This window comes from Triturus cristatus, chromosome 4_2 (genome assembly GCF_964204655.1).
Source record: "Triturus cristatus chromosome 4_2, aTriCri1.1, whole genome shotgun sequence".
NCBI lineage: Eukaryota > Metazoa > Chordata > Amphibia > Caudata > Salamandridae > Triturus > Triturus cristatus.
In genome coordinates, this window is record NC_140586.1 from 596,616,628 (window position 1) to 596,688,716 (window position 72,089).

The 72,089-nt window shown below is 41.0% G+C and overlaps 1 long non-coding RNA gene across 1 annotated transcript; it reads right to left on the reverse strand.

The window, feature by feature from the left end:
• Positions 1-3,959: 3,959 nt before the first annotated feature.
• On the reverse strand, positions 3,960-43,626 carry LOC146834731 (uncharacterized). The gene is made up of 4 exons (XR_014960327.1): positions 43,500-43,626; positions 43,301-43,409; positions 5,483-5,576; positions 3,960-5,005 (listed from the first exon to the last, which is right to left on the reverse strand). It is a non-coding gene; the product is annotated as an uncharacterized LOC146834731 (long non-coding RNA).
• Positions 43,627-72,089: the final 28,463 nt, after the last annotated feature.

A 72,089-nucleotide genomic window follows, 5' to 3' on the forward strand; every position in this document is an offset into this window, starting at 1 on the left:
AAAAAACAACATGGAATGTTCGCGCACAATGATGCTAATCATCATAAAGTATGTCAAGAAGAACGTGGATGAACTGCATACTAAAATAGATGAGATAAAACAACAAATCAAAGCATTAGGGCAAGATGAAGAAAGCATTAATAAATTACGGATGCAAATGGATAAAAATCTGGATAAACATGAGAGTGAAATCCAAGAAAGAAAACAACGGAGATTTAGAAGAGATGAATCCGACTATGAAAATGGAACAATCTTTACCTTCGCTAAGAGATTTGTAATTCTAAAACAACAAGCAGAGAGCAAAAAAACGAATGTGCAAGAATCTCTGTATACCACGCCAAGTGAAACAGAATCAGATCTAAGCGAAGGGGAAGGTCAATCAGTACATATAAGAAAGATTTCTTTTTTAGAAGAAATGAAATTATTATACCAGGATCAACAAAATCCAAAAATGATAGGAAGGGGACAAGGCAGAAGACGTACAAGGGGACGAGGAAGGGGCCAATTTGGAAACCAAGCCCACGGCGAAAAACAAGAAGAAGCAGAAAAACAAAGATATCACTTACGAAATCGAACAGTGATAGAAAAATAAAAAGCGCAATGCATATGGAAATCGACCCCAATCTGATAATCAACTTATCTCATTACAACTTGACTCAAGCAGAGCGAACTCTACTTAATAAAGGCTTAACATTCTGCCCTGAAAGACATCAAGATGCAGTTGAAACTCGAATTGATATGTATAAGTATATTCGCAAACTAAAACTAAAAAAGTTATTTGCCAAATTACCTCCAAAACAAAAGGAAGGTGCAATAGAAACAGATTCTGACTTATCTGTATTACAAGGTGGATATGCTATTGCTGAATCAATTGCTTTAAGAACTGCGTACGAACTTGCTCATGAAATCACTGAGTCAGAAACAACAGATATACAAGTATTAGAAGAGATGGGCATTAATACAGACAATCATCCAAGGACTAACTTTAAGAATAAATCAAAATTCTGTCCATCATTACATCCCGGAAATCGAATTGACACATTCCAAGACTTAGTTGTGGCAGAACTAGAAGTCTTGGAAAATACAATAAACTCCATAAAGGAGAATTTGTCTCTACAGGAGTGTCAAGCACTGCCAGCATTAAGAACCAACAATGCGATATAAATAAAACCCGCAGATAAGGGTGGGAATATTGTCATCCTTGATAAACAAGCGTACATTGAGGAAGCAAATCGTCAACTAGGAGATGAAAACAACTATAAACGATTAAACTCCAATCCCATTCCAACAATGACTAGAGACATACATAATCGAATAAACAGTTGGTATGAAAATGGCCTATTGAGCTCAGATGAAAAAAAAATTCTAACAGTGACAAATCCAGTAACACCAACAATTTACTTCTTACCTAAAGTTCATAAAACTCTACACAAACCCCCCGGTCGCCCTATAATTTCTAGCTGTGGATCCCTTTATGAGAACATAGCGGACTATGTTGACTATTTTTTAGCACCAATTGTTCCAACTTTAAACTCGTACATCAGAGACACTGGCGACTTTTTAAGAATCCTGATGGAAACAGAATGGCAATCTGACTACTTACTAGCAACAATTGATGTTATTTCATTATATACATCAATCAATCACGATGTAGGTTTGACAGCCATAGCATACTTCCTCAAACAAAGACCAATTGGAGAACTACAACACACCAACATGTTGATGGAAATGATCCAACTCTGTCTAACTAACAATGTATTCTTATTTGACAAACAAATGTACTCTCAAAAGTGCGGTACTGCTATGGGAGTTTCCTTTTCTCCAAGCTATGCCAATCTCACCATGGGTTGGTGGGAGAAACACATAGCTTGGAGGGAGGAAAACAACCCATACACCACAGACGTAGTTTTGTGGTTACGCTTTATTGATGACCTCTTCCTTTTATGGAGGGGGACTAAAGAAAAACTGGCGGAGTATATTACAATACTGAATCAAAATGATGTAGACTTAAAATTCACCTCTAATATACAATCTAGAGAGATCGAATTTTTAGACACCAAAATATACATCAAATCCAACAAGATTCATTCAACAGTCTTTCGTAAAAAAACATCCACAAATAGCGTCCTGCATGGAACCAGCTTTCATCCACAATCTTTGAAACAAAGCATTCCGTATGGAGAATTCCTACGGATGAAAAGGAATTGCTCTGAGCCGGAATAAATGGAGAAAAAATATCTCGACACAAAGAAAAGATTTACATCACAAGGATATAAACATAGTGACATCGTGCGTGGAGAGAACAAAGCCAGACAAAAAACGAGAGCTCAAACCCTGACTGTAAAAAAGAAAGACACAACAATCACAGATGAGACACCACGTCTAATTCTGACATATTCAAAAGAAAGCTTCAAAATTCAAAAAATTCTACTAACGTACTGGAATGTCATCAAAAATGATCCGGATATTGGACCCACAATAGGGAATCAACCACTAATTATATACAGAAAGGCACCATCACTTTGTGATACATTGGTGAACAGCCATTTTGAAAACAAGAAAACCAAAACATGGCTTGAAAAAAACAGCAAGGATTTACCAAATGTATGACATGCAAAGCATGCAAAATAGGCAAAAATCTTAAAACCATCAAAGATTCACAAGGCCGTATATTTGAAATTCAAAACACAATCACTTGTGAAACGCAATTTGTAGTCTACATGATTGAATGTCTCTGTGGCAAACGATACATAGGTTCAACCATCTGCCCATTGAAAAAGCGCATTTTAGAACATATACGCGCAATTCAAAATGAAGACACAACATATGCAATAACAAAACATCTACAAACCCATGTTGGAAAAACTTGGAAAGACATCAAATATTCAGGCATTGCATGCATTATGGAACATGAAAGAGGTGGAAACAGGATTCAAAAACTCAGGCGGCTGGAGTCCAAATTAATAATCCGCTTTAAAACCCGAATCCCTGGAGGGTTAAATGGAGATGAAGAACTTTATTTACACCTGTAAGAACTTTAAGTGCAACTGTAAGCACATGCTAGACTTTAACATTCACTAAACATGGCCTCACTGTCACATATTAGAATAAATTTAGTAAACATGAATGTATGATTTGATCACTCAGATTGAAAATATTGAGAAAAGAAAAACAAGTTGTTTCGTTTTTGGTGTCTGAGCCACTGTTTGTCACTGCGCCACAATCTGGCATATCATGGCATGTATGGCACTCAGCCGAGAATACCTGACACAAAGTATTGTACTGTTGATCACACATGTTTGTCACTACGCCACAATCTGGCATATCAAGGCATGTATGGCACTCAGCCGAGAATACCTGACACAAAGTATTGTACTGCTGATTACACATGCAAACCTTTTGCATGTGTTTAATTGCGACTAAACGCAGTGCTTATGAATCCGTATATTGACAGTAAGCAATTATCATAAGTACAAAACTCATCCATCTCTGTAACAATAACTTGAGAATTATGCCGATATCATGGTAAAAATGTTCATTCAGTGGTTTAGACTCGATTTGAATCTCATGTGATTTTGCATGTTTTATATAAACTACCATACCCACAATGCCTCATTGTCGGCTATGCGGAGATTTGGTATAAATAATGGAAAGTAAAAAGGGACTTATGTATACTACCGTGAACAAGAACTGTTGAAGTTCGAAACGCGTAGGTGAAGAGCGAAAAATAAATCTCATCTTCAAATATCCAGGAAGAGTGCGGCGTCTTGTTTTCTCAAATTTGGTTTTGATACAATTGCGAGGTTTGTCCTTACCCCGCTGCCGGCACCAGCTAACGAGTGCTCCTCCCGCAAGGACAGCTTGCTTGATTCATATATATATATATATATTCCACCAGAAAACACGTACTATTTGGTAACGTGATGCAGGCCACACCAACAGTGCTTCGTAAAGTAATTTATTTCCAGGCAAACAGAGGGCATAACGCGTTTCAACTCATGCGAGTCTTTGTCAAATGCACGTAAACATTGGGTCAGTTCATTGGTTCTTTTTAAATATTCAAAAGCTATAAACATTGAGAACGGACTAATAGCCCACATACAATTTAAAGCAGCAGTGAATTAATTTTTAAGTTTTAACTCAGGCTTAGGTGGAAAGTATTCTTTGATTTGTAAGTTCATCCTTTGTAAATATAGTATTATCAATTTACCATCCTTTCATGCCTCAAGTTTAATAATTTTGCAGTCACCTTGACCACAAATCCCATAATGCTCCATTTCTGCTGCTCGTGTACAATCATTAATTGTTCTCAATTTGAAAATAAGCTTGTTTCCACATCGTGCCTTGCAATTTCATCACATATTCATTGAATAGTTCCAAATGAAGACTGAACCGCTCCAACTCAGCTCTTAACATATTCATACTCGCCTTGAAAATAATATTCCTGGAAGCACTGCGTGCAAATGGATTTCCCAATACTGGCCGACAAATTGTCCACTTTCCAAAATAGAAGCGGGCCTCTTCTCAGTGGCCCTGCCATCGATATCTTGTTACTGTTCAAATTTCCAGCCAGCACATAGGAATCCAACCGCAAACCCTGGCTGATTCAAAGTCCATTATCCAGAATATAAGCGGGCCTCTCACAAGCGACCCTGCCGTCAATACTCCGTTCATGTTCATTTGTGCAGCTGGCGGGCGCTCCTTTACCATAAACTCCAAACGAACTCCTGACGAAAAAAGCGCCACAGCCTCCCGGGTCGGGCCTGCCATGGTGCGCCAGACACCTTCAATATTCCACCAGAAAACACGTACTATTATATATATATATCCAACACAAACAAATCTGAGAACTGTATATATTTACAATCTCAATAATACAAGGAGATTCATCTTCCTATTCATTCATCTTTTGATGTTTTATTCTTGTTTCTTTTGAGGTCAAGTTTACAAAGAAATATCACACTAATGCCAACACGTGTTTCGCGCCCACTGCGCTTCTTCAGGGCTGTCATATGAACAAAAAGTGATATACTTAAAATCATACAAAAGGTTCAAACAATTCTTGTAATTTAACATATACATGTTACTATTATGTTCTTGTAGTTTTAAACAAATTATTCCAAAACAAATAATTTTTTATACATGAAGATAAATGGGGTTGCATATTTGTGATACATATGGTCTTTGGTTAGACTAACCATTACATAATTATACTTCAGTTGTTACATAATTCGAATATAAATTTACAATTTTTTTTACAATTTTTACTTAGGACTGGAGCATAGTTTACCTCAAGATCACTTCTCAGTCCTATTTCTAGATATATTTCTCGGAGAAAATCCTCCGTAAAGATGTTGGTTCCCCTTGTTTGAAAAAAGTTCCTATAATAACATATACTTATTTTAAGTTTGTTTGACTATATATTTATCCAAAGTTCTTCTCTAATAATATTTTCACCATTAGAATTTTATTGTAGTCTCACCTTAGTATTTATGTATATTCCAAAGATTAGGCTTGTCATCAAAGTAATAATTCATTTTTGATTTTGTATTTCGGCTAGCGTTCCTTGATAAGATCTGAAAATAATTCAAGATCCAATATTTACACAGTATTCACGGATCAAGTGAGAACATTATTGTGATTAGATTATAAATATTTAAATTTTTAAGTTTGTGATTATCATAAGCATACTACTGCTAGATACTGCCTTCAAGTTAAATTGATGTTGGTCATAAGGATCCGATTAAGGATCATTTCTCCGAGCTAGATATTAAGACCACATCTACTATACTTCCCTGTTTTCGTAGTGAAGATAACCTATGAGTATGAATTCTAAAATACGACTAATATTCTCAGAACTATTAAGTTATTCAACAAAGATTCTAACAGAACCAAAATCTAAGTATTGCGGCCTACTTCTTACCGCTAGGCTGTCAGCGTCCTGCAATCGTTATCTCCGTCAAATTTCGCGGGTAACCCAATGTTGTTTATTTCCGCTTTATATACTCCTCCCGTAATTGACGTATTCAAATTAAAGGCGGGAAAACGGGAGCATTATCTAAAATCTATGTAGTTTATCGTAAATTGAAAAGTCTACTTCTAAATTTATGTGATAAATCTCTTACATAAAAAAACAAATATAAGATTCAAGTTGTTCTAAATTATCCTTAGTGAAGATTGAACGGTTACAAAGAAAAAAATATAAAGAATATTTTGGTATTTAATTTTTTGTCTCCATACTAAAACCTAACCCCTAACCAACTCCTTGGTAATACTCAGTTTTAGTGCGGTGAGCTATCTCATTTAACAGGCAAGACTGTTTCATCAACATATTTCTAATCCAATAAAATACTAATTGGTCGACTACCAGCAGGCTTTTCGACTTCAAACACAACAATTAAAATTATTGTCAAAATTACGTCATTCACAGAAATAGACAATAAAGAAAATACTATACAAATGATTACAAAATATATTTAAGTATTTAGTTTTGGTTTTCGCTTCTTGATCTCCATGATCGAAACCGAACCCCCAACAATAACTCCTCCGTATGTGTCCGTTTAAACGTGGTGAGCTATCTAGTTTGACAAGTGAAACACATTCTCCTTAGTAGTAAACTACAAAGCGCTGCCCCTATTGACAAGTAAGTCTATTACATCAACACATTTTTCTATTACAATAAATTACACATTGCACATTACTCATTTGTTAGCTTGATAGCAGCTGTTCTTATACTAAAGAATAATCTCCAAATTATCACTCAGTCAGGGAAATGTACCTTCAAAGTTATCATTATGTTATGATTGTTTCTTTAATACAGAGATTTATTAGACTTTCATATTATATTAGAGCTTCAGTTGTAAGAAGAACGCTGTGCCTACTTGTATTCATCACTGTTCTAATTATACAGGAGGTCGTGATCTATACAGGGTTTTGGATATTCCATAACAAAAATATATAGTAAAAAAGGATGAAATTTGTTGCATATTCAATCTATCTAGAGATACCTAAAGTCATACTTAACCCAACAGTGTATATATTTCACGATCCACATTTAACCCAAATTGTACAGCCTGTAGTTTATTGATCCAATAGGTTTCCCTAGATCTTAGTTTTGCTTCTAGGTCTCCACCTCTTCTATCTGTGGTAACTTGTTCTATGCCCATAAATTGAATATCTCCTACTTCATTCCGTTTATGTTTTTCTTTGAAATGAACAGCCATTGGATATTTCGGATCACTGTTTTTAATTGCTCTAAGATGTTCCATCCACCTAGTTTTTAACTTTCTCATAGATGAGCCCACATGTATCTTACTACATATACATGTCATTAAGTACATACAGTGACTTGTGTTACAATTAATGAAGGCCTTAATTTTATATGTATTCCTGTAGGTATGGTCATTAAATATTTTAGTTTTATCAATGACGTATTTACAACAGATACATTGGTTGCATCTATATGATCCTGTTGTTAATATATTTCTGACCCTTATCTGTTGTTCATTACCTTTTTTTCTGTACAATGAATGTACGAGTATCACTAGGACTTAAAATATTCCTAAGTGTTGGTGCTTTTTTGTAAACCATTTTAGGTTTATTGCCTAAAAGTTCTGAAATTTCTTTATCTAACGTTAGTATGTCCAAATGTTTACAAAGAGAACTGAACACCCTGTTGTTTCCTTCACTGTATGTGGTGATGTATCTAATCACTTCTTTTTTGTCCTCTTTAGGTCTAGGTCTGTCATTCAGTAATACTTCTCTTGTCACTTTCTGCGCTCTAATTCTGGCTTTATCTACAATTCTTTTTTCATATTCTCTCTTTAGGAATCTTTCTGTTATGTCTTGACTTATGCTTTGGTACTCTTTGTCTTCACTACAGTTTCTTTTGGCTCTTAAAAATTCCCCATATGGAATGTTATCAATCTGCCTTTTTAGATGCCCAGATCTGGCATGTAATATCGAATTCGTCGATGTAGGTTTCCGAAAAAGCCTTGACTCTAAGTGTCCATAAGCCACATACATTTCCACATCTAAAAAAACAATTTTCTCTTTATTATATTCAAGAGTGACAGTTATGTTGTAGTTGTTGTTATTTAAATGATTATGAAAAAGTTTCAGTTTATCTTCACTCCCTTTCCAAATAATAAATATATCGTCTATATATCTACCCCAGTAGATAATATTGTCATCATAGATTTCTCCAAGCTTCCATGCATGTTCTCTTTCGTAATGTCACATAAATAAATTAGCATATGATGGTGCGAATTTCACCCCCATAGGTGTTCCAGTTTTCTGATGATACAAATCATCTCTATAATAAAAAAAGTTGTTAGAGAGGACTAGATTAAAAAAATCTAGTATCATGTTTGAGTGTTGTAAATACCTGGCAGACTTAGTATATAAAAAATATTTAACGGCTTCAATTACTTTATCATGCTTGATACTAGTATAAAGGCTATTGACATCCATAGTCACAAGAATCATTCCTTTCTCCCAATTGATATTTCCCATTTGTCGCAAAAAATCTTATGTGTCTTTGATATATGAAGCAAGTGTTTTAACAAACGGCGTCAGAAACATATCGATATATTCTGATATATGTTCTGTCATACTACCTATACCTGATGTTATTGGCTGTCCCGGTGGTGTTTTCCCCCCTTTGTGTATTTTTGGGAGAAAATAGATAATGAGAGTCTTTGCTTTATCTACCCCTAGATAGTTATATTCATCCATATCTATCAGTTTTTTGTCTAGATAAATTTTGAGTGTATTTTTGATGGTCTCTTTTGAGTTTGTTATCTGGGATAAGTTAGCTTTACCATAGCTCGCACAATCTCTAAGTTGTTTCAATGCTTCATTATGATAATCACTGTGGTTTAAAACCACTACATTGCCCCCTTTGTCTGCTTGTCTGATAATAACACTTGTGTCATTACGCAAGTTTCGTAATGCTTGAAATTCATCTTTATTAACGTTATGCTTACACTTACTTGATATGTCTTTATCAAAATCTTTCATGAGAAGGTTGGTAAATACATCAATCACATTCTCTCCTTTCATGGGAGGTACAAACTTTGATTTAGGTTTTAATTTGCTTGGTATGCTGTAATCAGTTACAATTTTTAAATCTAAGGCAATGTCTTTTATGTCACAATTAGTTTCTTCATCCAAATTAACAAGACATCCGATATCATTGAGTTCTGTTATAGACATTTCGCTAATATCTTTTTCTATACACACAGTTTGTTTCAAATCTGGTTTGTTCAGAAAGTATTTCTTCAGTTTCAAAGTTCGTGCAAATCTATTTACATCCACTTTAGCTTGCAAGTCATCCCATTTGTGCGAAGGTGCAAACCTTAAACCCATTTTAAGACCACTTATTTCTTCTTCAGTCAAGGTTTTGTTCGATAGGTTGACTATCAAATTTTCTACTTCCTCATTACAGTCTCTCTCTGTAGTTAAGACCTGGTTCTTACTCCGTCTCTGTTTCTGTCTTCTACGGTAGGCCCTAGTCCCCCCTCCTTTGCTCCCTCTCCTTCTCTCATATCCTGTTCTCGATCCTTCCCTCCTGTTTGAAATTGTACTCTCCGCATTCTTTTGAGTTCCTTTCAAAAAGAAGAAGTTCTAGCTCCAGGTCCTAATTTCTCTCTATTAGATCTCTCCAAGTCTGATTCACTGCTACTTAAGCCAGTGCTTGAAGTATCACTAGAAATTATATTCCTCACTGTTCCTTTTGTAAAATTTCTATTGCTTCTCTCATCGCTACGTATAGACCCATCAAATTTTCTGCCATAAGTATATACTCTGCCATATTTGTAGTCTCTTTCATCTCTAGCAAATTTCACCCTCTTTTTTTCTTTTAGTTCCACTTGATAAGAGTCCATTATTTTATCTAAAATCTCATAATTTTTCACCGTATTGTCTGGACAGTTGAGATTATCTATCTCTTTCTTAGTATTTTCTATTTCAGCTAATACCATCTTTCTCTCATCTTCTGCAAATTCAATAAGCATTATCATGAGATCTTTAGATGTTGTTTTAAGTCTTTCTTCCCATTTTTCTGCCTTTTGCTCATCAAGATCTTCTACAGCTGGAAAGATATTAATCATAAGGCCTCTAGGCGTCCTATCTGCATCTAAATATTTTCTAAGAGTCATAGCGTCTCACCATTTAGCAGATTCTTTTTTCTGTAGTCTTTCTAATTTATTAAACAGATCTTTAGGACTTTTTTGTTTTCTTTAGCAGCCCCATTTCCTGTCCCTAATGCTCCTGATAATAGATCTTTCACGTTTATCAAAGTGTTTTGCCACTGTAAGAACAGAGTCTTATATAAACACTTACACGTAATGGCACCTTGCACCTGTTATAAATATTATTATAATACAAAATTTGAGTTACAGGTAAATTGCCCGGTGCCCCACTGTCTCAGACACTGGTCCCCACCAGTGTTATTCAAATATATCCAACACAAACAAATCTGAGAACTGTATATATTCACAATCTCAATAATACAAGGAGATTCATCTTCTTATTCATTCATCTTTTAAAGTGTTATTCTTGTTTCTTTTGAGGTCAAGTTTACAAAGAAATATCACAGTAATGCCAACACCTGTTTCGCGCCCACTGCGCTTCTTCAGGGCTGTCATATAAACAAACGATGATAGACTTAAAATCATACAAAAGGTTCAAACAATTCTTGTAATTTAACATATACATGTTACTATTATGTTCTTGTAGTTTTAAACGCGCCGTGAAAAAGTTTTGTTTAAAAAAATATATTAATAAATACATAACTTAGCATTTAAAAAAACGTACAAATTCACTGAAAAAACCATAGGTTTCACACACGTTATAGTTAGGAATTAGCATTTAAAAAACCTTGCAAATTCACTTAAAAAACCATAGGTTTCACACATGTTATAGTTAGCTGGGCATTTCCTTCGAAAAAAAACCAATGAAATTCCCCCGTTCTAGTTAGTGCAGGCAACTATAACTCACGCGACCGCAATCCGCTGCTGATGACGTCAGATATTACATCACTGATGACATATGTGTCTTTCTGAAAAAAAAAATTGTAATATATGTATATCTAAAGATGAATGGAAGAAGACATGGGTAAGTAAGTGTCTAAATACAGTGATGTAATATCTGACGTCATCAGCAGCGGATTGCGGTCGCGTGAGTTATAGTTGCCTGCACTAACTAGAACGGGGGAATTTCATTGGTTTTTTTCGAAGGAAATGCCCAGCTAACTATAACATGTGTGAGACCTATGGTTTTTTAAGTGAATATATATATATATATATATAGGGCTCAATTATGTTTCAAAGGTCTGAAATGAATTGCATATATTTATTTATTTTTGTTGTATTCAGAATTATGACTTGTTAATCATTGTGGGTTGATTTGACTCATCTAGGGTAACAATTCACCCAAAATTGACCGCCTATTGATGTATTTACATCGTTTGTTCCTAAGTGCTTTTTTCACTTGCATTAATGAACTTTAGGACTGTATTTAATTTATGATGCAATATATATATTATTTTCTTTAAGTGAACAAAAGTCCGATATTTAACTGTATTTGCAGTCTTTTCACTATGTTTTTGATCTAGTGAACCGGAACTAGATTGTGTGAACCGGATATAATACTGCTCACGTAAACTGCACAGTGTAACTTCAGTCGAAAAAGGCGCGAACGCCGAAACGCGTCCTGCTGTTACTGCTGCTATCTCGAGAAATAATGCAATAAATTAATCGCATCGAGAAATCTTGCTGAGTGCGGTCTCCTTCATTCTTCGAGTGGAGTTCTTGGAGCCTAATATATATATATATATGAAAAGAACCCATCCGTGCCGGTAGCATACACTTGAGTCTAATTCAAATTGCTTTATTTGATCACCCTTGCTGACCAAGGCGTTACGCAATGACGGCCTTTGTCAATGACAAGGGTTTTTTCATTTTTTGAACACGGCTACAGCCTGATCTGCTGAACAGAATTACCACAAATTTACAGAAATATAGATGTTGGTCCAGAAAGTGTGCTTTTCTGATTTGGTGTAAATCCATTCAGTAGTTTCAGAGATATTAAAGTTTTAAAAATATAGATATCTGGGGACGTGAGTCCTTGCAGTGGACTCGCAGATCCTTCTAAAATTTGATTTGATTTGAGTTCAACAAAATAAAGCAAAGAATTATGAAAAGGAGGTAGGGTAGGAATACCCTGACCCACCAGATATGGTGGAGGGACTCACAGGGACCCCGCCAGAGGTAAAAAGTATTGTTTAATTAGATTTTGTGGGGTCCCTGCTTGTCCTTATTTTAAAGCCCAAGGGTGGGCCAAATCCCAGGGGTGTGAAGGAAATGAAGAAGGGGGCCACATGGGTCCCCCTCCTAGGCTTATACAAAGCCCCAGGGACTCCCACCCCTCTGGGGCACTTATATTTAATTGTGCTGGGGTGCCTGCGCAGCACCCCATGCCCTGCAGACCACAACCTCCCCAGGGCAAACGTTTTTAAATAAATGCGGGGGTACTGACACCTCCCCAGGGTGAAACAGCAAATTAATGCAGGGGTCCAGCATGGCCCCCTGGACCACCACATTCCCAGAGCTTTTTTTTAATTTTGAGGCAGGGGCCGTGTGGACCCCCTCAAGCCTCAGAGACCACCTCCTCCTTTTGCTTTTACAAATTATGATGCAGAGACCTGCGCGGACACCCCTGAGCCCCATGGACCACCACTTCCCTGGGTCTTTTTTATAATTATGATGTGGGGGATGCACAGAACCCCTTTGAGTCCAGAGGACCATCACATCCCCAGGGCAAATAGAAGAAAGGAGGGGACCGTGCAGGTCCCCCTTATGGAGCCAATAATGTCCCTGGGAGGCGCCACCCCCAGGGCAGGCTCCTGCTATGTCCCAGATGCCCACCCCAGGACATAGAAGTTTGCTCTGACTTAACAGGAGCTTTGACAGCTCCCGCCACATGCTCTGACTTGACGGTAGCTTTGACAGCTCCCACCAAGTCAGAGCAAACATTCTGCTGTCAGCAAGTGGGACCTGGCCCTCTTGCTGAGAGCTGAGGTTTTGTCTGTTTCTCAGCCAGCAGAGATGCAAGCGGGGAAACAGAAGACAATTGCTTTCATGCACAAGGAGCTGCATGTTTAGCTGCTCCCTTTGTGTCAAAGCAATGTCAGCTCCTGCAGGAGGTGCGGGCCGAACCGGACCACAGGGGCCTTGAGGCTTCCCCAGCAGTCCTCAACTGAGGTAACTTGGTGCCCTGGATGGCCTGGGGGTGGGCCATGTGCCTCCTTCCCCCATTTGCATATGACTAGGTCTCAGGGATTGGGTCCCCGGGGCCAAAATCGGCACAAAGATAGAGGCCAAGTGCCTCCTCCCACATTTGCATATGGTGGGTACCAGGGATGGGGTCCCTGGGGGCCGAAATCGGCCCCTTGGATGGGGGTACTGAGGCAGCCCGTCTCCATTGTAAAATGGGGATGGGGTTCCAGGGGCCAAAATCAGCCAGGGGAAGGAGGGCCACCCTCACCTAATACAAATGAAAAAAATTAAAAGTTTGCCGCCCAGGAGAAGTCACCGGAGGTCCCACCCCCTTTATCAACCCCTTTGAAATGGGGCCTCATGGTACACAGCTGGTTGGGGGCTGAAGTCCCCTTGGCTCCTGAGGGTCCTTGGGGGTTAACAACTCCTCCTGTTACCTCCAGTAGGTCCCACACAGTGTGATTGCTGAGAGGTGTTCAGAGGCCCTCCCCCTTTCTCCAACACTCTGCTAACACACCTCCTGGTACACAACTGCTTGAGGGATGAAGTCCCCTTGGCTATTGAATGTTCTTGGGGGCCAACAACCCCTCCTATTACCTCCAGTAATCCCCACCTAGCAGGATTGCTGAGAGGTCATAGGAGGCCCACCCCCTTTCTCCACCACTCTGCAAATGCGCCTCCTGGCACACTGCTAGTTGGGGGGTGAAGTCCCCTTGGATGCTAAGGGTCCTTGGGGGCTAGGGACCCCTCCTGTTACTTCCAGTAAGTCCCACACAGCGGGATTGCTGAGAAGTCTTCGGAGACCACACTTCCTTTCTCCACCACTCTGCAAATGCACCTCATGACACACTACTGATTTGGGGATAAAGTCCCCTTGGATGCTGAGGGTCCTTGGGGGCTAAGAACTCCTCCTGTTACCTCCAGTAAGTGCTACACAGTGGGATTGCTGAGAGCTTGTCACAGGCCCTGCCACCTTTCTCCACCACTCTGCAAATGCAAGTATTAGTCAAAAAACCATCGAAATTCATTTAAAAAAAACAAAGGTTACGGGGAATTTATAGTTAGGAAATAGAATTTAAGAAAACTTAGAAATTGACTTAAAAAACAAAGGCTATAGGGATGTTGTAGTTAGGAAATAGAATTTTTTTTAAACATAGATATTCACTTAAAAAATCAAAGGTTACAGGGACGTTATAGTTAGGTTCAGATTTCTCTCGTACGGAACCAGTAAAATTCAACAGTTATAGTTACCTAAGCTAACTATTACTTACACCCCTGTAATGCACTGCTTATGACCTCACAAATTACATCACTCATTACATGGTCAGTGAAATCACTGATGACATCTCAAATGACATCACTCATGATATCACTGATGACATCATCCAGTGAGTGTAAGTGTTTTAAAGAGTTTATGTGTGTTAAACATATATACTAATCTACTACAAAAGTTAGATTAGTATCATAGTTGCACTACTAATGGGGAATACTATCTGTGTGATCTGAGTGGGTGTGTGACTGTCTGTATCAGTGTGTGAGTGGGTGTGTGAGCAGCTGTATTTATTGTGTGGCTATGTGGCTATTTTTTGTTTGTGTTATTGGAATATATCAACTATAAAAAATACTGTGGCAGAAAAATATCCTATAAAAATATAGATATAAAAAATATTGATAATATAATGTAAATAACACAAATATGGATTACAAAGATGCCAACAGTAAAAATATGGTATGGTCAAAAAAGGGATTAACGAAATATAGAAAACAAATGTTTAGTACTTTTAGAAAAACAACAGATTTGACTGTACTATTGAAATAAAAAATATAGTTTACAAAATACTGTTTTTTAATTTTAAAAAAATCGTTTGAAAAATATGAATTTAAGTTTATATTTTATTTTTTAATTAAAGTATGTAATACTTTCTAATGTATTTCCATGCAAACCAAAAACATAATTATTTTATAAAGATTCAATCTGTAAATAATTCATATTTATGCATTTTAAAATATTTGTTAAATAATGTGTTAAATTATTTCTGAATATTTTGAAAGAGGAATTTGATTGTGATTATAATATAGTTTATTTTAGTTTTCAAAAATTACATACTTTTTCAAAAACCTATAACACTTTTTATTATTAAAGTACAAATATATTGTTATAAAAAACTAACAATTTGAGATAAATATGTATTAATCCAACCATATATAGATTATCAATTAAAAATGTACAAAAATCATAATTATTATTTTTCCAACACACTAATTTACTAACTGTTTAGAAATAATGAATGAAAAATGTATAAGATAGTTCAAATCATACAAAAACATAGAATAAGAAATAAATACGTATTTTACTATATTAAAATTGTACAAACATTCAAGAAAAAAAACAATTTGTGAATATTCAAATTTCTATTCAAATTCTCAGTCCCACACACATTGCAGAAAATGCTTAAATGAAGAGGTGTTGTTTACTAATGTTCCCCAGTCCCAGAAACATTGTAGAAAGTGCATATGCTTGTAAGACGTCACATATACTCTTCAAGTTCAATCCAAGAACACTGGTGAAAGTGCAAATATTGGGGTGGTTAGGTATACAATTTTAACTATAATTTATCCAACTTTGGGGCAAGTGCAAATATTTAAGGGGGTCAAATGTGCTAGTCTAAATCAAATCTCACAAACATTGATGAAAGTGGGTGGCCGTTGAATTTACCGTTATAACATAAATCCCATTTACTTTGTGGAAAATACATATATTGTAATAGTTTGAATTACTATTCCAATCCCAATGCCACTAACATTGGCTAGAAAACGAGAAGTAAAGAGTAATTTTTTTTTAATGCATTTTGCATTCATTGCTACCTATTGTTTTTTTCTTTTTAACTATACTGCACAAATCTGGTAGAATGAACATGCAAGCATTATATACATTTTAATGGTGCAAATCCCGTTCACATCTGTTTATCCACCACTGCTCAGGCTCTGAAAGATCACATAAGTGTTTATACGAGAACAAAAAAAGAAAAGAAAAAACTGGGACCATGTCTCAAAAATGTATGGTTTTGTACAAATTCACTGGGTGGTTTACCTCCAAGTGCCTAAATGATGCTTACTACTGGTGAACTGATGCCCTAAATCCACTCAGCAATGATGCAGTTTTGACCTTTTTCTGTCCTGTGAGGTATGATATCCCGACACGTCCAGGTTACTGTTTGTTTCTGAAAGATGGTAGAAATAAAGTATGAGTTGGCAGGTCACTGGAGATAGGATTCAGAGGGTTATGGAAGTAAATTTGGGAAAATAGTATGTTTCAGAAATATTTTTCCGCTCAGGTCCTTATGGTTAAGCACATGTTTGGGGATTTTCGCAAGTCACAGCTTGTTGGTCTCCTCAAGATTTCGACATTTTGAATAATTTATGTTATTGCTAGATTTCCATTGCTACTGGCCTGTCCTGAACCACAAACCCCAAATATGGTACTGATTAATTCAGCGGGAGTAAGGCAAAAGGGTTGGCCAATGCACTCGAGTTGACAACAGTCTGCCCGTAGTGTTCCACAACCTCCATTTGTCACATAGGTTACCACACACTTTTTTCAGGATTGTTGCAAGATGGTATGAAATGTATTGTTTGCAATGGAATTTATATGGGTTTGCAGAAGTAACATGATCAAAGAAATATTTAGTAGTTTAATTTCATTATGATACAGATACCTGTATGAATCAATAAAATCACACCTTTCTGGATTTTCCAATATACTTCCTGTCCAAATCATTTATAATGCTGCAAGGAGTCCTTAAATGCTTGGCTGACACAAGCCAAAAACTGAGAACATATCATTATACAAATCAGAACTAGCATATGTGGCATAAATGTATTTAATTTGGCTACTGTTCTCAAAAATTCTGTTGTCTAGGTAAACCAACAAACCTCAGGTGCTAGTTTTGATGTTAGGGCTGTGGAAATGCAGAATGATTTGATATTTATTGCTAACAGTTGAATTTACCAAGTTTCTAAAGGTAGTGTTACAAGTGGATGTTGCAATTTATTTCTCAATACTGCTCCAGTGTTGTGAAGTTCTCTAGATACTTACAGCCTTTAAATATGATTTAGGTTACCATTTTCAGTATATCTGATTCACGGAAGGGAGTCAGTTCCTCTGTTGTGGCAGAAGTACTAAAGGTCACTGGCTGCATACTGTTTGTAGTCGCAGGGGAGTCTATTTTTCAGATCGTAATGCCCTCACAAACCTGTTGGGGTGTCATGCTTCATCATAGGGCGCTCCTCGTCAGACCGGCGCTGCAATGTCCAACGGACCTGGTGGCATCTTTAGCGGAGTTCTTTTGATCTGAGATCGCCGTATGTGAAGTGTGTGTGTGAGTAAAGAGTGAGTGAATTATAGTGTGTGTTCTATGTGACAAGGTGATTTAAAATAGGCTCCAGCCCTATGAATATTTTAATTCGGGGATTAGAACTGGGACTAAGTAAAAACAGTGGGGCTATCACAAGGACTCAAGGTACCTAGGTAGCTATCAGGTGTATGTGGTCAACATGTTTCGTGTCATTTAAGGCTCCAAAATCGAGCAACACTTCTTCAGGACCAAAAATGGATGTGAGGGGTCCCCAATGATGGAGGACCAATTACCGACTCCCCTAAATAAGGGGATGTTCAATAAGTGCAAGCAAGTTCCTTACTCAGGAAACCGCAATGTATCTCCACCTGTGTAGAGGGAGACAGAAACGGGGAGGACAAAAAGGAGAGCGACGTCAACAGTTAAAATAAAGCAGATTATTATCAATAAACTGTACTAGGTAAGGAAAGTTAACCATTCCTAGGTGCGGTATATAGTTAGATCGAGACAATATTCAATAGTGAATTAAAAACAAGCAAACGCAGGGGGTGAATTCTAAAGACCAATGGTATCATCCGTATCCCACCACAAAGGTGCGGCGAAAAGAGGACGACAACAAAGCTAAGCCTTACCTCATCTAGGTTGAGAGTGAAACTTCATAGAAGAGGGGGAGGCGGCCCGACCACTGGAGCGGACCCACTAAATGTAAAGATATTAAAGAAAAAAGTACAAACATAACATAATGATTCTGCTGGAAGAAACGAGGTCAGACCATAAACACTGTTTTAACCAGGGAGAGGTACCATGTCTATTAGGCAAATAACTGCTAGTGGAGTGTCGCACAGTCTGCGCATATGCGAGCATAAAGTGACACCAATGCACATGCAGCGATGGAGTCCAGGGGGGTGAGGGATTCTCCACGTTATGCCAGATTAGGAATAGACGAGAAGGGCGCGCCGGGGAAGTCCGAGTGCCCTAGATCCAAATGAAGATCGTGTTTGCATAAAGAGTAGGGGGGAAGAGGGCGCATGGTAGTTGCGAAAAATGAACGTGCGTTAGCGGGGTCTATTTACAACACTTACTAAACAATCAAGGTGTAGTGCTCGTAGACAAAAGAGGTGTAGCGCTTATGACCGCGATGGACCCATGTGCACGGGAGACTACGGTCTATGCTTAAATGATGTGTGGCGATAGTGGAGTATATTAACAACAGTTACTAGACAGACAAGGTGTAGCGCTCGGAGACAACTAAGGTGTAGCGCTAGTGACCACGATGGTCCCATGTGTACGGGAGACTACAGTCTGTTTAAATAATGTGAGAGGACTCAGATGTGAACTACACGCTGTCAGTGTAAGTAGTGCAGGAGACCCAAGAACGCCAAAAAACACTAATTAGGTGGCGCTCGTAGAGCAGATAAGAGGTCCTGAAAGGTATACAAACCTGCGTATTAATACGAGGTGACCAAAATTATTGAGCAGGCATTACCGATACTCCAACGCATCTGGCTGACGTCTGGATATTACTGGTATGACAGAAACGCCGAAGTTAAGGAAAAATCTCATGACGCTTGACTCGCAAATATCGCGATGTCTTGGTAATGGGGAGTGACGCCATCTTGTCTCCACCTGACGTGCCTGACTATATGAAGACAGACTGTGTCTCAGAGTATCAATCAACACACTGGATACCAGAATACCTGGTGTAATATTATCAAAATGTATTTCTTGGAAATGGAGATGCAAGGCAAACCGGGTTGACATAGATCAAATAGGAGTATCTATGATGTGCAAGGGACTATCGTATAGAGGCTACTAAATAAAATAAAAGGCTATCAGGTAAAACAGGCAGATAGCCAGCTGGTGGATGTATCGGTCTACTATCCAAACAAGATATAAAAGGACATAGGGGCCCAGAGTTAGGGTGTATGGTGGATGCAGATATTAGTGTGGTCCAGTAGAAGGAACCAGTTATGATAGTTCAGTCCACGGGATATCGTCGTGGAGACCCCTGTGTTGTGTGAACAAACGAAATATCCATCTTTGCTCTGTTTCAAATAGTTTTTGTGTGGTCCACATGACATTGCTTTTGATCACGGTGCAGCTCATTTCATCTGCCCCATGTAGATGCGAAAAATAGTGTGTACTCATTTTTGTTGTAGATGTGCCACATCGTATGTTGCTGCGGTGCTCCATAATCCTGGTTTAAACTGGGCGCGTAGTCATGCCGATATACCTTAAGTGGTATGGACATTCAATTAGATATACGCAATTCCTAGAATTGCACTTGGTATAATTTCTCTGAGTCCAGACCTTGCCTACTTCCAGGATAAGAACAAAATACAAGTGTGCCTTGAGGAATCATTCATCTATAACTTGTTATTAAGGATAGTCACGTATGTGAACAAACTATTCACCAGTCAGGGAATTTATCAAAAAATTATATTTAGTTCAACCAGATTTTTAGAAAATACGGAGAATAAATACATTTGTTTTATCTTATACGGCAACAATTATACTACTAACTCAGTATCAAACATACATAGTAGTAGCAAACACCTTTTGTTTAAGAACTGTAGTATGGACAGTGCATCAAATAAACCATACATTGAAATGAATTGGTTATTCATAATAATTTCATTGTGCATCAACAGACATACATGAGAAACAAAAAGGTGTAATTGCGTTGATGTTTCGGTCTCTTTTACGGTCTACAAGATCCACGAGACCATCTTCAGGACGGTAACGTTGCACCATGAATCTAATGTAATAAAAACAATCAATCACCATAAATAATTGGAAAATCCCTGAGTTCAAGAGTATCGTCTGCTCATAACCCAATTTAATAGTGGAGTTAAAATCACCCTATGTGCACAACATATGCAAAGAATGTGCCTAACTAAAAACCACACCAAACCATATATATTAGTGTGCGTGGAAATCCAAAACTATGTCACTAATCATAACATAACAGACAATAACTAATAGTGACCAAAACAATATGCTAGGAAATCTTACTTGATGGAAAAAATCAGATATCTCCTGCTAGTCTGGAACCTTTTTAGCAAATCTACAATGAACAACAAACTCGTAAAAATACCGAACTAATCATCTGGATACATGCACAAGCTGTACCCTGTACGGGGACCTTCTCTTACCTTTTATGTAAAAAATATATCTCTAAATCTAGAAACCAAAGACAAGCAATTATGCAATATGGCCCACAAATTAAATCACATGATTCAGCAACATTAAGCCTGAAAGACGCGGTACTTACTGATAAACCGTACAAGCAATTCAGAAGTTTTGGCCTAAAAATAAAATATCAGAAATATCGTTTTACACAATCCTGCAACCATTAAAGAATAAACTATGAGGATATCGAAATCCTTAAATACAGAATTATGCTAACGCCAACTTACTTGTAAAAGAACCGGAATCAAACCGTTCTCCACTCGACTCAAAGACAGAGTGCGGGCGTTGCGTCCAAAGTGACCTATAACCTCCACAACGTATTACATCAAATGTCGTGTCGGCCATCTTAGAGGTGTACTAAGTTCATTATCATCAAATCATCTTTATTTCGACTACAGAGTCATTAAAGAGCACAAAGAAAAAAAACCATACAATTAAAGTTTAACAAAATATGTAAAAAGTACATCGTGGTAAGACAATTGCACTGGAATAAGTAGTAATTAATTGTAACAGATCACAAGTATAGTACCTTGGAAATAATTTCCACCATTCAGAAGAAAAGAAGACATATTTAGCATAATAGACTCATTGTTCCAAGAATCTTCTTCTAATTTTCCATAGTGCATCTAGGTATTTGCTAACAGCAAAAACGGTCATAAATGACAGATCTGTTTTTAGTAATCGATACGCCTCCAAATGTTTCCTGAAGCCCCATTTTTTACATAGTGGAACAATCCACTTTTTCCTAGAAGCTTTATACAAAGGACAGAAAAACATTATATGGAGGTCATTTTCTGGGTATTCAGTGCACAGAGGACAATTTTCAATGGATAGAGGGTGCCATCTGCTCGTAAGAGCTCGTATAGGAAGCGAGTTATATCTCCATTGAAAGAATAATTTGCGGAGACTAGCGGGGAAGATGTCATTCATCACAGTCTCAAACTTGTAATAATCTTTATTTAAAAGAAATGAGCAGGTCAAAGAACCCAGTTTATCAGAGGCTAACCAAACCGACTGGTTACTTTCATAATACAATCCCACCAGATCTTTACGTGATATCATTTTTGAGGCGTCCAGAGGGCTAGACCACAACAAAGGGCAACCCAACCTATGGAATTATTCCTTTATATATTTTAACCACGGAAGTTTTTGTATGGAATGGTATTTTAGTAAATCCAACAATTCAAGTCTATAGGTATTCAATTCAGGGGTTGCACAGAGGCGCCTCCAAAAAGTTAAGGGCTTGAGGCCTAATTCCTCCTTGATTGATCTTATACCTAAATCTAACCTGAGGGGGAGAAGAGGAGTACCACTAGGAAGGGATAAGAGTTGCCGGAGAAATTTATTTTCGGTGACCACAATTTCGTGTGGACAATCGTGGCCCCATAACTCAGCTCCGTAAATTATTGCTCCTCTTGCCTGCATTTTATATATCTCAAGTGGCGGGGCAATAGGTTTTACGTGGCATTTGTTCCATAGTTTAATGATCCCCCCTGTTTTATGTATTAATTTTAGTTGGGATTTGATCTGATGTTCGGTCCAAAGAAAGTTCTCATTTACGGTCACTCCCAGGTACTCAAACATTTTGACTCTTTCCAAGGTAACTCCACCATTGGTAGGATTATGACGGGATTTTTTGGGAGGATTCAGTATCATGTACTTTGTTTTAGTGGTGTTAATTTCCAGTCCTCTCTCACAGCAAAAAGAGACGAAACCATCCAGCACTCGCTGGATGCCCATCGGGGACTTAGCGAGTAACAGGGTATCGTCGGCGAATATAATCGCCGAAATCCCCATTCCAGCTAGCTTTGCCGCGTCTCTATTTGGGACCGCATTTAAGTAGGAGATAACTCCATTTACATATAAACAAAAGAGGGTAGGTGCCAGGACACATCCCTGGCGAACCCCCCTGTTAACAGGGAAGCTAGGTGTTAAATTACCCTCTCTCCCACATCTTACCTTAGCAAAATTATCAGTATGTAGTCGTATTATTATGTCCAGTAAGGGGGGTGGAATTCCCAGATCACGCAGTACGGCCCATAGCTTGATGCGTGGGACTAAGTCAAAAGCTGAACGCAGATCTACAAAGACAGTATAAAGAGATCCGCCCTCAACCACGGCCGTCTTCCAATACAACATGTTCAGTCTAAAAATCTGGTCAATGGTGGAAACGCTTTTCCTAAAACCAGCCTGGTAGTCACTCAAGATCTCGGACTCTTCAATCCAGTCCAACAATCGATGTAAAATCAGCCTAGCAAAAGGTTTTTGAGCTACGTCAATGAGGCTGATAGGGCGATAATTGGCTGGGAGGAGAGGCGACCCCATTTTATAAATGGGAACCACCTCCGCGCCCAGCCAAGTGTGAGGAATCTTCATACCCGTAGCAATTCCATTAAAAACAGTTAAAAGATAGGGAGCCCAGACTCTGGGTTCATATTTGTATAGGTCACCGGGGACCTTATCAAGACCAGGTGCTTTGCCGACAGAAAGTGCCGAAATGGCAGCCTGCACCTCCACTAGAGTGAAGATGATCTGATGGAACTCAGAAGTCTCAGTTACGATCAAATCTTCAAAGGGGGGGACGATGCTGGGAGAATCGCCCATATATAAAAGACTAAAATGTGCCTCCCAAACTTCTGGAGCAATGTTCGGAGTGATTGCCGAGTCAGGTGTTACCGTACCAGTAGTCACTATCTGCCAGAATCTACATGAGGCCCGGTCCGCCAGAGCAGTTGTTAGGGAAGCCCAATTCTCATTGGCCCACTCGAGCTTGGCGTGGTGAATAAGATAACGGTAGGCCTGTCGTCTCTGATTAATAAGCTCTCTGCTGGCTTTTGCCTTTAGTGCAGTCATGAGTTCTTTCTTTGCCAATCTACAGGCACTATTATACCAAGGATGGTTTCTGGGTTGCCATTTTTTCGTAGGACCTAAGGGGTTCAAAATATTTGATAAACTAATAAAAAGTGCATCATTGAGTGCAGCAATTTTTATATTAGTGTCAGGAATAGATGGATAATCAGTGAGGTCAGCCATTTCTTCCAGAGTTTGGCTAATACTCGCATAGACTTTAGATAATTCTTTCGAATTACTAGCCAGTTTTACCCATTTGACCCTACGCCGATTGGTAGAGAGGACAGGAGTATTAATTTTGTCCAGTTTTAACAAGGGTTCAACCGCACCCATGCCTGGTAGCGCAAAATCCAGGATTAAAGGGTTATGGTCGCTTTCATGCCTGGAAAGCACCACAAAATCCTGAACTCGCTTCCAATCCTTGCATTGGACAAAGATGTAGTCAAGTCGAGCCTCTCTACCATGTGTATTAAAGGTAGGTTTTGGCGGGTTATCAGATCTTGTTCGCCCGTTACATGCTCGAATAGAGTGAAGTAGGGCCAAAGAGGTAATTTGTACGGCCAATGGGGTCCAGGATCTTACAGTGGGACCAGCCACACGTGGGATTTCCCAAAGGTCGTCCTCCTCCTGATTAATAGGATCCAATAGACCCTCGAGGGGTTCAAAATGTGAGTTAAAGTCACCAGCTACCACTACTACAGTACCCTCAGGAATTTTCGACAACACAATAGAAAGCACTTCAACAGCCCTTGATTCTGCTGATAAACTAACCGGTCTAGAATAGATGTTGATCAGGGCCAGTTGTGTCATAGAGCGCCATTTCAATATTATGCACTGCACATCATCAGACCCTGTGTCCAAAACAGTAGCAGTGCACCCCAGATGATTTGCAACCCAGATTGACAGGCCACCGGAAGGTCGGCCCCTACCTCCCCATGTAGCGGGAAGAAAAAAGGAAGAGAAACCCACTCGATGATACTCGACCCTAGCCCATGTCTCCTGTAGATAGCATATATCATGAAGATCTATAAAGGAGCCCCAAACTGGACAGTCGAGCTTATTAGAAAGGCCCGCAATATTCCAAGATAAAAATTTTAATGAATTGCGGACACAGGAGGAGTCATGAGGGTCACCAAATGTAGCATCAGAATCTGAAATCACGGTTGGACCAGAATGACTTGATATATGAGTCAGAGTTATCGGGCTCTGAGCTTGACAAGATGACTCACACATATGAGTATTTGGAGAGATTCCATAAGTTCATTAAGCATCTCAATCATAAGCGACAGGCACCGCAACTAAATCACCATACCAAAAAGACCACACTAATTTGCATTTGCCACAAAAGTAAAATACGAATATAGAACCCAACAGTTGTTAAATATAAGGACTAATATTAATCATAGCACATGTCACTGACTGTGTAGTACTCTACAGAAAGCATACTAATCGTATCCTTACAACCAGTGTGCAAGTTCAGAGGAAACTAACCACAACATGTATAAACAAATAGCACACTATATAAAAAAACAAATAGCACACTATATGAAAAAATTTAATTCAAATGATAACAGAGGTTTATATTACCAAATACTTGTCCTCTGATTCATTTTTACAAAGTTGCTAGTGTGTGCCACTCAACAAACGCGTTTAATCAATTTTCCACAGTTTTGGCTGACCAAATCCATCTATTCTCCTTGAGTGTGAGCAGACGATCAACATTCTGCCGTCTCTTTGAACTCTTAACAATCTCCAGAACAAACCATTTTATATCACAAGGAGTATGTGAGTTCTTTAAATAATGCTCAACCAGTGGTGCAGTTGTAATCTTACATCGAATACGTGATTGGTGTTGCATAATACATTTATTCACCTCTTGTTTTGTTTTCCCAATATAGAATAAGGATCTAGGGCACTCGGGCTTCCCCGGCGCGCCCTTCTCATCTATTCCTAATCTGGCATAATGTGGACAATCCCTCATCCCCCTGGACTCCATCGCTGCATGTGCATTGGTGTCACTTTATGCTCGCATATGCGCAGACTGTGCGACACTCTAGCAGTTATTTGCCTAATAGACATGGTCTCTCTCCCTGGTTGAAACAGTGTTTATGGTCTGACCTCGTTTCTTCCAGCAGAATCATTACGTTATGTTTGTACTTTTTTCTTTAATAGCTTTACATTTAGTGGGTCCGCTCCAGTGGTCGGGCCGCCTCCCCCTCTTCTATGAAGTTTCACTCTACACCTAATTGAGGTAAGGCTTAGCTTTGTTGTCGTCCTCTTTTCGCCACACCTTTGTGGTGGGATACGGATGATACCATTGGTCTCTAGAAGACCACCTGTTCACCCCCTGCGTTTGCTTGTTTTTACTTTACTATTGAATATTGTCTCAATCTAACCATATACCGCACCTAGGAATGGATAACTTTCCTTACCTAGTACAGTAGCTTGATAATAATCTGCTTTATATTAACTGTTGACGTCGCTCTCCTTTTGTCCTCCCCGTTTTTGTCTCCCTCTACACAGGTGGAGATACATTGCGGGTTCCTGAGTAAGGATCTTGCTTGTACTTATTGAACATCTCCTTATTTAGGGGAGTCGGTAATTGGTTCTCCATGATTGGGGACCCCTCACATCTATTTTTGGTCCTGAAGAAGTGTCGCTCGATTTTGGAGCCTTAAACGACACAAAACATGTTGACCACATACACCCAATAGCTACCTAGGTACCTTGAGTCCTTGTGGTAGCCCCACTGTTTTTACTTAGTCCCAGTTCTAATCCCCGAATTAAAATATTCACAGGGCTGGAGCCTATTTTAAATCACCTTGTCACCTAGAACACACACTATGATTCACTCACTCTTTACTCACACACACCCTTCACATACGGCGATTTCAGATCAAAAGAACTCCGCTAAAGATGCCACCAGGCGCGTTGGACATTGCAGCGCCGGTCTGACGAGGAGCGCCCTATGATGAAGCATGACACCCCAACAGGTGTGTGAGGGCATTACGATCTGAAAAAAAGATGTCCCTGCGACTTCAAACAGTAGGCAGACAGTGACCTTTAGTACTTCTGCCACAACAGAGGAACTGACTCCCTTCCGTGAATCAGATGTACACATATGCGAGCATAGGAACAGGACCTCTTTAAATAATTTGCTCTTATGTCCCCCTGTTGATTATACTACCATTTTCAGTACTCACAGTCTTCCTTTCTAAAATGTACAGCTTACCTTGGTAAGAAATACCATGTTTTATTTATTAGATAGCAGCACCAAAGCATGGCGATATGCAAAGTACTCTTACAAGAGTCGTGGATCAGGTGTTTGCAGTAACTAAAGCGTGTTCACAGACGTACCTTACGTGCAGCTTGTACAACGCACACACCTTGCCTCAGTAGCAAATATTATGTTTTATTTATTAGAGAGCCAGAGAAGGCATTGTAATATGCAAAGAACACATAGTAAGAGTCATGAATTAGGTGTTGTCAGTGACTGATGTGTGCTCTCAGATATGCCATAATAATGAAAGTCCCTAAAATAATGTTAGCTGTACATCCTTGCAATTTTCTCCTTTTTTTTTTTTAGAAGTTTTATATAGTGCGAATTAGAACCGAGACATCGGGTATCAGAGCGCTTTACACGAGCACCAGTTTCATTAAATGAGACACATTCATTTTTTTTTAGGCACGGGGAGATTAAGTGATTTGCCCAGAATCACCGGATGTTGAGCTTCGTTGCCAAGACTCGAACCTGGTTCCCCAGCTTCGAGGATGACCACTCTAGTCATAAGGCTACATCCTTTGTCCCCAACATTCCCTGTCCTTTTGTTTTTGGGGATTTTTTTGGCCTCCCTATTTCCTATGGAGTATTTGAACGACAGATTTGTCACCCTTTTGTTGACCTCTAAAAATAGTGACCCAAATATTGTCTCCCCACCTTGTAATCTCAAAGGGGTCGTCCATTTGGTCCCCACTTCGCAAGCCCTGGCTGATGGTAGTTTATCATTGGTTTGGGGGTGCACTAGGTCGAGTCAATTTCAAGATTCGTGGAGTAACGGTAATGGGGATGGTGTCATTTTCCTGGCAAACATCCCCACTCAGCAGTAAAGAGACATGTAAGTAAGGCTCATATGTCTAGTTTGGAGGAGCAGCGGGGAACCATTCAGTGAGTCAATTTCACAGTTAACTTGAAAACGTCATATCTCATCAAAGCCACGCCTACTGCTATGGCCCTTCCTCTCATAATCATTAACCTAAACTTGAAATTCAAATGTATCATTGAATATGTATCTGTAACCTGGTGCCTAAACGTGGCAGCTCCAGACTCCGCCTGTTTTTCATTTGCTATAATTTTAAGGGGGCTTTATTTAAAGGCTCTTTGGACTAATTCCTTTCTGCTTGTTTAATGGAAAATAATTCAGATTAAATACTTCTTAGCGCCCTGAATATTTTCCCCTGGAATTAATTTCTCTAAAAGTGCCCCTTTGCTGCTTGATGGTATGAGATCTGTTGCACAACACACTCCTCATTCCAAATCGAAGAGGGCCCTTTCATCATCTTTGGAACTGGCTTTAAGCATGGAGTGTCTCTGGGACAATAAAGCAGCTCTTCGCCGACAAACTTTGGAAGTTGATTCTGAAGCAGCGGAACACATCAGGTTTTTTTTTCTCGTCGCTCTATAAATATCTCCTGGCAGGGAGGAACTGCCTTGATTGCATGAGGCGAAGTAGCAGCCCCAGCAGGCACTGCTGCTGAATAAACGGCGCGGAGCCGGGAGCTTCATCAAACGAATAATGGCTGCCACTTGACAATCAGTAAAGTGCCTCTTCTCCCGTGGATTTGGTTTTTAATGATGATTAGAGAGGATGGGCCCCTAAAAATTCTCCGAGGGGAAAAATGACCTCCTATTAATTTCTTTTTCTTGAAATGCGGAATTTCAAAGCTATTTTACAGCTGCAAACCCAAGGCGATGGCATAAAGGAACGATTATCGTTGTAATTGTGGTAACAAGTACTAAATTTGTCATCGATTAGCGCAGACTTTTCAACTTCGAGATCCGGTATTTTTTATTTATGCAGGTTTCTTTCCTTACCTTTCAAAGGGACATAGGTTGTTTATCGCGCGCGCTCTTTTCACCTACGACGTGCTGCGTACGTCTGACGCCCTGTGTGCACGAGGCCCTTAACACACTGAGTACTGCTCTGCGTGATCGACGGTCCGAGGTGCAGTTTCACTGATGGCAAAGATGCTCAGTCGCAGTAACGAGATCTTGCTACAGGAAATCCAGTAATTTGACTGTTGCCATTCCCTGTTCAATAATTCACAAAATTCCAAACTGTTTAAAAATGAAAGCGCCCATAGGCACATGGAAATAGTATGGATGGGTACAACACATCCTCAGGGCCCGACCAGGAACACCGACCAGCAGTTGTGGTCGGTAGTAGGAGTAACTGCAGGGCGGTGACGTGGGAAGGGGGAGGGGGAGGGTGGGGGGTAATAAACTATGGATTACGGAGGTTTACAGCTAAATTAACATATAAATTAATAAAACGAATTTCGTTGGTGCACTGCATCGCATTTGGGGATGCAGTGCACGCAACAAAATTCGTTTTATTAATTTATATGTTAACTTACCTGTAAACCTCTGTAATCCACGTCCCTGCCCCTCCCCCTCCCCACGTCACCGCCCTGCAGTTACTCCTACTACCGACCGCGGCTGCCGACCAGGCGACCAGCCTTAGGAGCACCAACCAGCCTTGGCAATTCAGTTGGAGCGCTGCAGGAAGGGGGGTTGCTAGTGAGAAGCACTGCTGCTGCTTTTGTTACAGGGTGCTGATATTGCTGCAAAACCGCCCCCAATAACAAAAGCAGCCCCCACCACTCAAAAACCGGCAGAATGACAAGAAGAGCTAATTATTTATTAAAATAATAATTGCTAAAACCTGAAAGAGAGAGTGGACACATTCTACACTTTAGGAGTTCCTGTCTCTGGCCAATGCTGTTAAAAATTCCTTTTGGAGTGTCCTTTATCTTACTGCTATTTCGCAGAATAACAGATTGTGCCCATTTGAAAATGTTCTGTATTAAATTATCGAAAGCTGCAATGTTATTCATCTGAATTTATAAACTGAAACCTGTGTTTATCATGTTTAATCTTCCTTTTGTTTTGTTTCCTTTTGTTTTGTTTGGTTTCCTTTCCCTTTTTCACTTTCTTTCTCTCACTCTTTCTTTCTTTCTTTCTTCTTCATGCCTTCGTTCCTTCTATTCCCTTTTCTTTCATTCTTCCATTTTTTCATTCATTTCTTTTTTATTACTGTTTTCTTTCATTGTTTTCTTTCTTTTTTCTTGCTTCCTTCCTTATTTCCTTCCTTCCCTTTTCTTTCTTTCCTTTTTTCCTTCCTGCTTTCTTTCTCAAATGCAAGAGACTAGCAGCCAATGGCACAGCATTTAGCTATTTTAGGTTTGTGTTAGCAAATGCCTTATGATTTTATTAAAATTATGTGTACGACTTAGTTATTTATAGGGATTTTCAGCCACACTTATCCTTTTATCTGTGGTTGTGTCATTCACATTTTTCTCCAAACCACTCAAGCTTGCATCAAGGTGCACAATATTTCCCCACTTCAGCCATTGGCTGACTTCACTATGAGTTACGGCATGCTGCCCTTTCACAAGGAGCACATTCACACACAAAGTAGTTCCTTGGGTGATGACATTAAATACATTTGTTGCCGAGGGTCCCATCCCAGGTTGGTTCTGTGGATGAGAATGGTTCCTCATCCGCAAAAATAATAGCTGGAGCTGAGCTTGACAGAGTGGATGTACTGGCAAAGCCATATGGGATTAGGAATAGTAAATGTGACCTAATCAAAGCCCAAAAATGTCTTGACTGTTGTTTAGGTGGAATATGAAGTGAGTCCAACACTTTATTTACTGGAGCTCAGTTTGGAGTAGGAATCGCAAATCTGCTTATTCTGAACTCCAATACTTTTCTTATTGTCTCTTATGTTGAAATCGAAATAGTAGGTTTGACCCCTCTAAAGTTTAAAACTTTCCTTAAAGTTGCATAGGTTGGAGTGGGACTAGTAAATATGACCCCTTCAAATGGCAACACCTTCTCTACTGTTACTCTGATTGGAGTGGGAATAGTAAATTTGACACCTCCAAAGTCCAGCACTTTCCCTTCTGTTACTTGCATATGTTAATAGTAAATCTAACCCCACTAGAGTCCAACACTTTCCTTACTATTGCTTACGATGTAATGAAAATAGTAAAAATGAGAAATACTTTCCATACAGTTACTGAGGTTCAAGTTTGAATAGTAATTCGTTTTTGAGACTTCCGCTGCTTTATAGGAGAATGAGATAAGAAAATAATATTTAAAGGCAAAACGACAGTCCCCTTTACCTCGGTGTGTGCTTAAAATGAAGAAAGGAGGGTAGATATTAGATAAAGGAAAAAATCCTGACAAAGTGCAAGAGAATTATTCTTTGTGAACTTGAAATAAGTATTAACTATAGACAAGGGAGTTAATTCACAGCAGGACAGATCTTGTATGCAGACGCAATAAAGTGGCTGACACTTGTATTTTAGAACAGCCGAAACATTGATGTGATAACCTAATGAATGTGATACATGAGAATCCAAAGTCGATAACCATAGTATAAAGGTGACTGAAGTTGAGAGGAGTATATGGGATTGAGTTTGTAACATTAATGGAAGAAAAGGAGTCAGTCACATTGATATGGGCTATCTTCTCCCTTAATCAGGATACAGCCAAAAATTGTGTAGGTGTGAGTCATGTGGATGCCTACTAGAATGTTTTCAGTCTTGTAAAATATTTTAGAAAGATGTGCCATGTATTAAATCTTTCAATGAAGTATTAAGACGATAGTACAAATTAAGTATGAGAATCGTTTTGTACTTTAAAAACACATGTTGTAAAGAGATCACTCAGTCTTTTTAGTCACTAACATCAGTGAGATACTGATTGATTTATTCAGGGGAGAAGGAATAAGATGAGGTCCAATGTGAAAAGAAGAAGAGAAATGAAAAGTGTAAAATTAGAAAACTTCCATTTCAATTATCGGAACACTTAATTAGAATAATCAATTGAATCTCGATCAGAGATTTTGATATGTTGATATGTTGTATGCTAGACAAGCTGGCAGACTGATGCTCATCTAGGCTCCTATTAGGATTGGACCATTATTTTGCTGGTATTCCCTTCATTTACCGATAACAGGACATTAGCAACTCTAGGAGGAAATCCCTTGCAGTGTTCTAAGTTATACCCTCAGAAATAATAAATTACTGGGGTAACTGGGGGAATTAAGAATACAGCATTTCTTTCCCCGGTAGTAACCCATGCTCCATGAAGTTTCATCCCAACTTTTTCCTACTTGAAGAAGAAGGGCCAACGTGATCTTTGGATTTATGCCCAATATCGTAATCCTGGTAGGGCCGGTAACTGCTCTACAGGCCCCATCAGAATTGTAAGCCATCTCGTAACAACTGTCCTAGATTGATTATTTCATTTGGCCCTCTTCCCCACTTTTTCTTCTCCCACACACTATCTCTCTTTGTTTGTATTTATTTTTTATTTCCCCAGAGTTATTAATGGTTTTGTAAATGTTTTGTATGTTAGAAAGTGTTTAGCTAAATACTCAATTCAAAACAAAACATTAACAGCTAACTCCTTTGATAGGCATTGTTTAAAAGAAGAATCCACAATTATCAAATCCCTTTGCTCATGTTTCTAAATATTTATTTTATAACATGTTACAAAAGATAATTTAAACATTCAGTTCACCCTAAACCAACATAGAAACAACTGTCTGTGGCTCTTTTGACCTTTTCTGAATGCATTAAGAAGAGTTAATCATATGCTGGTTACACTTCCATGAAATCCCATTTCCCTTTGCTTGCTTTGCCTTAATCTATGAAGTTTGCTATAGATTTCTCAAGCAGTTAAAACATCTCCTGAAAGACTATTGCATGCACATTTCAGCTGTTCTGCAGAAGTTTGGATCCACAAAACCTCAACAACAGGTTTTGTGGATGCAAAGTCCTGCAGAACATCCGCAACGTCTTTGGCGAGTATTTGGTAGCAGTGTGTGGTTACACCTAATCACTAAAGAACTTAGAAAAACCTACTACTCATTGGAAGACCTGACTAAAAAGAGGTGTCTGCACTGATCAGAGAACACGTAGCTGTGCTGATCTGCTCTTTTCATCATCTCCAGGCTAGATTTATGACCTCTGGGACAACCTTTTTTCGATAAGCTCTGCTGAACTGCTAGTAACTTTATTTAAATGACTTAGAAGTTTTGGGATTCTTGCGGACTGTAGAAGGTTTCCTTTGGCAGACAGTACAGTAATCACCCTGTCCTATTTTTGATGGCTCTTGGCACGTACCTAGTCAATATGTTTGTACATTCGTCGATCCATTGAGAAAGCCCCAAGCCTGCACACCGGGAGGGGCAAAACACATGTTGGTTGTTTTTTGGATCTTGTCTTTTTTCCCATTTGGGAATTAAATTGGATTACTAGAAGAATAAAGACTTATCCTTTTGTTATTCTGGATTCACTGTGCCATTTTGTAATCATAATCCAAAATTGTATTCAGTTACCTAGCTCTGTCCTTCACCATTCTCACCAATTATTGTCACAGTGCATGTGCTCTGCCTTGAAAATGACATTGCGAATTTGATGTATTTGAGTTTCTGATCTGCTGTTGTGAGTTGGAACAAAAAATGCATGAGTGGCGTAAATGTTATATGTCATGTGGGTATTGCTGTTTGTATATACATTACCCATGAATATATGGCTGCCACGAGCACCATTGTGCTCTGCATAGGCTGCAGTTTTAAAGCACTTTAGTGACACATGGAAAAGGAAAGCACCTTTCCATTTAAGAATACCTATAATATGTGTTAAAAAATCACTGCTAAAGTGTGCCTTGTAAGCCCACAGGGCTGCATGCTTCATATATAAAAAGTGGCATACCACATATAAGGACAAGTGCACTATCACAGTGAATTAATACCCAAAAGCTGCTTTCACTTGCAGGTTGTACTAAGTTTTCCATAAACAGGACTACGTGTGATTAAAATTATTTCACCTTTGCCTGTGAAAATGCTATAAACCCTTTCAAACTATTCTACACTTCGTTTCAAAAGTCTAATTTAAAGGTTAATGTTGAATTGGATAGCTTTAAAGGAAAACTAACTTTATAAAAGTGGACTTAGGGCTGCAGAGGCAAATCTGGTTTAGATACAGTTTGTAGCTCAGCCATATTCCATAGGCTCTTTGTACATTCTTAGCTGAGAGTTGACGTCCCTGCTCTCAGAATGCAATGGCTTGTCCTCTGGGTCCAAGAAGGCAGGGGTGTTGTTAACAACTGGCCACTTAACAAGGATTAGTCATCTCAAAAGGATACAGGTGCTTTTGGTAGAACAAAAGATTGCATTCATACTGCCTCGTTTGACTTTGTGATGCCAAATGAGGCTGGAAAAATCTATTCTCTTTGATTTTCAACGAGCTCGTGGACTTTCAGGCTTCAACCACAACAGGAAGGAGAATTGTTTTGTGACCATGAAACAGCAGAGTGTACCTCATCTAAATGTCAGTGGGCAAAGGGAGAGTCAGAACCACTAATAAAATAAGGGGATAGACATTTTGGACTTAAAGCTTCTTGGGATTCTTATAGTAAATCAAAAGGACGTGGGCACATTGTAAAAACATAGATAGGATTAGGTGGGAAAAATGCTCAAATCAGTGGATAGTGCTCAGGGTAAGATTAGTACCTCATCAGAACCTCATTAGAACCTCCTCAGACCACTCCAGGGTCTGGGAAGACAACACCTGAAGAAAGAAGACCCTGCTGGAGAAAAAGACTGAAGGTCTCTGGGCTGTGAGTGGAACTGCTCTTAAAGGGTCAGGTAGCGGATGTCCTGTTTGCCTGCTCCTTTGAAACAAAAAGCAGATGGACTTCTGAATCCAAGATGGTATAGCTGATAACAGAGGAATGGGCTTTTCAGGAGTACAGGTTGGATGGAAACCTGTTGCCTAGAATCTTATCCTAACAACCTGGGAGGTGCACAGCATTTGTGCCAAACATTGGCTAAAAAACGACTTACAGAAAAAACTATTGTTTCAGAGGTGTCCGTTTTTAAAATTCTGTGAGCAATTTTATAAGAATTAAACTTCAGGTTTAAACAGACAGGGCGCATCCATTTCCTGCGGGGGCCACAGAAATCTGGGCAGAAAAACTAAATGTGTACCTCTGTATCAGGAACTTCCCCACAGGCAGGGCATTTTTCTGAATTTTGCTCCCTGCCCTCTTGCTCATGAAGGTTTTTAGTGGCAGGCTACTCAATCGAAATCTCGCAAACAGACTTTTGGCCAGTGGGGGAAGAAATTCTATCAAGAAACACTTCAAACTTTGGGCTAGGCTTGAATTGAAGGAACTGGTCAGTCAGACAACCTAAAGAAGCCATTGCTAGTTGTTGGTCATGCAGGAAGGCCCAATAACTTGTTTTGAGTACAGCAACCTCAGACTTTACGATTTTCTCAGTACTATCCCAAAGTCTGCTTAGCCCCATTCTCCTACACCATGTTGAAATATATTGTAACCAAGGGGTCTTGAGGGTGCCATTGATCTTCATTACATCTCTCTATGCGCCCCTATACTTTGTTAGCTCTGGGGTAGACCAGATACAAGCCCAAAATATCAAAGGTCTTAGGTGTGCCACATCTGCAATATGTTTGCTACCAAAGTCCAAGAAAAGAGGAATAAGGGAAGTACTTGAAGGAACACAGATAAGTTATCTGATACATTTATTCTGCTCCACTGTTAACTTCTGAGTATCGGAATACCTCCAGACCTCAGCACCAAAAAGGGCAGCACCCAGTGCTTTGGCACGATATACCTCCAAAGCTGAGGATATGGCTCTGGACTGTGTCTGTTTATACAACCTGAGTATTGCTTTGGATCTTTGGGTCAGAAGAAAGGTTCTTTTTCTAAGCTGGGGTTCACAACTAAGCTTGTCGGTCTGTTTGACACCCAGATAATCAAAGAAATAAACTCTGTCAAGAGGTTTGTCAGCCACTCTCACAGTACTAATTCTAATGGGATCTTTCCCAAAAATCATGCATTTATTTCCAGACCACTAGAAACACAGAAGTTCAGAAATGTGTTAATTAAATTCTGCAGGCCGGTACAAGTTTTCGATATGAGTAAGGAATCATCAGCAAAAAGTAATATAGGAATCTTGTCAGTGTTACAGTCCTGCAGTTCCTTAACAACATAATTTATATAAAATGTAAACAGAGTAAGAGCGAAAACACAACCTTGGCTTACCCCACTACGAATTGGAACCTGTTCTGTTGATTCCCCTTGGTTGCCCCATCGAACCTGGACATAATTATTTTCGTTCAGCCTTGCATTTAAATTAATCAGGTTGGCCGGGTCCCCCATTTCAATTAACACCTTCCACAAAAGCCTTTGAGGAACTAAGTCAAAGGGCAACTGCAGATCTATGAAAGCCACATAGTTTTTGATTACAAACCAGTTCATACTTCCAATACAGTAATGTGAACCTAATAACTTGGTTTGACATGCTAGTTTTGACAAAGAATCCTGCTTGGCAGGGTGACAGGATTTGATTAGTGTCCATCCATTCTTGCAACTTGTCGAGCAGTCGCCTAGCAAATATTTTTTGCAGATTATCAATATGTACGATAACTTACTTCCGGCGTCAAGCGCTCAGCGAATAACCAGCGAAACAAACGTCCTGAAACACTGCAGAGGCGTCCACAATTAAGTAGAGCCCCGGGATCTGCGTCCTTGTGCACGTCAGGCACGTCAGGATTGCAGATTGCTTGACGTGGAAAGGTTGTCATGACAAACCCCGCATAGTCATAGATAGAGAAGCCAGTTGTGTACTCTTGTCCGAGCACATGCGAGTACCCCAAAATTCTGTAAATGTGGGCATGGTCTTCCCGAGGTGATTCTACTACAATTAATACTATAATTAAGAATGCCAAAATTGCAAAAACGAAATAAAAAACTTTATGTGACAAGGTTGTGGTAAAACTCGAAACCAAGGCTCGCTAGTGGCCTATAGTTGGAGGGACTAGAGGCATCCGATTTTTTAAAAACTGGAATTATCTCTGCACCTCTCCAAGAGTCTGGGATCCTGCCCCCAGTGCAATTGAGTTGGATAGGAGATTGACAGAAAATTCCCAAATTGAGGGTTCAGATTTGTACAAATCGCTTGGGATGTGGTCGGGACTTGGGGGCTTAGCTGCTTTTAGGCAACTAATGGCAGAGGATGTGTCAGCCAAACTGAATGCTAGATCAGCATCATAAGAGATATTTTTATTATCACTGAGACCACAAGTCAGATTTTGGAGTTGTCGCAAAGATGGAATGGCTTCTTCTGAATATAATGTTGTAAAATGATGGACCCATTTCTCTGTTTCAATATAGTAAAGATTTTTCTTGACAGTGTCTGAGTTCCCAGGGAAGATTAGATGCTAAAACGCCCTGTTGTCATTAGTTCTTACGGCCTGCAGCATGCCATCCCAAATTCATGTCAGCCCATTCCCTCTTAGCCTTATCTTGTGACAATTTGTATCTGTTGCGCGCCACACTAATATTAGAACTATTTCATTCATTAATTGCTGCTATTAACTGTGATTTCGCAGCTCTACATTCTGCATTATACCACTGGTTTTCCTTCCAAAACAGGGGTCTTCGTTTTTTAAAAGCTTTGTGAAAAAATGTGAGACAATTCACTATACAAATGTTTATGAATATCTAAAACTGGAATTGAAGTTACAACCTTTCCTACAAAAGAAGAGAAAAAGTGCACATACCATTTAAACATTTCGTTGTGCAGTTTATCATTAGCCAATACTCAGGTCACTCAGGCCACAAAACCCTTCTTGAGTTATTGGCTAGTGTTGATTCAGGCATTACAGTAAGACACCCAACTAGCTCTCCGTTGAGAGTGTCTCCGCTTAAAGTTAAAAGTAATGGATTATGATCACTGTCAAATCGGGGCACGATTACCATATCACTCAGCAATAGCCAAATCCTTACATCAAGTAATATGTAATCTATAACACTTGAATAAATTGCCCCAGAACCATTAACACTTCTATTCCACTCACTGGAGGGAAAATTAGAGGCAAAAATTGTAGAGTTGATGCAACCATTACTAGCCAAATTAGATACTATGGCCTTAGAAGTAGAAAGATTAGGTGGCCTGTTAAAATCCCACCTGGCTGGAGTATCAGGTAAATTAGATGCAGCATATAATAATAAACCAACTATGGATGACCTGGGAACATCTAAAGGAAGTGTACCTAATATTCCATTACACAGGCAGATTAATACACAGAATACAGTGGCTGTTGCTGATCCTGTCTTATCGGATCCCACGACATTATCAATGCAGTATACCACTGACACTGGATCTCTTGAGGGAAATTTGCCCCATAGCCATGTAAAGAAAAATCGTCATGTAAATCTTCCCCCTGAATGCGCACCTTATGTGGCTGTTCTTACAAATGTCCCACCCATTCAGCCCCAAGCATATCAGGTGTCTGAAGAAAATCATGATTCTTTAAAGAATAGGACGGTTTTCTGGCTTAACAAGAATTGTGGGTTTCCCGTTAATTTTGCAGTTCAAATATTAACAACAAGAAGGGTGAGCTGGATTGGATCATCTAGTAAGACAACAAATGGTGACTGCATTATCATTAATTTTAGGCATCCCCAACATGCTGCCACAGTTTTACTTAGAGCTGCTGTATTGGCCAACATTCCTAATAGTATTTGTATACGTCCACTGTTTTTTTTTTACTCCCATGTGATTAGAAATCCACCTACCCCTGGCCCCTTTAGATCACGAATACCTTCACAGTCACTGCCTCCCAATGGGGAATATGTTTATAATGTGAGGTTACAGAGAGGTAATGGCATTAACATTGTAACCCACAACAGATTTGATGCCCTCTCGGGATTAGAGCTATGTGACTGACAGGAGGTATCTGGTGGGCAGGTAACTCGTGGCTTAATGGATTTGGAATGTACGGAATGTATCTCGGCTGTCAACAACTCTAATAATATAATCTCTTGGAACATTGCGGGTCTTGGTACCAAAATGGAGGATTGCAATTGGATTGAGTATATTAAAAAGTACCAAGTCATCTGTCTACAGGAAACTTGGTCAATCGATTGTAATCACTTCCTGGAAGGGTATAAGGCCTATTACGTACCGGCAGTAGCAACTATTAGGGGTAGACCTAAGGGGGGCCTGGTTGTGTTTATCTCTATAGTATTATGTTGTAAGGTCCGGAGAATTTTAACAAACCACACTGGTATTATTGGTTTAGTTTTAACTGGAGATAACTGTATGGCCGGTCTGGTCAATTTTTATAACTCCACTAATTATAGTACTAACTCTAGTCAGATAGTTACACTGAATTCTTTTATTAGTAACTCCATGAAGGGTTGTCTTCATAACCTCATGGTGGTCGGGGATTTTAATGTTCATCCCTGTGGAGACCCTCTTTTTAAATTGATTACAGAACTTAATTGCCCGTACTGCGAGAATTTTCATTTTGAGCACTCAATTGAGGGGGAACACCTCAATGACATGCTTAATGAGTTAGAACTAACTCCTATGATGGCATTGATGGCCCCGAACAAGTGCTTTGATACCCCAACATTTAAGGGGAACGGTAGGGCAACTTTTATAGATTTTATTTTGTTAACACCTGTAATGCAGTCTTTTGTGGGATTCTTCTCTATTGAAGTCAGTGAATTCAGTGACCATAATCCTCTCACTGCTCTCATGAGGGGTCCACTGATAGCAAAAGAAAGAGTGGAACCCCTTATCGGTAGGGTGAATACCACAGATGGCAGACGTCGACTGAGATGGTCCATGGTAACCCCTGATCAGCTGTACAACAAAATTAAAACTACTTGTGCTGACGAAATTTCGTTATGCACACAAGAGGATGCACCCCCAAATACTGTCCTAAATGCCTTCAACTGTTTAGCGGGGAAGGTATCTCAGTTACTATCAGTACCTATAAAAAAATCGGATTCCCTAAGAGGTCCTAGATGGTTTAATCAGGACTGTTCACAAGCAGCTAGAAATTTAAGAGTAGCATTGTCATCTAAGCCTAGGATAAAAGCTGATGTTCAGCAGTGTAGAATGATCTACAAAAAAACTATTACAAGACGTAAGGAATCCCTCAGGGAAGAGGCGTGGTTAGCGATCTTAGATCCTACCACCCTTGGAAGTAGCACAGCTTTCTGGGCCTTGATGAGAAAACCATTTTTGACACAGGACCCGGGAAATGGCACTGAAAGTTATATATCTAAGGAGGAGTGGGAAGTGCACTTTAAGAAATTGTACTGCTGCACAGAGGACATGGATACAACTCCTGACTGTAGTAAAACTGGTGTACAGATTGTTTTTAACAGAGGTGAAGTCTTGGAGGGTATTCAGGGAATTACAGGTGGAAAAGCTCCCGGCCCGGACGGGATCCCCCCTGATCTATTTAAATCTGATCCTAGCTTTTGGGCACCGATTCTAGAGTCAGTCTTTAATGCAGCTGCAAAAGAAGGATGTCCACGATCATGGGGTGTTTCCACAATTGTCCCGGTTTTTAAAAAGGGTGACAAGGGCAGCCCACACTGCTATCGACCGATCTCTTTATTGGATTCTATGGTTAAGATTATAGGAAGAATTGTACTGCAAAGATTGGTAGACTGGGTGGAGGAAAAGAACATTATGTCTCCCTCACAGTACGGATTTTGTAAAGGCAGATCAACAATAACTCAATGCCTTAACCTCTTCCTGATCTTAAGCAAATACACTGTAATACAGAAAGGTACCATTCATCTTGCCTTTATGGACTTGTCTTCCGCGTTTGACTGCGTCAACCGGCGTAAGCTGTGGCAGTCCATGAGGTCAAAAGGGATTGATAGCGGTTTGGTTGATTTTTTGGTTGCCCTACACTGTAATACCAGTGCCAATGTGAGATATTCCCTGGATTTGAGTGTATCTAATAATTTTAGTATTGGAAAGGGTGTCCGGCAGGGCTGTATCCTGGCCCCCTTTCTTTTTAACTTTTATATTAACGATTTAGATGGGGTGTTACAGGATGTTCGTGCTGACTGCCCTAGAGTTGGTAGGCGAGGAATTCCAATACTTCTCTATGCAGATGATGCAGTACTTATATCTAGAACCGAGAGGGGACTCCAATCATTGTTAACTGCGTTTAATATATTCATGAGAGATAGAGACCTCTTGGTAAATAATACTAAATCTTTTGTACTACAAGTTGGTCAGCAACCAAGAAAACCCTTCCCATTTAGGATTGGTGGAGAAATAATCCCTTTAACTAAAACATTCTCATACTTAGGAGTCCTTTTCGATACAAAATTAAATTGGGAACCTCACCTTGCAAAGAAAAAAGTTGAAATGGTGAGGGTTAACGCATCAATATTTAATTTTGCCACTAAATTGGGGAAAAAGCCAATTTGTGCCATGTTGAAATTGTACAATGCTAAGTCTGTGGCAACTGTATCCTATGGAAGTGAACTTTGGGGGTATGTCAATGGAGAGCAATTACAGATTGCAGAAAATCGTTTTATGAAGCGCCTATTGTGTGTCCCTCCTGGTACGGCTAATCTTGCTGTCCATGAAGAGCTGGGGTCTCAATACTTATGTGATTTGCTTTCCTTACGCCCTTTGATGTTTTGGCTTAAAATTTGGTTAAATGAGAACATACCCCTAACACACTTAATCATAGAGGACTTCTTGTCGCTGGACAAAGCACTGTGCTCTCCTTGGCTAAGTTACCTAAAATCAAACTTTGATAAACTTGGTCGCCCTGAACTTTTTTCCAAACCACAATTAATTACAAGGGGAGATCTGGAGCTCGTCAAACAAACATTTCTGATGGACAAGAGGATTACGAGAGAAGATGTGAGCTTCAGAAACCAAGTGTGAGAAAGTTTGTTATGCTTAAGACTACTGCGGCCATTGAACCATATTTGGAAGGGTCTTTGTCTTCACATGAGAAATTTTTACTGACCAGATTTAGGTTTAATCAGTTCCATCACCTGCTTATTCGACCTAAGTGTGACATTTTTAACAAATTGGCAGCGCCCTGCGGCTGCGACGGAAAGTCTCCGCAGGATATGCTGCATTTTATCTTTTTATGCAAATTTTATGAATTTCCACGCAAATTATATTTAGTGACTCTTTTAAAAAAACTTGGTTTTAAACAAATCAGACCGGCACTTCTGTACTTGCAGCTTTTGCACAGTGACAGTATTCTCCAAATTAAGGAATTTTTAAAACTATGTATTAGATTGAGAAACTGCCTGGACCAGTGAAACCTTGTCCCTCGTTTGTGTCCATACTTTGTAAGCACTCTCTTATTGCACTTTCTTATGATGAAATGGTTGGTGCATTTGTGATAATGAATTGTATATTTTATGTATGTCTTTTATGGTTAGCAAATAACCGAAATAAAGATTTTTGAATTGAATTGAATTGAATAAAAGCCTCTTTTAAATGTAGGTGATCCATCAGGATCAGATTGGGTCCGTCTATTGCAAGCCCTGTGACTGTGCCCAACCATCATCGATACTACCTGCATTGCAGCACTTGAAGAATAGAGCTGGGGTCTACTACTCACATTATGTGAACAGTGGTTCTGCCGTGGCAAAGACATTTCTCTATGCCTTATTAAGTCCTCACAAGGGTAGGACAATCAATCAGTGATTCATAAAACACATCACTGAATACACTAAGACTTGACTGAGTCTTTTTAGTGTTTTTAGATATATTATAAAAGGCATATATCTAGTGAATTTAAATGATAAACAACAAGACTGATACACAATGTACGCATATACCAATCACCATGTACAACACTGGTGACATAAACAGTGACTCAAAAAACTGATAGTAATACCTATAGCAACAATACAAAATTCACAAAAATATATCACATATAGCACATAAAAATGATTTGATTGTGCAGCGTTGGTTTAGACAGAGAAACCCCTAAAGAGACCTATGATATATCATTATCGACATTTAATTGGTCTTTTTGGGTAACAACGCTTGTATGGTGAACGACGACATTTCGACCCCTTTTAGAATTGTGTGTATCTCATAGACATCACCATGGGGTCTTAATCAGGACTAGTAATCAATATTGTACAGCCTGTGTGTAACAAAAGGAGAACAGGAATCCGTGTTAGCGTCAGTGTGTGAAAAAGTAAAATGAGAAGGTGATTTACTGAACCATTGCTCACCTTGTAGAAAATAAAATAAAACTCATGAGGGTGACGAAGAAAATCACCCGCCCTCTGGATTAATCCATTGTGTATCTCAAGGATACGTTATAACCAGATGTCAGAATAAACAAGGCTGTTAATGGGCAATCGTAAATATAGGCGTAATGAATAGAGAGGTGACAGGGCAAATCCTCCTGCCTTTTACGAGAAAAACAAAATCATTGGTAGAGCGAAATGTCTACACATCGGGAGAATTATATTACAAGAACCTTAGTTCTTACCTCGAGATCTGAAGATACAAAATAGAAGCCACACAGGGCTTTCTTATCTTGAGTGCATTTTGGTTAAATGGAAGCGGGTGTCTCAGGAGCAAACAGTCTTCCTTGAGTTCTGTAATGGAAAATGATAGGGAGTGTTCCATTTGGAAGGTCTCATCACTTGAGGATATAAAACTAACGCCTATTGTCTACGATAACTTACTTCCGGCGTCAAGCGCTCAGCGAATAACCAGCGAAACAAACGTCCTGAAACACTGCAGAGGAGTCCACAATTAAGTAGAGCCCCGGGATCTGCGTCCTCGTGCACGTCAGGCACGTCAGGATTGCAGATTGCTTGACGTGGAAAGGTTGTCATGACAAACCCCGCATAGTCATAGATAGAGAAGCCAGTTGTGTACTCTTGTCCGAGCACATGCGAGTACCCCAAAATTCTGTAAATGTGGGCATGGTCTTCCCGAGGTGATTCTACTATAATTAATACTATAATTAAGAATGCCAAAATTGCAAAAACGAAATAAAAAACTTTATGTGACAAGGTCGTGGTAAAACTTGAAACCAAGGCTCGCTAGTGCATCCAGTATCTAATCAGGTGCAGTAAAACCTTCGGGCCAGTATGTTAATATGTTACTAGGTTAAATAACAATGTGCCTTGTATCTGGGAAAGAAGGGTACTTTCTCTACTCACTGTGCAATCAAAAATGAGCTAGAAGGCAAAACCCTAAGGGGCAACATGAGCCTATTGATAGTTAAATAGGAGCAATTATTAGTCATTGGCGTCAATTACTTGGGAATTGGTGCAATTCCTAAGCTATGCATACTAGTCCGATACAATATATGCTGCATGATGATTCTACATTCAATATAAAAAATGCATTCATTATAACTAATGGAAAAATAGTCAATAAAAGGTATATTAAACATGATGCGACATTGTACATTCTGAACACAATGAACATATAGTGATCACAGTGTTGCTCTTGTTGATGATAGCAAAAAGTACTACAGAACTGTTTAGAACTTCTGTGAAGCAAATGAAAATTAGCCAGTGCACAGCAGAGAAACTTGTTGTGAGATCGCTTTAGATTCATTCAATCCCTTATTGACTGAATTGAGGAGATGTATCCACTTGCATTCACGGAGATTAAGGGTCGCTGTCATGGCACCACCCCTAAGGTTAGGTAGAATTTTTTCCAAAACCCACCACTTCAAACTGTCAATTGGGTGTTGCATCTCATTGTAGTGTTCTACTAACGGTGCACCCTGTACCATGCAACGTAGTCTTGAGCAATGCTGTAGGATTCTAGTCTTGATCTTCTTTCTGGTTTGGCCTACATAGACCTTGTTATAGGGACACCTAATGACGTAAATAACATCTTTGGTATTGCAATTGGAGTGATGTTGTAGAACAAATTGTTTGCCTGCATACCAAGTGTTAGATCTGGGGGTCTCTAGTTGGCAGGGTAGGTACCACTGTCCAAGTAGGGACCCTTGCTTCTAGTCAGGGAAAGGGGGATACACTGTTAAAATAACCCCTGCTCACCCTCTAGGTAGCTTGGCCTGAGCAGTCTAGGCTATCAAAGGCAATGTGTAAAGTATTTGTACCAACACTCACAGTAACACAGTGAAAACACCACAGATTTACTCCACACCAGTTTTAGAAAAATAAGGTATCTTTACTAAAAACTTCACAAGACCAAATACTACAGACAAATCAACATATAATTCAAAAAGGTTACTTTAAAGATAGTTCAAGCGTTTGCAGAAAGTACTCCAGGATGTAAAAGTCAGTGTCTTGCACAATGCGACTCTCAATGCACAAAATGCGTCACTTTCGTGCCCAACAGTACCTGTAGTTGCGATAAGGTTCCCAAAAGCTATAACAAGGAAGATGGCAAAGGCGATGCGATACTCCTAAGATCCTGGGGAGGCTTTGCAGCAGCCCTGCTTCACGCAGCAGAGGTGGATGCGCCGGCTCCGATCTGTAGGGGGAGGATGCGATGACTTTGGCTTTCGTTGCGTAGGTTTCTTAGGGGGAAGCTTCACGCACAGGTTCGATGCGACACGCTTCGATGTGGCACGATGCGCGGCGCAGCGTTGACTTCCGGCGCCGCAACTCTCGATGCGCCACGGAACGGGACTCTGCGTCGACGCACACGATGACTGGAGACTTTCACGCACCGGCAGTGGTGCGGCTCGCAAACTGGTTCTGCGACGACCCTCGCAATGTCAGGAATCTTCACGCTTCGGGACGATGCTCGACGCACTCGCGATACGGGGACCCTGCGTGTTGCGATGGTGCCGCGATGAAATTTTCCTCGCACTCTCGTTCTTGCGACACGCAATTGGATGATGCGTTGGGTACCAGTTACTCTTTTCACACTTCTGCTTCCCAGCTCCCAAAACACAGCAAAACGACCTCCTGAGGCCCCAAGACTGGGCAAGCACTCCAAGGCAGGTCAGAACTCCTTCAGCAGAGTTCCAGGTGAGCTGGTGGTGAAGTCCTTTTGTTCCTGAGACTTCTTAACAGGGAGCCAGCTCTTCTCAGGCCCTTGGAGATCAGAATAAAAAGAAGGGGACACAGCAAAGTCCTTCCCCTCTCCTTGGCAGCAAAGCAAAACAGCAAGCAGGCAGTCTTCTCCTCTTCAGTCCTTTTCAGCTTTCTCCTTGGCAGAGGTTTCTTCTTAGTTCCAATGTGATCTAAAGTTTAGGTGTCTGGGGTCCTCTTCTTATACCCCACCAAGTCATTGTCTCTCTGTGTTTCAGTGGGGGGATTCCCCTGCTCAAACCGGTTCCTGGATGTGCTCTGCCCTGGAGCACCTGGTTCCTTTCAGAGTGAGGGTCAGGGTCGTTAGACGCTCAGCAGGAGGTGGAGCCTTCTTTGTGCCAGCAGAGGCAGAGTCGTCAGCCTGGCCAGCAGGGGGTGGAGCCAGCTTTGTGCTGGCAGGGGCAGCCCTATTCAAACCCAGGGACTACTCCTCCCACCCATCTAAAGCAGATCTCCCTATTCACCCTGCTGCTGACTCATCCAGGCTCCTGGAGCCACCTAGCCCATAACATGACACTAGTCAGTCAACCAGCACACAGGCCCACAGGAAGGTTAAACAGGAGAATAGCTACTTTCTAAAAAGTCCTATTCTCACACAGTGAATTTAAAAACCATCTTGCTAAAAAGATGTATAATTAAATTCTGAACACAGAGATACCAAACTTGGATTTTCTATCTTTCCCTTATGGGAAGATAGGCTTGTAAACAGCCTCCCCCATTCTATCCTATGGGCAAGATAGCCTCTAAGCAGTGAAAACGAAAAACGAAAATGGCTGTAATTCACTACCAGGGCATGTTACACACCTCAGTACATGCCCTACCTTTCAGATACACTGCACCCAGCCCAGGGGGGTACCTAGGGCCACCATAGGGATGCCTGACATGTACAGAAAGGGAAGGATAAGGCCTGGTCAGTGGGTGCACTGGCCAGGTCGACATGGCAGTCCTGGACTGCACATAGGCACTGCAAGCAGGCCTAAGACATCATTTTAGCGCTACTCCTGTGGGTGGCACAATCAGTGCTGCAGCCCACTAGTAGCATTTGAACCACCAGCCCTGGCACATGCAGTGCACTTTACTAGGGGCTAACAGGTGAAACAAATATACCAATCATGGATAACCAATCAATATAACAATTTACCAAGGGAGCACTTGCACTTTGACACTGATCAGCAGTGGCAAAATGCCCGGAGCATCTAAACCAGCAAAAACGAAATCCAGCACATCATCAAAAACACAGGAGGTAGAGGCAAAAAGTCAGGGGTAACCATGCCAAAGATGCCAGGTCTAACACGTGTCCCCTCCAGCTGAAAGTGGGGAGAACTACCCACCCTCTTGGGAGTTCTCATCGCTAAGGCGGAAAAACCTGGACAGACCATCAGCGTTGGCGTGTTCTGTACCGGGGCGGTGTTCCACCGTAAAGTCCATCCCCTGTAGGGAAATGGACCACCTCAACAGCTTAGGATTCTCACCCCTCATCTGCATCAACCATCTGAGGGGCCTGTGGTCCGTCTGAACCCGGAAGTGAGTCCCAAACAAGTAGGGTCTCAACTTCTTCAGCGCCCAGACCACAGCAAAAGCTTCCCTTTCAATCGCACTCCACCTCTGTTCCCTGGGAAGTAGCCTCCTACTAATGAAAGCTACAGGTTGGTCCAAGTCCTCATCATTTAGTTGTGAGAGCACCGCTCCCACTCCATGCTCAGAAGCGTCTGTCTGCACTATGAATTCCTTGGAGAAGTCAGGCGCCTTGAGTACAGGTGCTGTACACATGGCCTCCTTCAGGGCATCAAAAGCTTCTTGGCAGGCACTGGTCCAAATCCCTTTCTTCGGTAACTTCTTGGAAGTTAGTTCTGTTAAGGGAGCCACAATGGTGCCATACCCTTTGACAAAACGGCGATAGTACCCGGTGAGTCCTAAGAAGGCTCTCACCGCTGTCTGGGTCTTGGGGGGTTCCCAGGCCCGGATGGTATCTATCTTGGCTTGTAGGGGCGCCACCTGGCCACTTCCTACTTGGTGTCCCAAATACACCACCGAACCCTGCCCTATCTGGCACTTACTGGCCTTGATAGTGAGGCCTGCACTGTGCAGAGCCTTCAACACTGCACAGAGGTGTTGCAAGTGTTCTTCCCAAGTGGAGCTGAACACAGCAATGTCATCCAGATATGCGGCGCTGAATTGCTCCAGCCCGGACAGCACCTGGTTGACCAGTCTCTGGAATGTGGCAGGGGCGTTCTTCAACCTAAAGGGCATGACACGGAACTGGAAGTGCCCCTCTGGCATTGAAAACGCAGACCTCTCCTTGGCCCCATCAGTTAAGGCAATCTGCCAGTACCCAGAAGTTAAATCAAACGTACTGAGGTAGTTGGCAGCTCCCAACTGATCCACGAGCTCATCAGCTCTGGGGATGGGGTGTGCGTCAGTCTTCGTGACCGCATTGAGCCCACGGTAGTCCACACAAAACCTAAGTTTTGGAGTGGCACCTGGCGCAGCAGCTTTCGGTACAAGTACCACTGGGCTAGCCCAGGGGCTGCTGGAGGGCTCAATCACCCCTAGCTCCAACATCTTAGAAACCTCCTTCTTGATGCTGGCCCTGACCTTGTCAGCCACCCGGTAAAACTTCTGTTTCACAGGCATGCTATCTCCCGTGTCCACATCATGGACACACCAGTTGGTGATACCGGGGGTCAGGGAGAACAGAGATGCAAACTGACCCAGCACATGGCGACAGTCCCTCTGCTGTTCTGGGGTCAGGGTGGGCGAGAGGACCACTCCATCCACTGACCCATCTTGCTCCTTAGCTTCCAGGAGGTCAGGAAGAGGATCGCTATCCTCCTCCATCCCTGCATCTGTAGCAAGTAGCATTGTCATTTCAGACCTCTCAAAATGGGGTTTGAGGCGGTTCACGTGTAGGACCCTCATGGGGTTCCTGGGAGACCGCAAGTTGACCAGGTAGGTCACGTCACTCTTGCGCTCCACTACCTCATATGGCCCAGTCCACTTGTCTTGGAGCGCGCAAGGCTCCACTGGCGCCATCACCCACACCATCTGCCCAGGTTGAAATTCCACCAGAGTGGTATGCTGGTCATACCACCTCTTCATCTCATCCTGGCTGGCTTCCAGGTTCGCCTGAGCGAGGGCCCGGAAGCGCTGTGTCTGGTTGCGGATGGCCAGCACATAGCTGAACACATCCTGGGGGGTTTTCCCAGGGGATTTCTCCCAACCCTCCTTCACCAGACTGAGAGGTCCTCTAACAGGGTGCCCGTACAAAAGCTCAAAGGGACTGAACCCTAGAGACTTTTGTGGTACCTCCCTGTAGGCAAATAATAGGCATGGCAAAAAGACGTCCCACTTCCGTCTCATGGGCTCTGTCAGCCCCATGATCATGCCTTTCAGGGTCCGGTTGAACCTTTCAACCAACCCATTTCCTTGAGGCTGGTAAGGAGTGGTGAACTTATGAGTTACCCCACACTCCTCCCACAGAGACTTCATATACCTGGAGATGAAGTTGGTACCCCGGTCAGATACCACCTCTTTGGGGAAACCCACACGGGAAAAGATCCCCATCAACGCACGGCCCACCACTGGGGCTGGGGCTGTGGTTGTCCTGAGAGGGATAGCCTCCGGGTACCGGGTGGCATGATCCACCAGGACCAGGATGAACCTGTTGCCTAAGGCGGTCCTGGGGTCCAGTGGCCCCACAATATCTATTCCCACCCGCTCGAAAGGGGTGCTCACTACAGGAAGAGGCTGGAGAGGGCCTTTGCATTTTCCTCCAGCCTTGCCACTTGCCTGGCAAGTCTGGCATGATTTACAAAAGGAAGCGACGTCCGTCTTCATCCCGGGCCAGTAAAAGTGGGTGGCAAGCCTTTGTCGGGTCTTGTCCTGCCCGAGATGTCCTGCAAGCGGCACGTCGCGAGCCAGACCCAGTAGGAAGTCTCTGAACCCTGCGGGTACCACCAGGGTACGTGATCCACTGGGCTCAGCAAACCTAGGCTCACTGTACAACAAGTCATTCTCCCAGTAGAGAAAGAAGTTCTTCGGATCAGCACCTGCTGCCTGGTCTGCAGCCTGGTGCCGCAGACCTTCAAGAGTAGGGCATGCCTTCTGCGCTCAGCAGAACTCCTCTCTGGAGGGACCACCCTCTTGCTGCCAATGGGTCAGCTCAGGTATGTCTCCCAGCTCAGCTACCTGTTCCCCTGTAGGCTCCAGGGCATCCCCCGCAGGTTCTGCTCCTTCCTGGACCGTGGGAACAGTGGGGGTGGACGCACCACGCCCCTTGCCCTTCCTCTTTCTGGCAGGGACCTGGGCCACTGTTTCAGGCTCCAGGTCTGCTTCACAACCCTGTCTGGCTGCCATGGACCGGGTGGTCACACAGACCCACTCTGGCAAACCCAACATCTCCAAATGAGCCTGGCGTTCCACCTCCTTCCATGGGTAACTCTCCAGGTCATTACCTAGCAGACAGTCTACTGGCATGGATGGACTCACAACAACTCTGAGAGGACCTGAGACCCCCCCCCACTCAAAGGGAACATGTGCTACCTTGCAAAGGCGCACAGAGTTGTCAGCTGACACTACAGGGTGAAGTACGTCTGGAATGATCAGCTCCTCAGGGACCCACTGACACCTGACCGTAGTCAAACTGGCTCCAGTGTCCCTGAGAGCCTCCACCCTCCTCCCATTGATGGTCACCCACTGCCTGTACTTCTTAGTGTTATCAGGGACAGGGGTTTCCTGGACCATCTCTGTGTCTCTTAAAGAGACAAGGGACATAACTGCTAATCCCTCCAAATCGCTAGAAATTAAATCCCCACCAAAAGCTTCACTAGCTATACCCGGTGTTGGAGCACCAGAGGGTGCCTGGGATTTCTTGGGACACACAGGAGACTTGTGACCCAATTCCTGACAGTGATAACACCTAATGGGACCCTTGTTATCTGACCTGCCCTTAGGGGGCCAGGTTGGTTTGGGTTTTGACTTGGGGGGCTGGGACTGGTTACCCTGGGAACTGTTTTGGGGCCCTTGTGAGAACTCCTTTTGGTTACCCTTGTCCCCTCCACTCTTCTGCTGGGGACCCTGCCCACCTTTGGCAATGGTACCCACAATTCCTCTGTGGACCCTGGTACTGGTCCAGCGGTCCGCCTCCTTAGCAAGCTCAATGGGGTCCGTCAGCTTGCTGTCTAAAAGATGCTGGCGCAGCTCTGGAACACACAGACTACTCAAGTGCTCCCAACTAATTAAATGTAACAATCCCTTATAATCAGTTACCTTGCTGCCCTTTATCCAACCTTCCAGTGCCCGCGAGTACAGATTCACACACTCCATCCAAGTCTCAGACTCTTTCTTCTTGGAGTTCCTAAACTGCAGTCTATACTGCTCTGGAGTAAGTCCATACCTGAGACATAGGGCCTCCTTCATATTGGGATAGGTCATGGTACCTGCTAACTCTAAGGGCTCTAGAGCACTCCTCCCAGAAGCCTCAAAATGTTTCCACAGGCCCGCCCCCCAATGCTGTTCCGGCACACCATTCATTCTCAATGCTATTTCATACGATGTAAACCAGGCATAGATATCTTCACTCCTATTGTAATTCTGTACTAAATCTTTGGGGATATATACTTTACCCCCCTGCACTGGCTGTGCGCTGCTACCATTCGAACTGGACTCCACCTGCTTGGCCTTGATGTCCAGTTCTCTCATGCTCACTTCATGAGCCAGAAGCAATTTCTTCTCCTCCATCGCCTTTTCTACTTCCAATTGCTTCATTTTCATTTTAATTAATTCCAATTCATGGTTTCTCACCCTTTGATTCTCCTCCAACTCCTCTGGAGTGAGCCCCCTACTGGAATGGGAGCTGCCAGCCCTTGAGACTGGTCTGCCCATGGGCAGATCTTGGGGAACAAAACCATTCTCTTCATTTGCATCATCTTCCTCTTGGGCCTCCCACCAGGCCTTCAAGACTCTTTGTAGCTCATCTTTTCTAGCTCCGCTTTTAAAAGGGCAACCACGGTCTTTGCAGAATTGCTTGAGATCTTCAACTTTGTATGAATACAAATCTGCAATGGAAAACTCCAATTCTGCACTCTCCCTTGTTGCCACCTGAGACATGATGCTTTTGAAGAGTTACTCAAAAGTGGAATCAAAAAATATAGTATGTGGTTGTCTATTGGTCTGCACTCCTAGTGATGTACACCAATTACTGTGGGTCAAGTACAAATACAAGTTCAATCCTCACCGCTGACCACCAATGTTAGATCTGGGGTGCTCTAGTTGGCAGGGTAGGTACCACTGTCCAAGTAGGGACCCTTGCTTCTAGTCAGGGAAAGGGGGATACACTGTTAAGATAACCCCTGCTCACCCTCTAGGTAGCTTGGCCTGAGCAGTCTAGGCTATCAAAGGCACTGTGTAAAGTATTTGTACCAACACTCACAGTAACACAGTGAAAACACCACAGATTTACTCCACACCAGTTTTAGAAAAATAAGGTATCTTTACTAAAAACTTCACAAGACCAAATACTACAGACAAACCAACATATAATTCAAAAAGGTTACTTTAAAAATAGTTCAAGAGTTTGCAGAAAGTACTCCAGGATGTAAAAGTCAGTGTCTTGCACAATGCGACTCTCAATGCACAAAATGCGACACTTTCGTGCCCAACAGTTCCAGTAGTTGCGATAAGGTTCCCAAAAGCTATAACAAGGAAGATGGCAAAGGCGATGCGATACTCCTGAGATCCTGGGGAGGCTTTGCAGCAGCCCTGCTTCACGCAGCAGAGGTGGATGCGCCGGCTCCGATCTGTAGGGGGAGGATGCGATGACTTTGGCTTTTGTTGCGTAGGTTTCTTAGGGGGAAGCTTCACGCACAGGTTCGATGCGACACGCTTCGATGTGGCACGATGCGCGGCGCAGCGTTGACTTCCGGCGCCACAACTCTCGATGCGCCACGGAACGGAACTCTGCGTCGACGCACACGATGACTGGAGACTTTCACGCACCGGCAGTGGTGCGGCTCGCAAACTGGTTCTGTGACGACCCTCGCAATGTCAGAGGCAGAGTCCTCAGCCTGGCCAGCAGGGGGTGGAGCCAGCTTTGTGCTGGCAGGGGCAGCCCTATTCAAACCCAGGGACTACTCCTCCCACCCATCTAAAGCAGATCTCCCTATTCACCCTGCTGCTGACTCATCCAGGCTCCTGGAGCCACCTAGCCCATCACATGACACTAGTCAGCCAACCAGCACACAGGCCCACATGAAGGTTAAACAGGAGAATAGCTACTTTCTAAAAAGTGCTATTCTCACACAGTGAATTTAAAAACCATCTTGCTAAAAAGATGTATAATTAAATTCTGAACACAGAGATACCAAACTTGGATTTTCTATCTTTCCCTTATGGGAAGATAGGCTTGTAAACAGCCTCCCCCATTCTATCCTATCGGCAAGATAGCCTCTCAGCAGTGAAAAACGAAAATGGCTGTAATTCACTACCAGGGCATGTTACAAACCTCAGTACATGCCCTACCTTTCAGATACACTGCACCCAGCCCAGGGGGGTACCTAGGGCCACCATAGGGATGCCTGACATGTACAGAAAGGGAAGGATAAGGCCTGGTCAGTGGGTGCACTGGCCAGGTCGACATGGCAGTCCTGGACTGCACATAGGCACTGCAAGCAGGCCCAAGACATCATTTTAGCGCTACTCCTGTGGGTGGCACAATCAGTGCTGCAGCCCACTAGTAGCATTTGAACCACCAGCCCTGGCACACGCAGTGCACTTTACTAGGGGCTAACAGGTGAAACAAATATACCAATCATGGATAACCAATCAATATAACAATTTACCAAGGGAGCACTTGCACTTTGACACTGATCAGCAGTGGCAAAATGCCCAAAGCATCTAAACCAGCAAAAACGAAATCCAGCACAGCATCAAAAACACAGGAGGTAGAGGCAAAAAGTCAGGGGTAACCACGCCAAAGATGCCAGGTCTAACACCAAGTCTTTCTGTTCAATCGTCAGGTCACATGCTTTACAGCGACCACACCTGAAATGTCCTTGTAAGGGTAGTATCATTAGTTGGGATCGTAAGTCAGGGGACGATTTGTTCCTTAGGTATGAGCTGACTACATGATCCTTAATGTTTCTACCTCGTTTGAAGGCAAAAAGTGGTAGGTTAGTAGTGCCTATCTCATCAGATATCAAAGACCAACGGTGATTGATAATCTTTTTGATCTTGTTGCTTCTATTGCCAAAAGTGGAGACACAAACTACTCTGTCATTGGTAGTTTGGTTATCCTGTTTGACTTCTAGAAGAGTCTCTCTATGGCAGTATCAAGCCCTCTGTTGAGAGTGTCTCCGCCTAAAGTTAAAAGTAATGGACTATGGTCACTGTCAAATCAGTGCACAATTACCATATCACTCAGCAATGGCCAAATCCTTACATCAAGTAATATGTAATCTATAATACTTGAATAAAAGCATCTTTTAAATGTCGGTGATCCATCAGGATCAGATTAAATCTGTCTATTGCAAGCCCTGAGACCGTCCCAACCATCATCAATGCTACCTGCATTGCAGCACTACAAGAATAGCGCTGGGGTCTACTACTCAAGCCTGGTATATTCCATATCTCATCCTCCTTTTCAAACAATGCATTAAGAGAAGTTGAAGGCTCAAAAGAGACATTAAAATTCCCCTGCTACCACAACCTTTGCTCGCTGTTGATAGAGCTCAATCTTATTATTCAGCAAGGCAAAAATAGGGGAATTGTCTCTTACAGGAACTGGCCTGGCATACACATTGAACAGTACCATGGTTAGCCTAGAGGGGAACTTAAACTGAACTTCCATTAAATCTAGGGAATCAATCTCTAGCTGTGAGTGGGCACAGGCGGTGCTATGTTTCACCAGAATCATTACTCCTCCCATTGCTCACCCAGTTTTATTTGGAGGTGTCGCTTCCACACTACAATTAGTGCAACCAATTATAAATATTCTTTCAACAGCCCAAGTTTCTTGGAAGAAACATACATCCTCCCCCCCTCCCCCTAAATAGCAGCCAATTGTTATCCGTGAGTTTAGGTCTATTCGCTGCAAGGTTCCATAAGATCAATGACAATTCTTGTATGCCAATATTTACTGGAATGCAGGATACCCTGATCCTATGATGATCGGGCAGGATGTGCGAGTAGAGGTGACATCAGTCTCATCTATGCTAGTCTCATGGTCTGGGCCACCAAAGTTAACAACAGAAGCAGGAGACATTCCTGGTGAGTCTGCCAATGGTGTGCCTTTGGCAGGTTTGCGTGTCAAAGCATTACGGAAGGAATCGTGGTCTGCTGTACATTGGGCCCAGTCAAATTCCCTCTACTCAGGGCTATCTGTGCAAGAGCATGGAATGCGGTCTTTTCCAGTTTCTTAGGAAGCTCTTCTGAAATGATCCGACTTTAACTTTCCCCCTCCACTAATTGTCCCTCGAGTGTTTAGTGTCAATACATGCCCCAAAACATGCCCCAAACCCTTGTCATTTACCACGGAGACAGGTGTTGTTACATGCTCCACGCACTTTGCCCCAAGACTCAAGCTTCCCATATTCTCTTCACTGCAAGCCCTGTGACAAGGCATATGTCTGAATACCTGGCTGGTCTCTGTAGAAGTTACATTCAGTCAATCAATGCCACCCAAGTCACTAGGGCCTCAATGGTTGAGTGACTCTCTTCTAGGGATTTGCTGCATGCAAGAAACATCCCTATACCTGATCTGGATTTGGGTGGCAACGCTATAAATCCTCCGGGAATCCATAAATAGTAATGCTTCTACGATCCTATAGTCTTTCAGAACTACTCTTAGAACGTCTTTAATGGGGAACTTTGTCATTTTTCACATCTCTAGAGGACTGGGACAGGGTGCTGAGGCTTGTCTAAAGATGTTGCACCCTAGACTGGCAAGAAAACCATGTTCATCCTCCTCATAGCTTTTTGATGTGCAGAAAATAGGTTCAGTTGGACATCGCAGTAAAGGTACCTTGTCTCGTAGAGCACTGCCCAGTTACAGCTACCTGCTTTGCCCCCTGGAGGTTTTTGAGAAGCAAGAATGTAACCAAGGGCCTGTTTTAGAGTTTTGCCAAATGGGTACTCGTCACAAATGTTATGCATAATCCATCAGTGTTATTACAAGTGCATTAGGATATAATGCACTCGTAATAAGATGGACAGGATTTCCGCCACATTTGTGACTAAGTAAGCTCCGTGCCAAACTCTAAATCAAGCCGCAAGTAAAAAGTTAAAGCCTTAGACCAGGGCGATGAAGCAAATGTATCCCAGGGGAAATGAAGGGAAGCATAGGCAGGTACAAATTCCAGCTTTGTCCTATTTTAAGCCAAATACATTTTACATCTTCAGCTAGAGCTCCATGATAACATAAGAGGCTTCAAGGGACCCTCAATAACTTCGGACTTGCTCCATCAGAAGACTTTGAGCTCCAAAAAAGTGATGGCACCTCAATGTAAATACTGTGACCAGGATGAACCTGAGCTCAACATTATTGTGGTCAAACTGCCTTGGTCCCAGTCAACCACACACTGATGTTTTTCAATGGTGATTTGTTTTATGCCTTAACAAAGTTCTTTTGCTTATTACATTTTTCTTTATTTTTCTAAATCTCTTTTAGAATTTTACTTTTTTTGCTTTAAATTTGGTGGTTCTGCTTGAATTTAGCACGAATGTCTGTGGTGATCTGCCTGCTGCCAGTGCCATAGCTATTATGAGTTGAGAAGAGTTTCACTGAGACATATTTTGAAGCCTAAACTGTGCTAGGTTTAGTAAGGTGATAAGGGATTCCCCTTGTCAAGTTAACAACCCCATTTTCAAACATTTTGCTTATAGTGAGAGATTTATTTGCATATATAGTCAGTGAAAAGGTTCAGCTGGCATGTGTTTCGTTTGGGCCAGCTGAGCTTTCGCATGGTAAATGTTGCACGTCAAATATTGGCATTTCGTGTGTGCCACTTAAAATGAGAATTCACTTTGGGCTGAGTTTGCAAAAACATCCTTATAGAAGCTGAAAACATTTCTAGTACTGAGTTCAGCACACATGACTTCAACCCAGCTAGACAGATACATAACTAGCACAATGACATATCACATCTGCATTAACAACATTTGGAATGGTCCTAAAAAATCCAATCAGCCATTCCCTTTCTAGGCCAAGTACTTATCATCAGTTATTTTCCATCTCAATTTCACACTATCACTGTTCTCTCAACCGCACTATCAATACCAAACTCATTTCTGATTTTCGTTTTAGTGAATTTTATCCCTATATGTTCAATGTGCATAGTTTCAATTTTTTTTCTAAAGTGTAAATGCAAAGCCAATTTATCACATCTAACCAAGCCTCCTTACTCCAATGATAGTTCATCAGCTACTTTCCAGTATGGCTGTATGTCTATGCTCAATGTTTTTGTCTTTTACTGCACCACACACTCTGTTATCAGAAGCCACTAAAGTATCTACACTGATATTTGTACAGTCTTCAATTTCATCTTCCCAACTTGATCCATGGGCTTCATTTGCTTCCAGAGGTATGCACAGGTATTCTTTTCATGAGGTATTGAATTTACCTTGGAACTAGGCTCCATCGATTTAGTTGACAATCTAGCAAAGCAGGAAGTTGATTTCTTGATTTTGTTTTTTGTCAGTATATCAACCAGTGATAGTGGACCATTTTTGGAACAGAGGGCTCATCACGCAAATATACTTTACATTTCTCAACATCCAAAAACAGGGATTCATTTCTGTTTCCTTCACAAAGTATCTTTGTTCTGCAGATTGTTCTGGAAAGAAATCCCACAAACACTTCATTTTCAACATCCATCAGAGTCAGGACCACACCCTAGCCATATGAACTTGCACCATAACCAAGCTCATGCATCCCACAACAAAATTATTGAGAGCATGAGCTGTATAAATAACTTTTTTCATTTGATAGTAACAAGATTCACATTGCTCAAGTAGTTAGAATTCAGACTCTTTTTTCAGTAATGATCTGAACCATTCAGTGACATCAGCATTTAAGACATTTAGCATAAAATTCACACAAGCACAGTATGGAAAATTCCTGTTTCTAATTTATTGGCACAGCAGACTTGGTAATGCTGTCTTCCAGACCTGGCTTTGGTTCCACACCTTTATCCAACTACACACCCCACCCATGTCATAAATACACATTCATCTTTTCTTAACATGAAGTCTATATTCTCTAATACAGTCAATACTTCTTCTATAGCATGATTGTGCTCTGATTAAATTTTTTGAGGCAATAATTGATGAGTTACATTTAAAGAAATTCAACATTAATCTCTGGGATGTGGCAGAAGCCAGACCAAAAGGCATTCTGTGAAATTAATAAGTACCATTAAGTGCGATAACCACAACTAGGTGATGTGTTCAAATTTCAGTCTCAACCTGATGGTATGCTGCCCTTAAATCCAGTTTAGTGAACCACTTAGTTTGTGCCACTTCTGTTATTAAATGATCAATCCTTGGTAAAGGAATAATTTACACCTATTTTCTGAGGTCCACACAAAAAACACACTCATTTTGCTTTTCCCATGGCTGTATGAGTCGTGAAAGCCATGATCTTACATCAATTGGTTCTATAGTTCGTTGCTGGGACATATCTGTTAAAACAGTGCACTGGTCACTTCTAACATTGCATGGCACATTGCCCAATGTGTGTTACTGGGACACAATTCTGTTCGATTTTGACACTATTTGTGTAACTCTTAAATTTGCCTAACTTGTCCTTAAACCTGGCACTAGGCACTCAAGTAGAGTCTGTACACCTATAAAGAACATTTTAGGTGATTGTCTTAAGATTTATTTTAGTTTAACTACTTGCAGTGTGCTTTATTTGAAAGGAGTAGATATAACCGTAGACACGGGTAGATTCAGCAATAGAGCCTCCAATTGTTTTGCAGCCTCCTGTAGGTTCTCTGTGTATTTACAAGAGCTCTTGAATTTCACAGACTATCTTCTGGCCACCAATTGATCTCTAATCAATTGTGAAATACATTTTCAGATTTGCACTTCATAGCTAGACCCTTTTGGACAGTCGCCTAAATGTTAAATGACACATTTGGACCACAAACTCTAATAAAACAAGCATTTGCAATTCAATCGGTCTCGCCTTTGGGACCTTATATGTATTTAGCTATGCAGCACATTAGCCTGGGTGCTGAAACATCTACTGTTCTTTAACATTGAGGGAAAGGAAGCACCAAACTGCTTGACACGCCAGGTATGGGAACACATGGAGAGAAATATTGCCTTTCAGTTGGAAATGGTATAGTCCAAAGCTCTGTTTTTAATATAAAATCAGGGCCTTCGTGGTCATATCACTGAAAATACAAGATTTGAAAAAAATATTATTGTCTACGGACGTTCGTTGAAGACAATTTCTATGGACTGGAATCTAGAGAATTCTAAAGGGATTCTGGTATTTTACTGACCTCTGCTGGTCGTTTTCTATCGAGAAAGTTAAATAGAGGCCGTTTCCAGAAAAATTTTAAAAAAGAAAGTCCCTCAGCAGAAAGCAATCCCGGTATTTTACTGACCTCTACTGGTCGTCTTCTATCAAGACAGTTAAATTGAGGCAGTTGAACAGAAAAAAAAAGTCCCTAAGCGGAAGCAGACAAGTTCTCGGGCTGATCTCCAGAGCCCACAAAGTACATGCACATATAAGTATATACTAAAGTATATACAAGAGGTCTTGAATGCTCGACCTCAAAATAAAAATAAATAAAGTGTGTTGAGTAAAGAAATTGGGGCTGTATACCACTAAATATTTGGACCCTTCAAAATACATAACACTTTCAAAGCTTTTCAAAATTGATTTAGATTCACTTCTTCTGGTGGTAAATAGTCTGGCAGACAAACAAAAACATTTTAGCCTTTCTACCAGGCATAACCCTTGGAGTTTCAAGGACTAACAGATATTCCCACTCTACTGTAGAGCCTCTTCCTCTCTTCTTGAATTCTGCACAAAGCTGAAGACCTGGCTTTTCAAATAACCAACCGACCATAGGCAGGGCTAGGCACATACACCTGCTCAGCACCAAGATGCCCTCTTGGGTGATAGTGTGCTTTACAAATACATATAACATAACATATATTGATCAATCATAGGACATGCACCTGCATACTTGGATGCCATGCTGTACTGCATACCTGGTATGTAGTACTGCTACATATTAGAGTATCAGGCTCTCCTGCTTACCCGGTGTGTGGCACTCCTACACCTCTAGTGTTCACAAAATACGGAATAGCAGAGGGTTGTGGAATAAGCTGCTGAACATTGTGATTGGCACAGGGATGGTTGGCTGCAAGGTTCAGCAGAATCTATGTCCATAATTGTGCTTAAATAGAGAAAACTTTGTATTAACAATAACACAGCCTGTTTTCCTTAAAAGAAACTGGACTATGTTTAAAATATAAAAGTTTTCTTTTTTTTTAAAGATTCAGTGAGAGTTGGCAGTGGTCCTGCAGACCACTGTGAATTCTCACTGAAACCTTTTTGAAGATTCACAAGGGGAATGGGTTTTAAATATCACCTCTTCGCAAATTAGATACCGGCCCCTTAGGGGTGTCATTATTTGATAGATGCAATTCCTGTCACAAACCAGTGATACACTCCTCTTCGACTTGTAAATAGGAAAGGGGCTAGCCCTTTCACGGACCCTCCTAGTTGCGATTCGGACTGGGTCACAAAAGCCCTTTTATGAGTCAAAAAGGGCTTATGTTTACAAAGATACGTTCTTGCAGTCAAAAAACCTTTGATTGTGCTAATGGCAGGGTTTGCAATTGCAAAAATACTTTGCACATGAGGCTGTGATATTTGTAAAGTATTGTTTAACATCTGATTCACAACATGTTTCATTTCACTGCCATGCACTAAATCCAATAGCGTCACTACATACTGTTTGATACTTTTACTTGGCAAATGCTTGGAAGTATGGAATTTCTCCCTTACATTCAAGACATTATTTCTGTTGTGATGAGCTTGCAAAGTCTTTTATGGCTTTTTGATATGCCATGACACCTTTGTAACCTATTCACTGTCTAAATTGGCAGTGGCTCCTACAGTTCATGCACATTCATGTTTTGACAACATTTGCTGCACTTTAATCCGGGTATGTTCACTTTCCACATGTATGTTCGATTTCCAGTCACAGACAAGGCATTGCCTGGGTTACTGTGCACCACAGCAACTGGTGGTCATTTATGTTTTTTAATTCTGTCTCCCTGTTTCCTAAGTGGCAGCCTCCACAATGATCAGTAGATGCTCCTACACCATGACTAGCAAAGACTGGAGGACATATGTCAAACTTCTCTACGTGTGGGGAACGATGAGATACAACCCACCCAGTCCAGCCCAAATCATAGTCTGTTATCTAATGTACCTCTCAAAGAAATCCACCCATGCACTTTCATTCTTAACTGAGCACATTACATGTTACCATGTACTGTCACATAGTTGTCAATCTTACACACACACACACACACACACACACGTACGTACGTACGCACGCACACGTTACACCTATAGTCACAGCCACACCATCATAATAAAATGTAACATTGTGTTGAGGCAATAGTATGGGTGCAGAGACAGAATATCGAGTAAAAAATATCGAATTGCACAAATATTGTGGCAAAAATATTGTGAGTCAGGAAAATGGACAGACAAATTCCCGTGGTCAATAATATCGATTTTATGTAATTAATATCGATTTAAAAAATATCGAAGTGTTTAATATCGTTTGCAAAAATATAGTTGTTAAAAATATCGATTTTTTTATTAATGTTATGTATTTTAGTACATATTTTATATGTGTGTGATGTTTGTTTTTGTATAGGAATTATTTGTATTTTTATTACATGTGTTAAATATTTAGTATTTAGTATTATTTTATAATTTGAATTTTGAGTTTTAAGTTCCGTAGCGGGTTGTGGGTTTATAGGGGAATAGCGTGGGAAGTAATTTAATTATATAAAATATATTAAATAATTTTTATTGATTAATATTTGTTTAATTGTGATGTTATAGTGTTAAATGTGTAAATTACTTTATTATTAATTATTTAATAATTAGTTGTTAATTAATTTACATTAATCAATTGTTAATTAACTATGTAATTGTGTAAATAATTTTAGGTGTGTGTTGTGGTGTTTATAGGTGTACATTGTGGGAAGGGTGGGAAGTAATTTATTTTTTATTGATGAAATAGTTTTTAATTAATTTAAATTAATTAACTATGGTAATTGTTTAATCAATTTTAGGTGTGTGTTGTGGATATTATAGTGTTAAAGAATGTGTACTGAATTAATGTTTTTATTAAGAATATTCTTTTAATTCATTATTAATTATGTTAATTATGGAAATACATTTCAATAAAAAGGTTGAAGTCTTTTTTTATTGGTGCGGTGTTATAGGGTAGAGAATCAAATAAATACATTTATGTTTTAAATAATTTGTTTGTTAATATTTGCTCCTTTTCAATAAATATGTTTTATACATGTATTTATTAATTTATTTTATGTAATATTTGTAGCTTTTTTTATATGGAATTAACATTATAATATGTGTTCTTGTATGTTTAATATATTTAATCGTATGTTTTTAAAATAGTGTTTATTTATTGTTATGATTATTTACTTTTTTTCAATTGTTTAAATGTTCTTAGTAATTCTTATTTTTCTGCTATCCAACACTTTCCCTACTGTTGCACTCACTGGAGTGGGAATAGTAAGTTTTACCCTTCCGCTATCCAATATTTTCCCTACTGTTGCACTCACTGGAGTGGGAATAATAATTTTTACCCCTCCGCTATCCAATACTTTCCCTACTTTTGCACTCACTGGAGTGGGAATAGTAATTTTTACCCCTCCGCTATCCAGAACTTTCTCTAGTGTTACACTCACTGGAGTGGGAAAAGTAATTTTTACCCCTCCGCTATCCAGAACATTCCCTACTGTTGCACTCACTGGAGTGGGAATGGTAATGTTTACCCCTCCGCTATCCAAAACCTTCCCTACTGTTGCACTCACTGGAGTGGGAATAGTAACTTTAACCGCTCCGCTATCCAGTACTTTCTCTAGTGTTGCGCTCACTGGAGTGGGAAAAGTAATTTTTACCCCTCCACTATCCAGAACTTTCCCTACTGTTGCACTCACAGGAGTGGGAATAGTCATTTTTACCCCTCTGCTATCCATAACTTTCCCTACTGTTGCACTCACTGGAGTGGGAATAGTAATTGTTGCCCCTCTGCTATCCAGAACTTTCCCTACTGTTGCACCCAATGGAGTGAGAATAGTAATTTTTACCCCTCTGCTATCCAGCATATTCCCTACTGTTGCATTCACCGGAGTGGGAATAGTAATGTTTACACCTCCGCTATCCAGCACGTTCCCTACTGTTGAACTTATTGGAGTGGGAATAATAATTTTTACCTCTCCGCTATCCAGCACTTTCCCTACTGTTGCACTCACTGGAGTGGGAATAATAATTTTTACCCCTCCGCCACACAATGCTTTCCCGACTGTTGCACTCACTGGAGTAGGAATAGTAATTTTACCCTTCCGCTATCCAAAACTTTCCCTACTCTTGCACTCACTGGAGTGGGAATAGTAATTTTTACCCCTCTGCTATCCAGAACTTTCCCTACTCTTGCACTCACTGGAGTGGGAATAGTAATTTTTACCCCTCTGCTATCCAGCACTTTCCCTACTCTTGCACTCACTGGAGTGGGAATAGTAATTTTACCCATCCGCTATCCAGCACTTTCCCTACTGTTGCACTCATTGGAGTGGGATTAGTAAATTTTACTCCTTCGCTATCCAACACTTTCCCTACTGTTTTTAGGTGTTAATGGTGGGAAGGATGGGAAGTAATGAATTTTTATTGATGAATTGTTAAATATTTTTTAATTAATTTAAATTAATTAATTATGGTAATTGTGTAATTAATTTTAGGTGTGTGTTGTGGATATTATAGTGTTAAAGAATGTGTACTGAATGAATGTTTATTATATGTTTTTATTTATAATATTTATTTAATTCATTATTAAATATGTTAATTATGGAAAAACATTTCAATAAAAAAGTTGAAGTCTTTTTTTATTGATGCGGTGTTATAGGGTAGAAAATAAAATAAATACATTTATATTTTAAATAATTTGTTTGTTAATATTTGCTCCTTTTCAATAAATATTTTTTATACATGTATTTATTAATTTATTTTATGTAATATGTGTAGCTTTTTGTTATATGGAGTTAACATTATAATATGTGTTCTTGTTATATGTTTAATATATTTAATCGTATATTTGTAAAATATTGTTTATTTATTTTTCAGATTATTACATTTTTTTCAATCGTTTAAATGTTATTAGTAATTTTTATTTTTCTGCTATCCAACACTTTCCCTACTGTTGCACTCACTGGAGTGGGAATAGTAAGGTTTACCCCTCCTCCATCCACTACTTTCTCTACTGTTGCACTCACTGGAGTGGGAATAGTAATTTTGACCCCTCCGCTATCCAGAAACATTTCCTACGGCTGCACTCACTGGAGTGGGAATAGTAATGTTTACCCCTCCACTTTCCAGAACTTTCTCTAGTGTTGCACTCACTGGAGTGGGAAAAGTAATTTTTACCCCTCCACTATCCAGAACTTTCCCTACTGTTGCACTCACTGGAGTGGGATTAGTAATGTTTACCCCTCCGCTATCCAGCACTTTCCCTACTGTTGCACTCACTGGAGGCGGAATAATAATTTTTACCTCACCGCTATCCAATCCTTTCCCTACTGTTGCACTCACTGGAGTGGGAATAGTACTTTGTTCCCCTCTGCTATCCAATGCTTCCCCTACTGTTGCACTCACTGGAGTGGGAATAGTAATTTTTACCCCTCCGCTATCCAAAACTTTCCCTACTGTTGCACTCACTGGAGTGGGAATAGCAATTTGTGCCCCTCCGCTATCCCGAGCTTTCCCTACTGTTGCACCCACTGGAGTGGGAATAGTAATTTTTACCCCTCTGCTATACAGCATATTTCCTACTGTTGCACTCACTGGAGTGGGAATAGTAATTTTTACCCCTCCGCTATCCAGCACTTTCCCTACTGTTGAACTTATTGGAGTGGGAATAATAATTTTTACCTCTCCACTATCCAGCACTTTCCCTACTGTTGCACTCACTGGAGTGGGAATAATACGTTTTTACCCCTCTGCCACCCAATGCTTTTCCTACTGTTGCACTCACTGGAGTGGCAATAGCAATTTGTACCCCTCCGCTATCCAATACTTTCCCTTCTGTTGCACTCACTGTAGTGGGAATAGTAATTTTTACCCCAGCGCTATCCAAAACTTTCCCTACTGTTGCACTCACTGGAGTGGGAATAGTAGTTTTTGCCCCTCCGCTATCCAGAACTTTCTCTACTGTTGCACTCACTGGAGTGGGAATAGTAATTTTTACCCCTCCGCTATCCAACATTTTCCCTACTGTTGTATTTATTGTATTGCAAAATGTATGTTTTAATTTTGTTTTAATAGCTTAATATTTTAGTTAATTATAGATTTTTTTTATTTTAAATTATTGATATATGATAATAGTTAATAAATTATTTTAAAGTACATATATGTATATGTATAAATTATGATGTTTGCGTGTTCATATTTTATAAATTAAGTTTATTTTTTATATTTAGTTAAAATGTATATTACATTTAATTTACTTTGTTAAAGATAATATTAAAATTGTATATATTTTATATTTAATATTTTATTTTATTTATATTTTTTAATCGATATTTTTTACATCTATATTTTTAACTTCAATATTTTTGATTCAATATTTTTGTACTTCCCTATTAAAGTATAGGGAGGTAATATTTTTGCTTTCTATATTTTTTTTCAATATTTTTTTACATCGATGTTTTTAGCATGGATATTCTATCAGTGAACCCATTATGTAATGCTGGTTGTATTTGAAACTACTGCTGATATACATTCATGCTGCAAACTAGTAAACGGTTTTGTTTAATTTCAGTATTTTGTATTTATTTCTTTACCGTGTTGTTTTTTGTGTATGGGGGAACTATCCATGACTCGACCTATCCTTTCCACTGCTGCTCCTCGCTCTCAGCTTTCCAGTGGTACTTTTGTTTACTCTTGCGATCACTACCTCCATTTCATACTGTTGTTGAGGCACCGGGTCGCCTTTATGCGCCCTGACCTACACCTGCTTCCATGTGGAGGTCAACTCAAGAACATCATTTTAAAGATAGTGTTCCTGACGTCAATCTATTTTCTTGTAAAAAATAAAATAAAAAATCTTACAGAAACAGTAGCAAAGCAACGTTTCTGTTGTCAGCATACCCTTGCAACATCTTCAATACTTGCAATCCCTCCTTGATGAACACTGCATCCTCTCCCAGAATTCCCTCTGTTCTCTGGCTGTGGGCGATTTCATTAAAACGAAAAACAAGGGAAATTATTTGTTATGCCTTTATGACTACATTATAGTCTTAATATCCCAAGGTTGGATTTGCTACATGCTGAAGCATGAATCATACGTAATTGCAAACATTGTACTTGTGGCCGTTTTCTGTTTATGTTGTGCATACCTCTAAAGTGGATCCATCCAAGAAACGCCAGGGCCAGGGCAGTGTTTATTGTTTCAATTTAGTGAAGATGGCTTGCTCCCAATGTAAAGCCAAAGGCTAGAAGTGGATTACAGTCTACAGGCTTAAGCCACACACCAGCTTCCCTTGTGAATATTGTACTGTTTGATCCCAGTTTGAATAAAATAATCAAAACACGCTGTTGGAATTATGAGCTTTGCAAGTGTTTTATCCCAGCAGTGCAGTCCAGATTATTTGATTGAGTATGAAGTTTGTAAAGTGGACTGTATAATATAAAATAAGCATTAGAAATCACAACAGCAATGGAAATCAGACTATTGTAATTTTTCTTCGCTTTAATTTGCCTTTGAATGTAATAATTAGGAACAGTGGAAATCATGATTGTTTTTTTTCCATGTTATGTTTTTTACATTTTTGGAACTGTTTATGTGTCCAGGGCTCTGGCAGTTGATTAATAGTGTCCTGTTCGCTACTTTATGCACGTACACATTATGCAAGCAAAACCAAGACCAAATGTAGTATAGGGTATACATTAAAATGATCTCTCATTCATCTGTGTTGGGAAGCCATAGCAGAATTAATGCTCAAAATTATTACCTCGGGAACATTCAACATTCAAGTGTAAATATGGTAGCACATTATTGATATATGCTGTATTTTATTTTTATAAAAGGTTATTTTTTTCTATAGGGCTGCTAAAGGATTTTTTGCAGGTTTACAACACTATAAGTAAAAAAGATTACTTTTAGTGATACTCATTTAATTGGATTCTGAAACATAGAAGGCTGCCTCTGCTCCTTCTGATTATGAGCCAGCGATCTGGGGTTAAACAAAGATCTCAGCAGCAAGCGCCAAAATCACTCAGAAATATTATTAACGAGCTGTGGGAAGAATAAAATTAGAATTTGATTTAAACCATTTGATCTCTTATGACACCTTTCATTTTGTAATAAATATCTATTATAAGGGCAGCATTTGAAACCACTCTGTAAATGCATTCGCATGAAATGTTGTATTTTGCGGGCTTTTTGCAGTTTTCCTAGTGTGCAAACTCGAACCGTAGGTTTTGGAGCGCTTTACATAAGCACCAGTTATATTACACAAGGAGACATTATTTTTTTTTAGTAGGCAAGGCGCGATTAAGGGGCATATTTACTAAGATATCACACAGCCCAGGCAGGAGTGCGCTGTACTAAAAAATATATGGCACATTCCTGTCATTTTCCTGCGCAGTTGCGCAATGTGCTGCCGAGCTCCAATACAGGGTGCCTGCGTTGTAAGCAGCTGCGGTCGGTAGCAGGAGTAACTGCAGGGAGGTGACGTGGGGAGCGGGAGGGGCAGGGTGGGGGGTAGTAAACTATGGATTACGGAGGTTTACAGGTAAGTTTGCACATAAATTAATAAAACGAGTTTCGTTGCGTGCACTGCATCGCATTTGGGGATGCAGTGCACGCAACGAAATTCGTTTTATTAATTTATATGTTAACTTACCTGTAAACCTCTGTAATCCATAGTTTACTACCCCGCACCCTGCCCCTCCCCCTCCCCAAGTCACCGCCCTGCAGTTACTCCTACTACCGACCGCGGCTGGTTGTAAGCAGGATTGTTTTTGTGAAGGAGGGGGCACCTTCCTGCACAAAAACAAGCCCCTGAGGCATTTTTCTCTTTCTAAGTGTGAGAATGCAGCACACCTAGAAAAAGGAAGCAACAAGGGGAAGTACAGCTATTTCTCCTCATTATGCCTCACCTGGGAAGGTGAAGCATTCTGATGCATTCCCCGGTCTACCAGCATTGGTAAATATGGGAATGCTTCAGAATCTTGGGTGGGTGCGTGGGAAGATCCATATTCCACAAATGGAACGCCTTCCCAGGGTCGAATACCTCAATGCTGCATTTTGTGCTGCATTGCTTTACTCTGGATTCCTCAAGCCACTCAGGGCCATGCAAGGTGGCCTTGCGTGGCTTGATTAATCCTACTTAGGTTTTGTGTCACCCTTGCGTGGCAAGGGTGGCGCACAATCTGCATAAATATGCCCCAAAGTGATTTGCCCATAAGCACAGAAGGTTGAGCTGGCATAGAGACGTAGGTTTTGTGTCGCCTTGGCACCCCCATGCGTGGTGCAAGGGTGGCGCACAATCTGCATAAATATGCCCCAAAGTGATTTGCCCATAAGCACAGAAGGTTGAGCCGGCATAGAGAGGTAGGTTTTGTGTCGCCTTGGCACCCCCATGCGTGGTGCAAGGGTGACGCAAAACCTGAATAAATATGCCCCAAAGTGATTTGCCCAGAATCGCAGGAAGTTGAGCCGACGCTGAGACTCAAACCCCAACCCCAATGTCAGCAGCCCTGGCCGTTACACATCTCATTTTTACATATTTTTTAATTTCTTTTTAAACCACTTACTGACAGTTAAGTTTACCGAGCACTCTATTGTTACACAAGCATCCCATCCATTCGTTCATCATAAATGGAATTGCGCACGTATATAAATATATTCCCGTGCTGTGCATTCTTTTTACATATGGTTTGTGATGTCACATTCAAATTGTCCTATTACAGGAAAACATCACTTGTGGTCTGTAATCAATTACAGGCTACAGTAGTGAAATCATATTCCCTCTCCTCTCCTCTCCCTCCTGGCGCTCAAAGCATATTTCGGCTGCCGCCCAAAAGATCAAACATGTTACAAGACCTCCCTGCGTTAGTTGACATTTTGAAATGTACAGCGATCACCAAGGAAAGATATTGTAATGTCTGGTTGAAGGGATTAGTTCTCCCAGACCAATTATAGAAATGCAATATGGAGTGGTTTGTTTAAACAGTCAAGTATTTTAGGAAGTCTGATCTCATGCAATTACAACTCAACAATGCAAAAATATGGCTGTGTGTACAAAATATCCTTTATAATCCACATTGAGCCGCAGTGAGGTAAAACCATGGGACTTATAAAAGGTGCATAGTAATCAACTAATTATTCCGACACTTTACTATTAATGAATTCCCCTTAATATGTATTTTTTCTGTTGCTCCTTCATGCCAACGTAAACCATTACCACATACGGTCTTAAAAGGATTTTCTCACTTGAAGATTTTCATGTCTGTAAATCTGGCAACAGGGAATGGATGCTCCAGGGGTAGAATTAGTTTATTCTCATCCACAGAGGTACACGTGTACTTCTCTCCAGCCTCTTATCACTCTGAAACAAAACTGGGATTGTTCCCCTGACACGGACAGGTGTAAATCTCATTCAAGTGGGAAGGAAAGATTAAAAATACTTCCAAAAAAGGTGTGGTTGTAATGGAAGGAGTTTCTGTCTGGGGAAAATTTTTCGCCATGGAGAAGAGAGAAATACAACAAGCAAGTGCAAATGTACTTCCTTGGCAGATTTTGGCATGACCAAATATATGTCAAAATAGAATCAATAAACAATTTCCAGGAGTACTGTTATAGGTTTTCAGGAATAACCTAACACATGTTTGTGCTTTCCAAAAATATGGGAATCTCTGGGTGTAAGTTTTCTTATTTTCTTTATGAGAATTAATCTGATACATATTATTAATCTTTTCCTGTTATCCACTTTCACCTGGTGCTTCATGTTAATTAATATTATTTTCAAAATAAGACATTTTAAAACCTTAAACCCTTTTTCTGTTGCTAGTAACACTAACTACAATACCTTCTTCCAGCCAGATATAAAAAAGGGTCTCATCTTGGTAAATAGACCATAGAAATCTTTGGGGGTATTCACAAGGAGCTAATGCCAAGTAACAGCACTTTATCGCAGACAAAGTTGTGATAAATCAATCACCCCATTCACAATCTGGTGTAAACAGCCCACAGCACCAGTTTACCCGCGATAGCAGCTGCAAAAAAACTTCGCCACAGAAGACCCTCGCAACTATCGCTAATGAGATGCAGAGTAGGCGTTCCCGTGCCCAAAGCCGCAACAACACCACTCCACAACATAAGAACACAAAGCAGGTGATAAGGCGCGTTAGCAGCAGGAAAATAACACCTGCTCTGACCTGGTGCAAAGTCGGACCACAGCCTGCACCACAAAAGGGAGCACATCCCACAGCCATATCGGAAGGGCAACAGATGCCATGGAGCCACCAGTCATGCGGGCCGGATACCCAAGAAGGACACAACACCCACCACAACCACCCCAGAACCCCAACCCCCACCCGGAGCACCCACCCCCAGACCACCACAGAGGCAGCGCAGACATAGACAGCGGACCCCCAGGAAATGCACCAGCCACACAGACCCAACACCTGACAATGTCATTGCCCACTACAGGCTCAAAAGTACAACCATCCTACGCATCCTGACCAACAACGCCAAACAGGCTGACGACACAAACACAGTGGACAACCAACATCCCACACCACACAAAGCTGCTGGCTGTGCTGCACCTGTTGCCCCCTGGTTCCCCCAACCAACACCCACCACAGTCGGAGAGTCACACAACCAGCCACATCCAAGTCCCCCACACCTGACCGGGACATCACCATCACCCCGTTGCCCCAGTCCCTATACGTCCAACACAATGCGCAGGATCTGCTGGACACCAAGCAAGGACCATACGCCATAGCTGGATGCACGCACGTGTCAGGGGCAATCCACAGCACACATGTCATACCTGTGCCCCCTGCCGACACAGCACACAATCACCACAACAGAAAGCACACGTCTCACATCAATGTGCAGGCAACAACCGAAAACCGTGGAACCTCCACCAATCTCGCCTCCAAATACCCAGCCACTGTGCACGATTCCTCCATCCGCCGACAGTCCATCAGCAACCAGCGTCCCCAGGATGGCACCAAGGGAAAGGCACAGGCCCCTTGGCAAGTTCCAAATGATCACCCCACTCACCTCAACTCCACAACCATGCAACTCACAACTCTGGCAATGCACACGTCACAAAATCAAAACCAACATGCTAAACAACATGCCCACCCACCTGACACGACAGAACAACTGACAGTGGTAACCTGGGCAAGCCGTAAACATGAGCCATCAATGACATGGCACCTCAGCCACACACTAGCCCAATGTGGGGAGAGGTGGCAACCAGACATGTGTGAAGGAGGCAGGAGAACCATGACTGGGAAAGCACACAATGCCAAGAGTGGCGGAGATGTGGTGGACAGACTGCAGAACACACCCATATCCATGGCGACATACACCTCAGGTGCATGGAGTGTAGTGGACAGTGGATGCAACCATGTCACGCCGGCCAGTGGGGGAGTTCACGGAAATGTTGCCTGTTACATCCCTCCCATAAGAGTGAGCGGAGTGGGATGGCCCAGCGTATGCCAGGCCAGCGTAGGGGTGTGAATAGTACGTAGCCCTGGGCTTGGTCCTCTACCGGAAAGCCCAACGTCTCTGCCAGAGCGGCCCCTCTCACCACGCCACAAGGCCGACATGTCCTCATGAGCGGAGTCGCCTGCCATCTTGTGCGCCTGCCGTACCCCGGCCCGCTGGACCCCAAACCCGTCAGGCCCTCCCCTGCGCAGCCAGGCCACACTGATCACCTTCTGAC